The 72,089-nt window shown below is 45.0% G+C and overlaps 1 protein-coding gene, 1 long non-coding RNA gene and 1 other non-coding gene across 4 annotated transcripts; 1 reads left to right on the forward strand and 2 right to left on the reverse strand.

The window, feature by feature from the left end:
* The first annotated feature begins 240 nt into the window (after positions 1–240).
* Positions 241–22,734, forward strand: LOC142804357 (uncharacterized). Its single transcript, XR_012894622.1, has 3 exons — positions 241–514; positions 12,924–12,984; positions 22,621–22,734. It is a non-coding gene; the product is annotated as an uncharacterized LOC142804357 (long non-coding RNA).
* On the reverse strand, positions 4,683–38,213 carry LOC119167416 (nucleolar MIF4G domain-containing protein 1). Of its 2 annotated transcripts, XR_012894613.1 has the most exons (17): positions 37,864–38,213; positions 37,154–37,294; positions 36,275–36,419; positions 33,055–33,973; positions 31,484–31,554; positions 31,269–31,397; positions 30,097–30,221; positions 28,208–28,301; positions 27,513–27,612; positions 24,987–25,114; positions 22,591–22,701; positions 21,231–21,355; positions 19,803–19,967; positions 14,797–14,928; positions 13,650–13,933; positions 7,252–7,375; positions 4,683–4,945 (listed from the first exon to the last, which is right to left on the reverse strand). XR_012894613.1 is itself a non-coding variant. In XM_075891107.1 (15 exons), the coding sequence occupies exons 1-15, from the start codon at positions 38,017–38,019 to the stop codon at positions 13,652–13,654; spliced, it is 2,823 nt and encodes a 940-aa protein (XP_075747222.1). In that variant the 5' UTR covers positions 38,020–38,213; the 3' UTR covers positions 13,621–13,651. The 2 variants fall into 2 exon arrangements, 1 of the variants encoding a protein (XP_075747222.1); XM_075891107.1 differs by lacking the exons at positions 4,683–4,945; positions 7,252–7,375 and having other exon boundaries at positions 13,621–13,933.
* Positions 38,214–40,385: 2,172 nt separating this feature from the next.
* On the reverse strand, positions 40,386–40,467 carry TRNAS-GCU (transfer RNA serine (anticodon GCU)). Its single transcript has one exon. It is a non-coding gene; the product is annotated as a tRNA-Ser (tRNA).
* Positions 40,468–72,089: the final 31,622 nt, after the last annotated feature.

The raw sequence follows: 72,089 nt of genomic DNA on the forward strand, positions 1-72,089 counted from the left end.
CCTTTATGTGCAGTTTGCAACACCTCAACACAGACATCAATGTCTTTGTTCGTTTGCATAATTTGATGGGCATTATTTTCTTCTGTCACGATCGGCCCGCGATTTTTTCAACAGTTCTTCCTTACGACCAACTGTTCGCTGCTTTCAAACTGTTCACTGCTTTCTTAGCTTTTTCTGAGATATGTGTGAGATGTAGTATAGTTTGGCAAGCCTGATCGGCAAATATTGTAGTTTGGCAGTCCTGATTGTCAAATGATCCAGTTTGGCAGTTCTTATCAGCAAATAATGTAGTTTGACAAACCTTATCAGCAAAACTATAATCTCCGCGCCGCTCTGCGGCACACGCTGGAACCATCGCTTCTATCACGTTTTTGCAAGAGTGCGAGGAACTTTCAGTCTTGGGGCTTTCGTCGGACCTTTTACAATGACTGTCCTCAACTACTGCGCCATGGGCTAAGTGCCTTCCACAGCTTTTCCAGGCCTGCGCGTTATGTGGACCCGCCACAATAACATGGTAAGGCAGAAGCATCCTTGTTTGCATGTTTTTGGGCGATTCAGGAAACACAGTCGGTACCGCAGTCGGAAGCAGAAGTCTACGCTTCTTGTTCTTCTTGTAGTCATTTTCTGTGAAGTGTAACGAGCATACCGAAGATCTGTCGCTTGGCTGCCACTTGCATCCCGACGGCCCTACGCGAGAGATATTTTTAAGCCAGGCTTCTCGACACTGTAGGTCGCTGGGGAACTCGTGGTACTTCACAGTGCCGTTATTGTCGGTGGTTGAGTGGCAGAACGGCACACAACAGTTACGCATCGCGGAACTTGAAAGAGGCTATCTGCCACTATACCGGCGCCAACTAAACCTCACGCATGCACAGGAAAGACGAGGCAAGCTCACTCATAGATAAGTTCACAGGAAAAAGCACGGGAGCACACATTAATGCAGCGGCAACCACATTACGCTGGCACGAACCGGCGTCGGAGTTATGCATGGAGGAACTCCGTGGAGTTATCCCTGTGTTCGGTGGTTATCCCTGAACAGTGGCGTCCTCATCGGAAAGTCGCACGGTTCTTTACGCATGTGCATGTGGCGCAGAAAACGCGGCTCTTTGCGATGACGGCTAACGGAACATGCCAGGGCACACCATAAAGTCGACGGGCCATCTGTTGGTGAAGTCGGTTTTCTCTGGTCCTACCGTGTCACCACCTTGAGGCCTTCTTAGCCTTTAGGTAATTTATTGCAGGCTGAGATACAACTTCTCCAAGATCCGCATTTATAGTTCTCCCGTTGATTGTTCTGATCGAGCCATAGAGCTTCATACAATAATATTATTGTATGAAACTCCATGGATGGGGCATAGCATAAATGGGGTATTGTCGTGTGCACGACAGACGAGAAAATCTGATGGATTCTAGTTTTTTGCCGACTAATGATATAAATGCAACATCCAGAAAACGTCGCTGTGTAGCTGCACTCCTGCGCTTTCGTGGCTCTTTGAGGAGTAAAATGTCTAAAGAAAAAGAGCGAACTCCGGATTCAACGTTTTTTTTTTTTCTCAAGCCGAAAGTCTTGCCACTGCTACCCTGGCTCATGTAGGTGCGGGGCGATCTGTTTCAGTCCTGGAAATATGCAAGTTTCAGTCGTGTTACAGCGACACTGAAGGCAGCTATTAAATCGACGATTATTGTTGAAATAGCGGTCCAGAAACCTTGCAGTGTTATATTTGTGCCAAGGAAGGGCTCATTTTGAAATAAAATTGCGTTTTAGTGGTCCGCATCGGGTTAGGGCACTACAAATTACCCGCCTCAACGGAACGTTTGACGTCACTGTTGCAGTGCGCAACGTTTGCTGGCTTCAATGCGCGGCCGCCGTATGGGCAGAGGGAAAGTAGCGGGAGCCACAGGCCCCCACCAGCAACAACGGCCACCGATCAATTTTCTGACATTGGCTCTGTGCACGGAGGAAGCAAAGTTTTTAAAGCTTTGTCCTTCCTCCATGCGTGCCTACTACCAGTCTTCCCCGTTAGCTTGCTGCGACCAATGACTTGAAGGTAAAATCTGCATTTTTTAATGACAATAATCTTTCTTGGGATATTTCAACGCAGGAATTGTGGATCTGTCTCACAATTCAACTTGAACACCCAGCCAGCCATCTTCAATTGGTCGCTGTGTTTATACTTGTGAGCGTTATAGATCAAAAAGGAAATATTACACATATCTCGAGGCGCAACATTAATACATAAGTATTAGGTCATCTGTTTCTTTATTAGAAAATACATAGATAAATAGTGCTAAAGATAGTGTTTTTTACGCTGTGCTGAAAATGCGACACTATGCACGAAAAATCTGTTGTTTCTTATGGTGCACTGAAATACAATGTGCGCTATGCATGAAGAAGGGCTCTGCCGACAATGTAGTGCTGCCACCTGGCAGTGGTCTTGGGTTCTGCACAAGCTCATGTTTCCCGACGGCACTGCCAGATGGCGCCCATATCCTCACGCAGCGTCTCTTCGGAACGTCTGCTTCAAATGGGGCTCCACAATCCCGTATCAGAACTATTCCGTGCACACCACACTAATCAAGTAAATCTCGGCATCACTAAAACGGGACGAAAAGCACTATCAGAACATCACACCGAAGCTCTCATTGAGAGAAGGGGAAAAAAAACGTATCCCACATAAATGGAGGCAGGACATCATCAAACCACTACCACGCAACATGCATCTCCTCAGTTCCACGAACATCAATGTCGGGCATGGGCAAAAGTTCACGACAACTACTCAGATACTGAGGGCGCCTTCTTTGTCGATACAGCTGGACCAGTGAACGGCAAATATACAGCAAGCGTCATTCATTGTGGAAAACAGGTAGATTGTATATCAGCCCAGGACACAGACACGACTAGTATGGAAGAAGCAGGAATCGCCCTCGCCCTACGAAACTCAAGGTCCACCTTCCTTCTAAAAGATTCAAAAGCAGCCTACCGAAATTTTTGTAAAGGCTGCATTGGCCCCATTGCACATCAACTTCTTACACAACTCTCGTCCTCATGCTCAGAGGGTGAATGGAAACAGCTGATATGGATACCCGGCCACTGCGGAGTTAGAGGCAATGAGCTCACTCATGCCTCGGCCCGAGAATTACTCTTCCGGACCACCGACCCCGGCACATCGCACCCATTCTTGGCTATGCATATGGACTCGCTCCTAACATGGACAGATATTCTAGAACATCAAAGACTCGAAAGACGGAAACTTCCGCCCCTGGGGTCAAAGCTCAGTAAAGAATCTCGGGTAGCGTGGCGTCGCCTGCAGACCTTGTCTTACTCCAATCCACACATACTGTCCAAGATAGATCCCGACACATATACACCACAGTGCAGGTTATGCGTCACTAAAACAGCCACCCTGTACCACGTGGTATGGGAATGCCCACACAATCCACCTCTACAACCCAGAGCTCAGCACAACACTGTAGAGTGGGAGGCAGCTCTGTCCAGCTAGGATCCGAAGACCCAAGAGGCCCTCGTGAGACGAGCGAGGACAGCGGCCCGTGACAATGGGATCCCGGACTAAGGATTTCACTCAGCGACATTCCTTTCTTGGTCGCAAATAAATGTTTTATTCTCTTTCTCTCTTCTATTAATGCCAGTCAGGTGCGGCCAATTCAGCATGGTGCCGTCTGAGGCAAGGCAAAACATAAATGGGCACTAGGCCGGCAGAAGACGATCGTCTTTCCACGACATTTCAATCAATGAAAGAACTTTATATTCACCAAAAAACAAACATTTATGGTGAAGAAAAGTGGCTGGAAAAAAAGCTGTCAAAGTCCCAACCACCCATAGGCGATGAAACGGGAGGGTACAGCACTTAATCTCAAAGAATACAAAAATTTAAAAAGTAAAAGAAAGAAATATGCCCAAAATGCTAAACACTTGCTTTGCAATGTACAAATCTATACAAATATGCATTGTAATAATACATTTGCAGCCAATTTTCTTTTCAGTTAAGTCTTCTCAAGGCTACTTCTCCATAAAAAATTTTCCACTAGACGTGGTTTTGCACTGCCTCTGGCATTGGTGGCATCATACACTTTTTTGCACTTGACATGGTTTGTAGAAACATAAAATGAGGGTTGTCATGCCTGTGAATAGATTGAATATATTTTTTTTATTACTGCTACCTTAAAAACTTTGTCTGGATATCTAGGGCTTGGCTTTTCAGCGATGTGCCATAATAGTACGACGTCACAGGAAGGCACCAACGAGTGACTACCTACTAACTCCAAATCTCTAATCTGCTCATGGTGTACGTAAACAACGATGATTGGATTGTCATGCAGTGACCTCGACAGTGACTTCTGTGATTTAGGCTGCATGTAAGAGGTACAGCTAGCCAATTCGGGAAGTGTCTCGGATAGTCGGGATAATGTCCATTGCAGTGGAGCTGCCATGCAGATGCTCAGCAAGGAAAACTTTAAAATCAAAATAAAATATTTTATATGTGTTGTTTGACTCCATTGTGTCGAGAGTGTTGACATTGCATACGAAGGAAACAAATAATGTTCCTTTTTCCATGCCTCCAAATCGTTTCAATACTCCTTTAAGCCCCGCAAACATAACTAGCAATGTTCAAAATACACAGACACACACACACAGACTACAGTACACGAAGCAGAGGGCAAAGTCTGGAGAATGGTGTTTAATTTACATTTACAGGATGCCTTTCTTGTCAGTCCTGTGCACTGTAGAGTCAATGTCTGTGTCCGTGAGGAAGAAATGGCTGAGGTAGAGGCACAGCCCTTTTCTCAGCAGACGTAGCTTAGGTGCATCAACAACTTCAATGAATACTTTCTCGTAGACACCTTGCGGTCGGTTAAGCAGCAAACTACTGAACAGTGTTTATAGGAGCTTCAGCAGTGCCAGGCTGATGTCCACAAACTGGATTATCTGTCGAGTAGAAAATGGCACATGTCTTAAATACTGCTAATGCCTAGAGCCAGCATGTTTTGCACCATAAAAGGTACCTGTTCAGTTAGTGACATAGTGCCTAGCAGAATAAATGTATGACTTTCATAAAGAGTAGGGGTAATCCACATTTCAGTTGCATGTCGACACAGGGTCATTTACACATCACGGGAAACAAACATATAGGCATATTCAGTTGACTCCAAATCTAAAACGTACACAGATCTCTGTACCATGTTATCTAAATTATTTTATACATTATCTATATTATCTCTGGCTACAAAGAGCTATTAAAGTATATTGACACTTCCCAATAACATACAGTCAATGTCAGGTTTTTCGGACTTTCTAGGGACCACGAAATCATGTGAAAAATTTAGCAGTCTGAAAAAAATGAATTGACGCATTTTTATTCCACTCAAGCAGCCCATTCACTACAGCCATGTTCATAACAGCTTTAATGCTGTTAAATGCTGTTAACAGCTTTAATGCTGTTAATCAGGTCTTTTAGTGTGCGCCAAGGCACTTGTGAATATGTTCGGTACATGCCGCAAATCACACTTCAATGAATCGACTAGCGAAACCGCTGCGTAGAACTTCCAAAATACGCACGACAGAGGTAGAGGGCTCAATTATTGCCGTTTTGGAGATGCAGTTTGGGCAGAAAGCCTGGAAAATTGGACATTGAAGAGTTTCCACATTTGAAGTTTAACATTTTTATACACTGACGTCTTTGGGACCGGTGACAGTGTCGTGAAAGTGTTCAAATTCTCAAGCTTGTCCGAAAAATCGGCCATCTTATCTTAAAATCAACGATTGGCTGTAATAAAATTCACAATCATGTTGGTTGGTATGCACAAAAAGCACAGTCTATTCGCTGTTGAGAGCCTTTCTTATAATCCTAATAGGCAACATTGTAGGCTACAAACGGTGTACGCATTAGCCCTTCAGAGAGCGGAAGCATCCCACACTCGCACACTCTCGAGATAAATTAAATCTAAGAATACATTTTTCCTGGAGACAGGCCACCAAAGTGAAGTTTCACTACATCGATATAATTTTTTGTACTGTAGGTTTGCGCACAATGCAAGCTGATAACCATTTGCTGTTCACGTTCGTTGAAATGTATGCCGATGCGTTGTTCGGGTAAGGAATAACTGTTTAATCATGAACAAACAAAAGGGTGGCACAAATACACATTGAGTACAAGACTTATTCTCAGCATGGAGAGCAATTTGCGACTGAAGCCATCGCTGCGTCGTCTTCTTGGCTCTCCATCTCCCCCAGAGGTCAAGTGCTGTCATGTGCCCTTGTTTGGCTTCACCCACAGCTGCCCCTCGGTGTCAAGTTACAGCCAGAGGGGCGTGTCAATAGCTCGCCTGAGAGGTCACAAAAAAGGCCGTTTACCTAGGCCTGGGAAACATATGCTAACTTTCTCCTGCTTCTTCTGAGAATTTCGTTTGCGACAAACTGTTAAGGGCACTGTCATGTGAACACACAGCAAGGTTTATTTTGGCCCATTATACCTCGTAAAACAAAGCAAATGAGGACATACGATGATGAAACCGTGTATTACTGGCATAAGTGCTTTTTGATAAAAAATATTTATCAAGATTGAAACTGGAGATTTTTCAATTTGATTTTTTTAAATTGTTTTTTTGAAACTTGCTGTTTCAATTATATATATATGTATATTTTTACACTGCTTATAGGTAAATGATCTGCCACAGAAATATTGCAAAGAATTTTTTCTAAACGCAACAGTTTTATGGTATCTGTGCAGAATAGCAAATATGACAAGGCGTATCAAACATAGCAAGCTTTTTTGATTTGGGCCTTGTTTGCCATTTTGTAAATTTTTTCTCTTTCAAGGACATCAAAAAAGCATAGATAAAGTTAACAGTATTGCACATTAAAACCAAGAGAAAAAATTCCATCACAATCTTTATAGTTCGCATTAAATTCAGATGTGAAATCCAAAAATATTGCGGTGAGCAAAAAGCAAAATCGGGACGCTTGCGGAGCCACCTTCAAATATTTCTTTTAGTATACTGGGAGCGTTTTTTGTAAATAATACTTTTGGTCCCATGCACTTTGAACGTGCTTACATAACATATAAAAAACCCAGAAAAAATAAAAATATCGACCGGACATGCATCTCCGATCTCTCGTGAAACCGCCCTTTGTGAGCTCGGCGTTTAGTTTTCCACACACACACAAAAACCACAAATGAAAATTTTCAGTCGGTACTCCCTATACACAGTGCCATCTGTATGCCTACCGCTTACCAACTTCGGTTCCCACATTGCAGTGCAAGTACAGGACAAGCATTGCACGCTCCATCACGGGGCGCTCGGAAGTAAAAAAAATGTGCCATGATTGATTAACGAAGACTCAAGGTGGAGTTTACATCTGAAATGAGAAGAAGCAAGATGTCACAAGATGAGCATCACCGTGGACAATGAACGAGTCAAGTGATGCAATAATAAAGAAAACCCATTGTTGCTGTTCTTTTTGTACAGCTCCTCCATCTGTATTTCTATAGGCTGATCGTATTTTTGCCAAGTCATAGAAAAAAAAGACACACACACAGAACTGAATTTAAGATACTGTGAATTTTGTCGATCAGTTATTCGTTACAATGTTACTATTCTATCACTTGCTTCTCACTGGCCTATTACTAGAGCTGAAGTTAAAGACAGCATAGTGACTGCATATCTGTATGCAATATATAACTCTGTACAAGTGAACATCCTTACAAAGAGAAGAGCCAAGTTATTACAGTTCTAGCTTGTCCACAAAACCCTCAACTGCTTCTGTATCCCTGGGGTATCAGAGATGCAAGTGCAAGTTGCTGTGTCTATGACCCCATCTGGTAGTACAGAGATAGCCCAGGCACACGTAAAACTACTGTTGCAACAAATAAATTTATTCTATTTCACTTTTAGTGTAAGTTTTGGTAGTAGCGTGACTGCAAATGTGTTGCTTCTTTATATACTACATTTTCCTTACCTTATGTAAGGCAACACATTTTGCACAGCTACAGATGTACTTCGTACAAAATGACCCACCATGATGGCACTATATAGTGCCATGGTGGCACTATATTGGTCATCGATTTTGACTGCTGACACCAAAACTATATTTTGAAATCTGGGTAGTTCAAAGACAGAAGGGCCCCTGCAACCCTATTTTAAGTAGCCATTGAATGGCTTCATCAAAGGACTTCATTGCCTCCCAAATTGATTGCTGCAAACATTTTCAGAACCCATCAAGTACGGGAAGGGTTACAGATTTGTGGAAAGCTGCAACTGCTTCCTGTCTTCTCTCATCTCGACAAGCTCGTTTGAAGCTAGGCAGGTAGGGATGGCAGGGGGAAAGAAGTATCGCCATGTGAACGTCATTACCTTGAGCACTTTTTTCTCTTTGAAAGCACAGCTTACTCTCAGTGCAATTCTGAGCGGGCATGCAGCGCAAAATGCTCAATCGAACCAATGACCTTGAGTTCGGCTAAATGGCATTGTCGTTGAGTACAAGGCATGGTTAGTAGAAAGAGGGCATGATTGCTAGCGGGCTTCGAAAATAAATTGTAAATGCAAGGCCGTGTGTTTCGCTATAGTATTAGGCTCACGTCTTCTCAGGAACCTCGGTTACCAATCAGCAACGTTTTCTGACCATGCTGAAAAAGTGTTGCAGGGCCCCTTTTCGACAAAATTTAAAACAATGCGTGTGTACACGCGGGAAAAAAGACAGTCATACCTTTCTCCGACATGCTCTTACGGTGTATCCAGCCCAAAAAGCTACTGGTGCCAGCTCAAGATTTGCTTGTGCTCGGGATCGCGGCCTCAGATATGCGAGCTCAGTTGAAAGTTTCATGTTAGCATCTGGAATGGCTTACCTCATGGGTGCCTTCATTTCTAAACATATAGCTGCGCTAAATCCTTTCCTGCTCGAAGAATGCCACTGCCCCAATATTATGAAGGGCACACTATTTCGCTCACAATCAGCTTTATTAGGCTGATCGTTGCAGGTCTATTTCTCAAGTGGCCAGCGTTATCATGACATTTGGGCTTTCCTGAAGGAATTGAAGAGTTGCAATTGTTGGGAACAAAAATTTTATGTGTCGCCATACACACACACTTGTTGTCTATGTTGTTGGTTTGAATGTGTGCACACGTAAGAAGTCTGACTGGCTTAACCAGCAACTGCAGCTGAATTTCAAAAGGTTTTTTAAAGCACCTTGAATTAGCGCTTTGCCATTTTTTACTTCTCTCTCAGGAGAGATAGTGCGTACTCTACAAGGTAGGAAGAGCTGAAAGATTGAGTGGCTGTCCCTCAGCATAGGGTGTGGCACAGCATGAACAAGGGTGCCATTTCCCGAGAGACGTTTCAGAGAGCACTTGTTCGCTGGTTCTCGGTGACTATTCCTAACACACGAAAACTGACATTTTTGGCTAGCCTTGTGACTTCCAGTGTCACTGAAGAAAAGTTGGCGTTCTTGCGACATTCTTCTGAGAAAGCGAGAGTGAAAGAGAAAAAAGAAAACCTACCGCTACAACATTGGCAGTCTTCTCGAGACAAAGCATGACAAGTGACTTGTCACTTGAGGGATTGCACTCGACTTTTTTTCAAAACTCATGTCAAGAAGAGCAAAAAACTCGTCCGATCGTTTGTCGTAAATAACTTCCAGCGCAATGGCCATCTATAATGGGTGAGCAGTTCACTTCCTGCTATACAAATACACCATGCTGCACATGGAGCATGCTTTCTGATTGGGGAGGTAGTACCAGCTTCGCTCGTCTGGTGTCCAATTTCAAAGCACAGCAGGACAGAGGAATTTCAAAAAGCCTCTGCTTTGAAAGTGCTCATATCCTCATTTATTCTTTGAGCAACATTTTCATAAAATGCATTCCCGCAGGGTTCGCTCATTCTAAAGAGGCCTTGTCTATTTTCTGTGTGTTCTGCAATGTCTGAAGAAGGACCTCAACGTCTGTGTTTTCATAAGTTGAGAGGCGTTTCTTCATTCGGTCTTGATCGGCCCGCAATTTTTGCAACATTTCACCTTGAAGAGCAATTCTCTTGGTCAATTTGATCATTGATTCCTTCAACTTTTCTGAGACAGGCACGAGATCTAGCGGTGTTTGGCACGCCTTATTGGCCAATATTATAGTTTGGCAGGCCTGATTGGCAAATGTTGTAGTTTGGCAGTCCTTATCAGTAAACAATGTAGCTTGGCAGGCCTGTTCGGCAAATATTCTAGTTTGGCCGTCCTTTCCAGTGAATAATGTTTGGCAAGCCCGATCAGCAAAACTACGTTCTCCACACCGCGCTGTGGCCGACCCGTGAACGAGCGCTTCTATCTCGTTTTTGCGAGCGGCACTTTTCATTTCGGAGCTATCTCCCGAGCTTTCACGATCACTTGCCCCAACTATTGCGCCATTGGCTAAATTTCTTCGACGGCGTTTTTAGATGCGGAGCATCTAATACTTGAGGCTTGTAGTGCGGCGCCGTCCGCAAGCTTCCTCCTCCTTCTTCCACCATCTGTGCATCCCTTCCTCCTCTACACACCGCGCGCGCTTCACTCCTCCACCATCTGTGCACCCTTCCTCCTCTACACACCGCGTGCGCTTCTCCTCTTCACGAACATTCGCTAGCTGTATAATGTAGCGCGCATGCGCCGTCACGCTTCGAGAACATCGGCAGCCGACGCGCGCGCATGCGCCGTCGCGCTTCGAGAACATCGGCAGCTGACGCGCGCGCATGCGCCGTTGCGCTTCTCCCCCTTCTCGAACATTCGACAGCTGACAGTGCATGCGCCGTCGCTCTGTATATATACTCAAGGTCGGCGCTCGCTCGCTCAGTTGCCGCTCGTCGGTTGGTTTGTACGGCGCGTCGACGTCCAAGGTCGCGGTGAAATGAATTCCAACGAATCCACAAACACAATGATCGACGTCCCTTCGACCAGCGCCGCCCTTTCGCATACGTGTGTACGTGTTCACTCATTTAACACCCCCTCCTACAACCACGTTAACCAATTTAGCCATCGACCCAAGTAAGTCGCAATTTAACACCCCATTTCACAACCACGTTAACCAATTTAGCCATCGACCCAAGTAAGTCGCACTTTAACACCCCGTTAACCAAGTATATGCTCCGCATCCTCCTCAGTGTTCCCCCGAGGGAAGCTGCGGGCAATTTTTTGGGCGGCGCCTTCTTTGGGCCCGTGACGACAGCAGACGGAGGCCGACGCCCGTTTTTTTGCATGTGTCCGGGGTGTCTGTTAAATACAGTTGGGACCGCAGTCGGAAGGAGAATCTTAATCTTCGTGTCCTTCTTGTAGTCATTTTCTGTGAAATGTAACGAACATACCACAGACCTGTCACTCGGCTCCCACTTGCTACCTTTTCCCAACGGCCCTTCGCGAGCGATATTTTTCAGCCAGGCTTCTCGACGCTCTGCATCGCAGGGGAACTCGTGGAACTTGATAGCCGCGCGACGCGTGTCTCTCCTGGGGTTCATGTAACACAGCGGCACTGAACAGCTTCGCGGCATCGCTCCACTGCAAGGAGGCTGTGTGCCACAGACGCGCCCACCAAATAACCCAAGCACAAGAAACACGAGGCAAGTTCACTCATAGGTATGTTCACAAGGAGAAGCGCGGGAACGCGCATTAATGTCGAGGCGTTGGCCATTGATTAGGCAACCACATTACACAGTTTTATACAATAACTGGCACCGCTGGTACTGCGACCTTTCAAGTTTAAACTAGTTCAGCTGGCTGGCTGAGGCATACTTTTGTGGATAGAGACTTCGGGTTAGATGGCGTTGGCTAGCAGATCTTTTTTCACAGTTTCAGTTTCGTTCTTCGCGCCGGCGGCGTGGGTAGTGGGGTGCAGAACGTGCAGTGCAAAGCACTCAAGCGGTGGTTTTGTTGTTCGAAAAGGTCGCACACCGCTTGGTCTTATGGTTTACTGCGACGTTGTAGCTTTACAGATTTTATTTGGCAGTTTTAACGAAGTGTAGTCACTCTGAGGCACACTGCCACTCTGTTTTTCATTCTCTTTTCATGACCTAACTAATGACGGCTGTTTCAAAATTTTCTCGCCACGCTCTATCGCGTGCGGGACACTTAAAGGTCACTTTCACCACAGTACATTTCTATTTACATGTACATGTAAGTACATGTTCACCTGCACTTCGTGAACCGGGGTGGGAGGCGCTGCACTTCGGCATTTGTTTCACGAGTTCAACATGGCGGCACCGCAGTATTCGTTTCGAAAAAGTGCTGCTGCCGTGCAATACTATGCTGCACCTGCTCGTTTCACTTAATGGTGCCACGTACGTGCGTACGTGTTTTGTTCCGTGTCAACCATGCCTGTCTTTTTTTTTTTTATTGCGATTTTCATCACGCCAAGTGTACTTCGGCAAAAGCGACTTAAAATGTTTGCCATTCAATGAATCAGGGCCAGAAAATGTTTTTAGTGATCTCGTTTGTTATTACACACACGCACACACACTATATATATATATATATATATATATATATATATATATATATATATATATATATATAATGTGTGTGTGCATGCATATAATTTATTTTCTAGTAGTGTCAGCGCTGTTTTTAGGGTGATTTGTGGGCACTCCCATTGGATAGAACTGCTTGAAATCAGGAAGTCTGCCAATTAGAAGTAAAATTAGCTTCATTCAGATCAAGTGACCAATGCAAGTAGGAAGTCGTTTTGCATCGTTTTACATGCCTTCCTTTTGTTGCTTCTGCTCCTAACCACAATGTTCATAACCACACAGGTCAGATAAATGATATTAAAGGTGGATGTGCTTCATGTTTTGAGCTTTTCGTGCCTGCATCGTCTTTTTTTTTTTTTTTAATCTCGCATCAATGAATGCAGGCTCCCTTTATTCGAACATAACCTCATTGGTACGGTCCATTCTACATTAGGGCAAACAAGCCTAGCCATTCCTGAAAGAAACTGTTGTCAAGAGAGATGGTTACGTACAGGGTGAGTAGTCTGGTCACATGCTCCCCTAAACTCATAAGCATATTTTGGTGTGGTCTACAAATTAAAGCTGTGGCTTATTTTGTGGTCAAATCAAAAGGATAAATCTGGAGTTTATCCTGTAGTCTGAAACACAGAATAGGCACAGCGAAAAAGTTTCTCCACTTTTTGTGGTTTTGCACTGCCTCCGAGATCGGAGGCATTGAACGCTTTTACAGCAAAAGCTGTTACTAGATCACAAGAGCTGATTTCGGCGCCGTAGTTGGTAGCATGCCTGGTATGGCAGGCCAAGCTCTGAACTTGATTTCCATATAACCACTAATGCAATTAAGTGTTCAAACAGTAGTTCACACCTGAGAGACACGTGTTAGATTCCAGCTATAGCGATAGTGCATCAATAAAGGCAAGATGCTAGACACTCGTATACTGTGCAATTTCATTGCACATTAAAGAGCCCCAGGAGGTCGAAATTATCCGAAGACCTCACGTGAGACTCGTCTCACAGCACAAGTTGTGCTGAGACGTTAAGCTCCACAAGTAAAACTAGCAATGTACAAATATACACACACACACGCACGCACACACACACACACACCACAGCACACACACACACCACAGCACACAAAGCAAAGGGCAAAGTCGGGAGAATGAAATCTGGTTTAATTTACATTCACAGGATGGCTTTCTTGTCAGTACTACTAAGGATCTCCTCCGCATGCTCAGCGTGCTGCTTGAGTTTGCTGCGCACGGTAGAGTCCATGTCTCGGTCCCTGAGGTAAAAATGCCTGAGGAAGAGGCACAGCCCTTCTCTCAGCAGACGTAGCTTGGGTGCATCAGCAATCTTAAGGAATACTTTCTCGTACACACCCTGAGGTCGATTAAGCAGCAAACTACTGAAAAGTGTTCGCAGGAATTTGAGCAGTGCTGGGCTCATGTCCACAAACTGGATTGTCTGTTGGCCAGAAAAAAAAAAGGCACATAGTTTAAAGACTGCCAATGCCTAGTGCCAGAATTATCAGAGCATGTTTTTCCACCACAAAAAGTTCTTGTTCAGTGGGTGAAATAGTGCTTAGCAGAATAAATGTAGGACCTTTATTTTAGTTGCATGTCTAGACAGGGTCATTTACACATAACAGGAAAGTATATACTCAGCTGATTCAAAACTTAAAGTGTGTACAGATCTCTGTTTTACATATTAACGCAATTATTTTATACATTATCTATATAACTCCATTTACACAGAGCTTTCAAAGAGTGTTTATACTTCCCAACAGTCAACATCCGATTTTTCGGACTCCCTAGGGACTGTGAAACCATCTGAAAAATCGAGCAGTCCAAAAAAGTGGATTCATGCATTCTTATTATGCTCAACAGTTGAATCACCACACCAATGTCTAAAACAGTTTTAATGCCTCCCAGTACACTTATCAGACATTTTGGTGTGTGCCCAGGCTTTTGTGAATATGTCTGGTACATGACGGGAATCCCACTTCCGACAAATTGACTCACAAAAGCACGGGTTAAAACCCACAAAATAGACATGGCAGAGATGACGGCTTCAATTATTGCCACTTGGGACATGCAGTTTGGGGCAGAAAGCCCAAAAAATTGAACGTCAAAGAGTTTCCACGTGAAGAATTTCAGAAGTTTCTACACAATGACATCTATGGGGCTTGTGACAGTGCCGCAAAAGCATCCGTATCTTTAAGGTCCGAAAAATCGGGCATACGGAAAACTGGCAGTGGACTCAACTAATAAAGTTCTTCATAATCATGCTAGTTAGTATGCATAATAAGCACAGTCCATCGTTCACACCTTGAGAACAGCCAGTGTCAGGGCCTCTTGTGACAGCAAGATGACTAGAAACTCGGCTAGATTGGCGAGAGCTGTTGGGCTAAGTTGATCCACCTCTTTGAACTTGTCCCAGACTGCGCACTGAAGGCTCATCTGAAACAGAAGTAGAAGTCAAGCTCACCGCTGTGTAAGAAAAAGAACTTACTTGAACTACATCAGCATTTTTATTTATTTATTTACTAATTTGAAGTTTCTCCCAGGCCATCCAAGGCATTGCGTAAGGGAAGCATCAAAAGATGACATGAACATGGCTTATAAGACAACATAAATTCTACAGACAATAATACAATGAGAAAGCTGCTTTCTCAGCTTCTTCAAAAACGACCACTGCCTTCACGTCGTGACACTGGTGGTGGTGCTGGAGCCTGCAACCTGATGCAGGAAAGCGTTGTTCGGGACCGTACACCCAGTCCCGAGCCTCAACATCTTGTTACGACTCCAGTACATCGATTCAGCCGGCACCTACTAGGCCTAAGTCCAGAACTCCTGACTGCATCTCCTCTTACCAACATGGCGGCCCCTTCAGCGCCTGTGAATCTTCCTCCTGCCCAGACGACTTTTCCTTTCCAGGTAACCTTTGAGCCTCCTCGTGTTCCCGAAGTCTTCCGTGGAGAAGCGTATGAGGATGTCGAGGACTGGCTCGACCAGTTCGAGCGGACCACTGTGGTAAATCGCCGGAGCACACAAGAGAAACTTGGCCGTGCCTACTTCGCAATGGCAAGTAGCGCTCGCACATGGTACGAAAACGGGGAGCCTACCTTCCAAACCTGGGACAATTTCCGCCAAAAGCTTCTCGTGACGTTCTTGAGAGCGGACCGACGGGATCTCGCACAATAGATGATTGAAGCCCGCGTGCAAAAGCCAAACGAAAGCGTCGCCATGTTAGCTAAGGATATGGCCAGTCTATTTTGCCGCGCTGACCCTGACATGCCCGAGGCAAGGAAAGTTCGTCACTTGATGCGGGGAGTTAAGGAACTGCTTTTTGTCGGCCTTGTACGAAATCCGCCAACAACAGTGGATGAATTTATCAAAGAGGCGACTGTCATCGAGCCGGCGCTCCGGCAACGATGCCGCCACTTTGACTGCCTGGCCTGACCAAATGCCAGTTGGTGCCGCCGCTCAAAAAGCTGCCATTTCTGAAAGCTCTCTCAGCAAATGATTAGGCAAATCTTGCGGGAAGAGCTGCGGGCCCTTGTCCTTCCTTCTACCGAGCCTCCAGTTGCTTCTGTTGCGGAAATCGTGCGCCACAAACTACAGCAAGCCTTTCCATCACCAGCGCCACCACCTGAACCACGTCCGTTGACCTATGCTGACGCTGTCCGCCGTCATTTGCTTGCCACAGAAGAAGTACGCTTTCAGCCACGGCCCGTTACCTTGCCTTGGTGGCAGCGGGAACCTGTGCGGCAACCGCCAGTACGCCGGACCGACTCGTGGCACACTGCCGACCTTTGACCCCTTTGTTTCCATTGCGGCGAACCAGGCCACATCTCGCGCTACTTCCGTCATCGAGAAGCCCGGTTTGGAAACTTTTCTCGTCCCGTTTCATTTTATTTTAAAGACCCTCGTGACTATGGTGCTGATCACCTGCCGACCAACCAAACTTCTTCACCACGTCGTTGCTGGCAGTCTCCCTCACCTGCATGAGGTCACATTTCTCCAAATCCCCAAAGTTACGCTGACGCCGTCAGAAACAGCTCCCCAAGTCCGTGCCAGGGAAACTAACTGCCACGACTTCCGGAGGAGGCAAGGTTGTCAATTGCTGAGATGCCAAAAAGACCCCCTTGCCTCTACACAAAGACGACATGATGACGGTGGTGACGAAGACGACTACAACTACGAGTAGTAATGCCGATGAATTTGTACGTGCCAACCTGAGCGTTATTATAGACGAACACTATGTAACAGCACTGGTTTACACTGGTACTGACTTCTCTATTAAGTGACAAGAGCTCGCCGGTCGCCTTAAGAAGGTCAAGATGCTGTGGAGTGGGCCGAGCATAAAGAGTGCTGGTGGACAGCTAATGATGTCAACCGGTAAATGCACCCCTTGACTCGTAATCGGTGATTCAAGCTTCGTTGCCACTTTTGTCATTTTACTGGACTGTTGTAAAGAGCTGATTTTGGGTATGGATTTTCTGCGAGAGTACGGTGCTGTCATCAACATTCCAGAACGTATCGTCACCTTTTCCGCCCATCTTTACGTTGATGCCGTCACTGAAGAACAACTGCAATGTTTACGTGTAGCCGATGATGTGATGCTCCCACCAAGATCTTGCCGCCTTATGTCGGTGTTATGTGAACGGCCGTGCCGTAACGAGGTGATAGCGGAGTGATTAGTCACGCTATTGCTTACGCAAGGTGTTTACACAGTGAGAGGCGTTCTGGCACTAACTGATGGGCGGGCAGAAGTGCTCCTCACCAACTTCAGCAACGAGCGCCGTCACATCAAGGACACCGCAATTGCCTACTACGACGATGTGGACCAAGCCAGAGATAGCTTCGCTTTGCATCCGGACGACGCGACCACCCCAGCCTCGACACCTTTCTCTGTCCACATTTGCTCTACCCTGTCACCCTCGCATAAACAGCGCCTACTAGAGCTGATACACCAGTTCCAAAATTTTTTTCGTGCACGTCGAAGGGTAAGCAAACACCACTGACCCAGCACCAAATCATTGTTGAAGAAAATACGAGACCGATCCGGCAAAACCCATACCGTGTGGCTCCGAAAGAACGTGAAAAGATCCAAAAGCAAGTTCAGAAGATGCTCTAAGATGACTTAATACAGCCTTCCAAAGTTCCTGGGCATCCCCCATGGTATTGGTTGAAAAGAAAGATGGCAGCTTGCGTTTCTGTATAGATTACCACAAGTTAAACGAAGTCACGAAGAAAGACGTCTACCCACTGCTACGCATAAATGACTCTATTTATCGGCTGCGGTATGCATGCTATTTCTCATCGATGGACCTGCGAAGTGGCTATTGGCAAATAGAGGTAAACGAGAGAGATCGTGAGAAAACTGCCTTTGTGACGCCCGACTGTCCTTATGAATTTAAAGTGCTTTCATTCGAGTTATGCTCAGTGCCAGCGACTTTTAAACGTTTAATGGACACTGTGCTATCAGGACAGAAGTGGCAAAGTGGCAGACATGCTTGGTCTACCTAGATGATGTTATTGTCTTCTCAGCTACATTCGAACACCTAAATTGTTTATTCGCAGTTATACAAGCTGTATGCTCGGCTGGCCTGACTTTAAAACCAGGGACGTGCCATTTTGGTTTTAGCGTACTTTGCTTCTTGGGTGACGAGGTCAGCCACGAAGGAGTTTGACCTGACCCAGGCAAAATCGACGCTGTTGCTAAGTTTCCCGCACTGCATGACAAAAGAGCAGTGAGGCGCTTCTTAGGCCTCTGCACTTATTACCGACGATTCATCACCAACTTTTCGTCTATTGCGGCGCCTTTGACACAGCTCACACGAGAGGATGTCTCCTTTCTTTGGGGCGAAAAGGAACAAACTGCACTCGACAAATTATGCCAATGCCTCCAAACACCTCCAATTCTTGCGCACTTTGACCAGGAAGCGCCAACAGCACTTCACACCGACGCAAGCAATGTAGGCCTGGCCGCCGCACTGATACAATGGCAACAAAACTCCGAGAAAGTGATAGGCTATGCCAGCAGAGCTCTCTCTCGCACGGAAGAGAACTACTCGACTACCGAGAAAGAGTGCCTCGCCGTAGTCTGGGCGGTTCTCAAATTTTGACCGTATCTGTACGGCCGCTCATTCAATGTCGTCAGCGATCACCACTCGCTTTGCTGGCTCACTAACTTGAAAGATCCATCCGGTCGTTTAGCATGCTGGAGCCTTCGGCTTCAAGAGTTTGATATGACCATAATTTATAAATCAGGGAAGAAGCACACCGACGCAGACTGTATCTCGCGGTCACCCATCGAGCCTTCTGCTATTAATGACGAGTCTATGGACACCGCATTCTTGGGAGTCATCAACGTGGTCACTATTTAACAGAAGCAGCGCAGTGACCCTGACCTGCTTCCGCTTATCGACTTCTTAGAAGGCCGACGTGAAGACGTGCTGCGAGTTTTTGCCAAAAAACTGCCATCTTTTTGTTTAAGGAACGACGTCCTATACAAGAAAAGCTTTTCTCCCACCAGCAGACCATACTTGCTCGTCGTCCCTGCATCACTGCGAAAAGAAATTATGGAAGCCTGCAATAATAAAGTCGTCTCCGGTCATCTCGGCTACACTCGAACATTGTCCCGACTGCAAAACAGTTACTACTGGCCGAACCTACTTGCTGCTGTAAAACATCACGTCCAAACCTGTGCTGACTGCCAAAGGCGCAAAGCACCCCCCGGAAAGCCGGCAGGCTTATTACATTCTGTTCAAGTACTAGCAAAGCCATTCGCCCAAATTGGAATGGATTTCCCTGAGCCCATTCCCAACTTCTACCGCAGGGAACAGATGGATCATTGTCGCCACCTATTACTTGTCTCACTACGCAGAAACTAAAGCCATGCCGAGGCCCACAGCAGCAGAAGCGGCTCATTTCTTCATAGAGAACGTCGTCCTTCGGCACGGTGCTCCAACAGTTCTCATCACGGATATAGGAACTGCAATCATGGCAGAACTCTTGGAGTAGGTTCTCAGGCTCAGCGGTACAGCTCACCGGAGAACAACAGCGTACCATCCACAAATGAACGGACTAACAGAGCGCCTTAATAAGACCCTCGCAGACATGCTCTGCATGTATGTCGACACAGAACACAAGAACAGGGATGAAATCTTGCCTTTTGCGACCTTCGCCTATTATACCGCCCAGAAGGAAGCTACCGGAATGATGCCGTTTAGTTTAATACACGGCCGCGAAGTCACTACAACGTTGAATGCTATGCTGCCGCACGAGTGTGATGATTTTAATCAATCACTTGAGCCTCAGACACTTACATAGAAACGCCGGTCGCGCTTGATGAAAAACTGGGCCAGATAGGCATAGAAAGGGTTGTGTTGCTTCTCTTTGAGCAGGCAGTGCAAAAGGACATGGCACATCTCGCGCTCCTGCGTTGGAGTCAGGTTCAGATGCATGATTCTCTCACTGGCACTTAGGTAGTCCTGCAAACAGAAGCAGAACAATGTGCATGAATTGCACTACCATCACCACAACTACTGCACTGAGCTGCCATGATAAAGATACGGAAGCAGAAGTTGTCGCCGCAGCACACAACTTGCACATGAGTAGGGCTTTTATTTAGCGCACAGATAGATGTTTTGGACTGGTGAACGGCATGACCATCACATTGAGAATGAAGACACTATTGTTATAACTGCAGATACTAGCTAATGTTAGTTGACATCAATGGACTCTAGTCGACAAAAGCACACGGACTGGAAAAGGCAGTGGGGCCACAGCTGCCCCTGGATAGGAGGCACGGTGCTACTGTAGCACCGTGCCTCAGTATTCGAGGATATTACCTTGATATGAAAATATTTTACTTCGTATACAACAACTATGTTTAGGTGGTAATACAGCCACATGCATCTGCCATTTGCAATTTTTTTTCCACAATGCAAAAGTAATTTGTTGGCCATTCATCACCGAATGACAGGAATCTGTATGGCCATATTTGGCCTTCGCACTAAAGCGACATCATACGTCATGAAAGGGTCAGCCGGTATCACAAATTAGGACTTGTCGCTTTTAGTATTTTGTAAGCAGAGCATGAAAGCTCATACATTTCAGTTGTAGTGAGGACGATGTGCCGTGAAAACAATGCATGTATAAATGCATTACTTGTCAGCTTAGGAAAGCACTCGGCATAAGTTCCTGCAGTCATGTTCTTGATGCAATAGCAGCACAATACGTAATAGATGTTTCACCAAAGTGCCCCATGGTTCGTGCGTATGAGCTTTTGTTAGTTTTCTTATTTCATTACTAACGTCAAAAGCAGCAGGAACGGGGCGCTGTCGGACAATGGGTGACTTTCATTACTGTGGGCCTTTGCATGGGATCTATAACAGCCAACACAGGCCAGTGTTGGCAATACGCAAACAAATATGATACATGAATTTAGTCGGTAATTGTCGGGGACAACATCATGTCCCGTCACAGAAGGCAAGCAGAACAAGCTAGGCAAGAAGGACATTTATAGAAAAGCCTATCACGGCGGGAGTGATGACGCCTTATCTTGTCTTTGGTAATTTACAAGCAGCGATACTGCATTCACACTTGTTGCCTCCAAGAACATTGCTATCATTTCAATCTTAACCTCATTATTGTCAGTTCAAGTCAACACCACATTATGGCAAATATTAAACAGGAGATGTTAGAAACAAGTGAACAAGATGCATCACCACCTCGTTTTAGCACTTCCTTACCTCAGCAGTCATCATAATGCAGAAGATGTTTCTCCTGACATCAGTGTTCATGTGGTGTTTCTGAGCCAGCTTCAAGATTTTGCTTGAAAACTCTGGCTGCACTGATGGCATGCTTGCTTTTCTATCTGCTCAGTGAAAACAAAAGACAGGGTTCACATTCCAAGGTTGTCTAAGCAGGATATAAGCCCTACATTAGATAAATAAAGCAAACCTAACTTATATAAGTCATTAGGGTGTAAAGTCCAGCAACCGAAATTGGCTATGAAATACAGACTTTTGGAAACAAGCGATAGAATCTGTAGTTTCATACTTTATGTTTAGCAGTGCGTCAGACATGCTAGGACAGTTCATTCACACGAAAAATTTCACAGTAGACTCTAGATAATTCAAAGTCTGATAATTCATACGTTCGGTTAATTCAAACAAAATTCAATTTCCTGATTGGCCCTCTATTCTTTCAATGTATTTAAAATCCTCTTAATTCAAACTCCATCCTATTCGGCTACTTCATACTAGAAGATATCTGCTGCTTTCCCACTACTGTTTAAAAATTTGTCTGTTTATGTAATCCTAACAGTCTAAAAATGAAAAATAAGCATCTCAGGCCTTCAAGGAAGAAGGCTTTGCTAATAGACAAATGTTTTGAGCTAAGCACATGCATGGTAAGCCATGATGCTTCTCAACTGGTATAAAGAGCTTAGTGCACGTACAATTGAACCCATTTATAAGGGGTAGTTCTCATCTTTTATATGAGATGTTTCTTATAAGCAGGGTATCTCGCATGCATTTTGTTATGAACCCGTATTTTACTGTAAGCACCTTATACCCATTTGTCTCTTATATCCGTGTTTCTTATAAAGGAGTTCGACTGTATAGCAAGGAAGCAGTTGGCAATTCACGATTTCTTTAAAAGGTCTGATCAGCAGTAAATGGCCAATAAACTAGTGGACTTTGCACCTCTGGTTTCTGCTCACTGCGTGCACAGTTAGAGCTTAAAAACAATAAAAATTTTTAAATATGATAAAATCAATACTTAATCATAATGTATGGTGTTACCTCACCCAGTGTCATCTATCTGAGAACTTCCGATAATTCAAACTTCTTGATAATTCAAACTAAATTCAGAGGTTTCTTCGAGTTTGAATTAACGAGAGTCGACTGTATTTGAACTGTTGCAACATCGCAATTATGTATAGTAATCTTTATATTAGCCATGATGTATTTTCCACACGAAGTAATGCCAACAAGCTGGAAATGCTGCAATCTCTCGTAGGCAATCAGCAGCTCCGAAACATTTAACAATGTGAATTGTTTATGATCAACATTCTACCAGGGTAAAATGAGCAAAAAGATAGCTCACCCGATGACAACTCATTTCCTGCCCATGCAGATCCAACTACCCACCATTTGCCCCTTTCGTGTGCCTTCAGCAGGTCTTCAAGCGAGATGTTCAACTCTTGCAGCAAGCAACCTGAAACGTATCATGATGAAAACGAAAATAAGGCAAAGAGTTTATGTATAATTGAATAAAATTCCTGGACACCACCATTTCCAACTTCAAAAGAGCAGGAGTAAGGGCGACCCTTGAGCTTCGCTTTAATACTATTTTATTACTAGATTTCCGCACTAAACACTATGGCGTAAGAAATTTTAAAGACGTCTACTTGGTCCTACATAGCTTCCAATCGATAAAAATTAAATACATTGTAATCTGTGGGTGCCATAGACTTAGCTAAGCTTCAAAAAATTTCACCAAGCCCATGCCACGAAAATATTGAAAATATATTTTGAAATTGCTTATGCCACACACAGAGATAATGGCATGGAAGTTAAAAATGAAACTTCAACCTTAAAGAGACTGTCTACCGCTCGGAAAAATTTTTCTGATTGTGACGCAAATGAAAAGATTGTTCATCACATTGGCGGCAACAAGCATGCTTTTAGGCCAGAAACAAGGAATCATAATTTTTACTTGATGTTGAAAGTCGAAGAAAACTGATCACTGGCGTCACCCAACAGCGAATGTGGACAAGAAATCGTGGCAGGTAAACTTATTTTGCTTAAAAACAAACACATTTAACTTGAAATTGTATTTTATGCACTTGAGGCAGCTTTAGGTTGCGTCAGAGACCAATTTTTGCTTTTTTTTTTCTCATGTGCTCAAACAGGTGCCTGGTGGCGCTGCGAGCAGTGGGTTCACTTGCCTGCATGCCTGCTTGCAAACAGCGGAGAAAAACGACCACGGCATCCGCCGCCACTCATAAGAACAACAAAAAAGTATGTGTGTCTAAAACGTCCACTAAGATACTTGTTTTATTAATAACTAAACCTGATGAAGCCTGCAAAAACCACACCTAGTTTCAGTTTTCCACTTTCACCGGCACCGACCAGTGTTGTGGGCATTCATCCCACCGGTGAAAGAGACATAACGCGGACAGAAAAATTCAGTTTTAAAAATTTCTACGAGCTCTCCAGCGAAACCACTGCAAGGTTAGACACTTCACATGGTACGCTTTTTATTGCGACACAAAACAGAGAGCAAAGAAATACGGTGGACAGTCCCTTTAATTTTCTCCTCTATTAATGAACTTATGATAGTGAAACATATGGCATTAAAGTTCTCTGAGTGCAATTTGTAAATCTAAACCAAGTCATTGTTCCTCTTTAGTGCCCCTTCAAACAAGAATCAATTATGCGAGTCAAATGTTTTGAACTTGCTATGCACCCACTACGTGATCTTAAGGGAATACACTAGTAAAGTGCGTGCCTTTGTAATGGGTGTCCGGCTTTAAACCATGCAATCGTTATGTACGATCGTGCCACGCAATATTACATGTGAAGCCTGTATACAGGACACATTTGTTTGTAAAGCATGAAAGTTATTTTCATTGTACTTGCAAGCAGAGGAAGTTAATTTTACTGCACTTTCAAAGAGGTGCGTGGCTGTGTGGCAGAACACCAGCTGGCCACACAAATGATTTAGGTTCCACCCTCGCTTAGACCCCAGAAATTTTATTGCTTATTTTATTTGAACCTTTCTAGATTTTTGGGCCACGCACGAGATAATTTTCCACTCACAAGCAATGACGCCGATGCCAGAATTTCTGCAAAACGAACTCTTCGCTACTGTGTTAAAAAACTGGTGACATTCTCATCCGATATGGCACACTGTTACATGTAACTCCCCATCACTTTGATATATAAAATGGGTTTAAATATCTTCAAGTTAAAAATACACAATCTTAAGGGCATGAAACAGCCTGACAAATAGTGACACTACAGTTTCGACCAACAAAACGCTTCTCAATGTATACAGTTATGACAGACTTCGTAAACTGCTGTCAGGCAATGATTTTGACCATATGTTAGAGGCATTGAAAAAAAGCTTTAGCAGCATGATACCAAGGTGTGGCTACAGTATGCCATGGAAGAAAATAAATACTTTGGGAACTGCAACTATTTGAAATTTCAAATGTGAAAAAAATGGTAGTTCTTGCTAATGAATTCATACCTGAAAGCTGTTTTTTTAATACTTATATTTCATTCAATGAAGAAATTTCAATATTTGAACAACGCCACATTAAACAGAAATATGTGAATCAGCAGTGCTAATAAACAATGAAAATAGGAATTAGACTTTTTTATACAACCATCCTATAAATGTGGCAGATATAACAGTTCAACTAAGTGCAACTTATATGTCTGTCATGGGAGTGAAATAAATGTAATGCTGTAGTATGTACACATCTCACTCACCCTTTCGGAAAAGCCCTCTAAGAACTTTAGACGCATGCTCCACCATGCTTGGATCACAGTTAGGGATCTTCTGTATGTTGTTATTTCTGACAGCATTTAGTATGTCCATCATGAATCTTTTTCTGGAGCTGTGCATGAAAAAAAAAGAAAGAAAGAGAGAGAAGATAAGTCATTTGTTGAACCATGGTATACTTGAAAAAGGCAAGACAGAAAGCCATTAATGAGTGATCTTTTTAAGCTTGGCAGTCAAAATCTATTATTGAATGAATTACAGCAAGATGTTATTTCGTTCTAATGAAGAAAATGCACTGTAGAACATCAAGTCACAAGTTTAGAAGTTTTTCAAGAGCATATTCCTGTCATGTAGCCGTGTACCGCATGATCCCCGGCAAGCACCCCTGCTTCCCCGCGATGAGATATTATTGGGGAAGATCTAGAGGGGGGGGGGGGGGGCTTACTTGGTCGCGGTACAAAATTAAAGATAGCAGCAAAAGAACCTCTAAGAAGAATGCACACCTGTGCTTTAAATGAAATGATTCATTGAATATGCATGCATGCATGCATGTACTTTTTCTACTTAACCGGGGGGCACACTCGTGTGAAATTTCATGTGTTATGACAGACCATTTGAGGCAACTTGGAACGCAAACCTGAGTCACTGCACTGTAAAAGCACTAAGAAATTGTGCACATATCCAAAGGCTTTCAGAACTTGGGTTCGTAGGAACTGCTGCTGCAGGATTCTAAACCGATGAAAAGGTTGAAAGAAAAAAAATTGGCAGATCCCACGTACATTGGGAATTGATGATATGCTTAGCACGAATGGGAAAGGCTGACGTGTCACTTTAAAATAAGCACAACATTACGAGGTGGAGGTAAATGATGCCGTACATGACTTCCGTGTCATGATTATCGTGTTTGGATGTGTCGTTTACCTTCGTCATCTATTCACGTCACATGATACCAAATTTAGTATATGTGGAGCTGGCGAAGCGATCGCGAGCACGCTATGAGCGTGGTACGTTGTCATGTCCTTACATGACACGCGTGTCAGGATTATCATGTTTGCACCAGTCATATACTTTTGTCATCCATTGACATCACTAACACTGAATTTGCTATATGTGGAGCTAGCAAAACGGCCACTAGCGCATCATGAAGGGCCCAATATACTCCAATGTAGCGTTGAAGCGCACGTACACTGGCCACAGCGATGCTACGTTAGGGAAACGTGAGCACTCTATAGTCTGACGCCATGCGCGACCGGCGTCCGTTGACGCAACCCGACGGCAACCGATGCCTTACCCAGGCAACAGTGCGTCTCCCTCTTTTCGTGACGCAGGTACGCCGGATGCGCTGAAACGCGCATGTGTCAAAGCAACGCAGCGCGAAGCGCGCCTCCTAGTATGCGGCAGGACTAGTGCCTGGCATGGCAACGCCGGCGGGACCCGTCGAAATGAATGCCAGTGAGCACGCGCACCGTGTCACGTCGAAATGTATTGGCACCTTGACTGTGGCCTGTAGTCATGCTCTCACATGACATCATGTTTGCACCAGTCACATACCTTCATCATCCATTGACGTAACGTGATACCAAATTTGGCATATGTAAAGCTATCGAAACGGCCCCGAGTTCATCATGAGTGTGACATGTAGTCATGTTGTTACACGACACGGATCTCATGTTTATCATGTTTGCACTAGTATCATACTTTCGCCATTCATTCAGGTCCCGTAATACCAAATTTCGTATAAGTGAAGCTAGCGAAATGGCCGCCAGTGCGTTATGAGCGTGGCATGTAGACATGTTGTTACACTACACGCATCTCATGATTATCATGTTTGCACCAGCCGCACACCTTCGTCATCCATTCACGCCCTGTAATACCAAATTTGGTATATGTGACACTAGCAAAATGCCCGTGAGCACATCATGAGCTTGGCATGTAGTCATGTTGTTACATGACACGCATGTCATGATTTTCATGTTAGGGTCTGTCGCTTGTGTTCGCCATGCAATCATGTTATACCATACCAGTTTTGTAACATGCCACATGAATGAAACCACCGCAAGAGCTGCAGGACTATGAAATGTAAATCATGACATCCATGTCTTGATTTTCATGTTATGACTAGTCAAATGTGTTCTTCATAGAGTCATGTTATGCCATACCAAGTTTGGTATCAATGCTATTATGGAAACGGACAGGAGAGCTAAAAGTTGTAGGCTGCTAGATAGTTAGATACGTGCAATGTCGCCGAAGTTCGCCAAGAAATGTTTCGCATTTAAAAAATGAAAGCAGGGGAGGAGGGGTGGTACCTTGCTTGGCAAATGGCACATATTTCGATTCTCCCCAAAACAGAAACAAGGCACTTGCTCGGGCAGAGGTGCTTGCACAGAATTTTCCATTAGTTTACATAGACACTGCTACAGCTTTGAGTATCAGCATGGCCTAAGGTAGGTCAATCTGTAGCACATGCAAAGTACTTATTTCATACTTATGTGAGAAAGAAATATTATACTTACTCTTGGGCTCCCACAGTATCTTGAGCACTCTTGCGTTGCAACAGGAGTACTACGTCCTTCAGGGCCACAGGGTCATGCTTTCGCAAAGCAAATCCAACAGCTAGAAAAAACATCATGTGGCAAATTGCAGAAGTACATAGTGAAAGAAATAAGAAAGCTTTCCTTTCTGTTACAAATTACGTCTAATACAACAATTTCCTCACTGCGTAGTAGTCTGAAAACGTAATTTAGGTGGCCCACAGATACATTTCACGAATAAAACTTAGTGTGCCAATACAGTTTACTGCATCCAGCCCGTAATTAGCAATCAGTCTCTGAGTGATTAATTATGCTTTGTTCACTACAACAGTTCACTTTCATGAAGGTCAATTCTGTTTTCAGCTTTATTTAATTCACACAAAAAAAGTAAAATGCATGCATGTGCACACAGGCTATAACAAATATTGCTACAATAAAGAAGATAATGAGGCATAGTTAGTAATTGTCATCACTTTCTAATTTGTGCTCACTACAAGATTAAGTCCATTTCTAATTTCTTCTGTCTTGAACTAGATGAACTTTAGTTTTTTTTTTTCATTGCAACATCCAAATATCTGACATCAACTATACTATGCACAGTTACTCTAATGCACAACCAGTTAGGTACATGCTCATTAATAGAATCAGCAGCCACACAGAACAATAGGGGTACTAACAACGTAGTATGAGAAGAATGATCTCCACGTCTTTTTCACTGAAAGTCTCAGCCAACTTTCGTATGATGTCGTAGACAATTCTTGAATGAACCACCTGAAAAGAGGACACATTAGGCCAAGAAAAATAGGGCTGGTGAACTTATGAAGTTTCAATGCGATTTAAGTAAAATGACTTGAGTACCAGGTTTGCATACCGCAAACAAGATTTTAATTTTTTTTTTCATATATTGAAGTGACAATGAAAATAGTCTTTAAGAGTGCCCGTAAACATGCCCCAATTTTTTTAATTACATTCCCGAAACAAACTACAAAGAAGGCCGACAATGGCGCTGGTTTCCTTTTCACATTCCTAACAAAATGAAGAAGAAAGAATTTAGAAGTAAGGTGAATGGTAGAGGACTGTCTTCCATGACAAGAGCAGGACTGGGCTGCATCGCGATGGCATCTCAGAGATACTTTTGTGTATCTGTATATCTGAACCGAGGTACACTTGAAAAATGCATTGGCGTACCAGTAGTGAAATACTTTTAGAATGTATCGATTGTATTGTGATACTGTGCAGACACAGGTATCTCATTATTTTGGCCCAAAATGTGGAGAAAGGTGGTGAAAGGTTGACCAGGTGCAAAGAATGGTACATGTGGTAGAGCGCCCGACGCCGCTGTCTTGAGCAGGGGCAGTATTGTCAACCCCTGCTGATGACAGACGCCGCCGTCTCACAGGGCCAGTGAAGAACGTCTTACGTTTTTTCGGTTTCTAGTGGACCTAGAAGAGATGTGGTCATGTGGCAGGATTTTACGGCCATGAAGGCGGAATTAATTTGTTTTAATGCAAACTCGTGTGCAAAGGTAGAGAGACTTTTCTCGTTTGTGAGCCTTGTGTTGAGACAGAACTGACACTGTCTAATGGATAGTCTATTTGATAACATGCTATTGCTTAAACAAAATTAATGCATCCACCTTCTCGGTGAAAGATATCTCGTGCCTAATTCAATTAATTTGCTGGTGGTAATTAGTGAATCAAGCGATATGCTTGATGGTAAGTTTCAATTTGCTGTGATGCCATTAACAATGAAATGCTGCACACATTAAATGTCATTGTGGAGCACCAGCATCCCAGAAATTAAAAAAAAATTATATTATTTGTGGGGGTGCTGACACCCCCTGTAAAGTTGTTCGTGCACGTGTCTCGCGCAGAAGCCATATTTCGGGGTCACAACTATTGAGCGGTAGGTGGCATTGTGTTTGCGAGCGTTGATCACCGCTATCATCATCACATCATGATTAGATCAGTAGCGCCGGCTGTGACCCCTGGCGGCAAGCCTTGGTGGCGGCACGAAAGAATTGAGCGAGCCTTTTCGGCAGGTGGCGTTTAGCGCGAACGGCTGTCTCTTTGCAGTGTGACCCCGAGGCACGGAACCGCGGGGCGTCTGCCGGGGCCCTTGTGGTGAGTAAGGCCTTGTTTGTCATGTTGTTGACTGTTGTCACTTGCGTCATATTGTGTAAGGTTGTTTAGCATGTGGATCACAAGTGATGTTATAATAATTCGGCTTACGATATCGTCGTTTGAAAGTAGTTAAATAAATGTGTGTTTGGCTTGGTTTGGTCCGACCGCGTCTGCTGTGTCTGTTCACTCCAAGAGCGTTGTGCTCGCCATATAGAGACCCCACATATTCCAGTATCTATATTCTAGGATACTTTTTCGTCTTTTTGCAAAAATATCTCCAGAATATACTTTTACATCAAAGACAAATGTATCGAGTATGTGTATTTTAAGTTTACAGCACTTGTATATCAATATATGTATTGTGGAACACTTTTCTGAGTATCCCTGCCCAGCCCTGATAAAGATAAAAAAGAAGGAAAAAAGAAATGCAGAGGGAGACTTACCTTGAAGACGAAGAGGTATGATATAAATAAAGCACAGTTGTCAACTTCTTTCCCAACACTGTTACCTTGCTGCTGCCCATACAATTCATTGAACCTTTCAGCCATGTCTTGGAGTATCTGTGCACCTAATAACAAAAAAGCCAGACCCATTTTAATTGTCATGGCAGTATACATACTTCCACAAATATGCACATAACACTAAAGTGTATCAAATCAAATCATACTTTACATTTCATCTCAGAAAGATGTCTAAGATACCACAAGTACGATGCTGCAAGAACATCAGAGGAAGTTTTACATTACATTAAAAGTCCAGGTTTGGTGAACTTCTAGGATTTAGGACAAATGGGGCGACCCTATCTGAGGAGAAAGGTGGTGAGTGATAAGGGAGTGATGCAAGATGATCAAAGTGCAGAAAATGTTCATCTTTCTTACCATAGCGATTGACGAGTGTTTTCTTGAAGTACACTAAATTGATTTCCTGACTAAGAAATCAGCAGGCTTTGAATGCAAATGCTTTATACTGATAATGTGCTGCCCCCTTCTGGGACCCCCAGACATGAAAACTCAATAAAATTTAAAAAGAAATGGAAATAGTTTGTAGTGAGCCTAACTAGGGCAGACATTCTCTTTTGAAGACCTTTCGCAATCAACACCGAAGTCTCGTGACTCAGAGTTCATAACAACTTAAACAATGTATTGGCTCCGGCTTTTTATGCCTGTCCACCACTAATGATAACGAGACACACAAGAAACATCAGTCCATAAGCTTTGTTACGTCATTTGTTACATAAAAAGAATGCCCATTACAGAAGTTTAGTTTAATAATCGTCTGGGTAGATGGCACAAACCAATCCATGTGGACTGGTTCTGTGCACTTGACGTAGGTTAAATTTCTTTATTTGTAGCTGTGAGGGGGAACCTATACACAAAAATTTGACTCATTGCTCATTTCACTTTATTTTTTCTAACCCGGTCAACTTTTTAATATAGCTCCCCAGACAATATGTGCTATCTTTCACTTTCTTAAACATTCTCGGAAAGTTCATCTAGCTTGACATTTTAGCCATAGCCACTTGCAAACTGTGGCACAACGTGGAAAGGTACACTTAATCATGCTTCATCTAGATGTGCTACTGTAATAAAATGCAATCTGAATGTCCAACACTGACCTACTTCGGTTCCCACGTTGCAGTGCAAGTATGCGACGAGCATGGCATGCTCCATCACGAGACGCTCGGGAGTCAAGAAAGGTGCAATGATCGACTCAGACAGACAAAGATTCAAGGTAGAGTTGACATCTGAAATGAGATGAAGAAAGATATCACATCACCACCGTGGGTAATGAATGAGCAAAGAAAAGTGCACTAATAAAGAAAATCTATACCATTGTTGCTGTGCTTTTTGTACAGCTCCTCCATCTCCATTCCTATAGGCTGTACCGTGGTTTCACTCAACCTGAAAAAAAAAAAACGATAATCAGATGACCTGAATTTTATCGATCAATTATTGCTTTTTTTCAGTATTTCTATGCCATCACTTGTCTCTCATTGGCCTATACTAGAGCTATAGTTACAAAAGACATAGTGACTGCATATCTATACATAAAATACAGCTCTGTATACAAGTGAACACTCTCAGAAAGAGAAAAGCCAAGTTACTGGAGTTTTAGCTTGCCTGCAAAATCCTTAAAAGCTTTGGTACCACAGGGCTACCAGAGATGCAAGACTAAGTTGCCATGTCTATGGCACCATCTTGCCAAATTATTAAACGTGTTCTACCTTACTGCTGACGTACTCCTTGGCAGCAGTGTGACTGTGTACATGTTACTCCTTTGGGTACTACATTTTTCTTGCCTTAGTTAAGTTGACATTCCGTGCAGCTACAGGTAGATTCATGAGCAACTACGTAAGTGTCCCGCACTTGGCTAAGCCAATAGTGCCAGATTTTGCAGAACTGTACTGCAGATCTTTATGTGAGACTAATGTCCTAACCAAGCTTTGTTGGGAACCAACGAAAACTCAAATGAGGTCTGGTGCATGGCTACATGGTTCTCTACAATGCTAATGGATCGCAGCCAAATTTTTCACAAAAAGATTTGATGTTAAAAATGGGACTATCGATTGATCAATGCTGCTGTAACTGAGCAAAATGTCGACTGCAGCATCCCAAATCTTGAATATGTTTCCATCATATCGTCAGCAACACATGCCTGAGAAGAACATTCCGTATTTATTCATTACGAATTAAAAAAAAAAAAAAAACAATGTTGAATTCTAATGGCAAATTCAGAGTGGCCTGCTCCCTGTACGCACTCCCTTCCGATGCGAAGCAGTTCTTAATCAGTAATTAGAACACAAACCAACTGCAAGGCATCGCGTGAGAATAAATGCGCTATACCGTACCCGGGGGGGGGGGGGGGGGGCAATGCTACTTTGCCTGTGGCTATCCACTCCCACTCTTTGCAGACAGCATGGGCGCAACATTCTGCTGAATGCTTGCCAGTAACCAGCAACTTCAGTGTTGCTGTCTGTGTCTAATTTATGACGTAGGACTGAACTTAAGCTGTTTGAACTAAAGTTCTTGCAGAGCAGTAAAGGCAATGTCACACACGACGACTCCCCCACGGTTACTGCTACAAAAAAACAACTACCATGGTACTGCCAAGCGTCACATGCAGCACGCGAGCGAAAAGCCACGTGTAAAATAAACACCTCAAGCAAAGTTCCAGCCAACTCTACTAATTTTTAGAGGACAACCTTGCCTGCTTTCTAGAGTGTTTATGGCTCATAATGCACTCTTAATCTACCACATCTTGAATGCGCGACGTGTGCCATCATTCTGTTCTTCTGCACTTGTTTCAGACAGAGCAGAAAATGTTGAATACTCTGCTATTGTACTAACTTGAATAGATATTAACACCCCACATCTCCAGAGTTAAGAATTTCGTCCACATACCTGTTCAGTAAACCTTTAACTTGTTTCTTCAGCCTAGCAAGCTCCTCTTTTTTTGCTGAGCTAAGGTTGATGCCTTGGAGCCTTTTGGCGGGTGGGACATATTTCTGCGACACCACATTGCCATCCTTATCGCGCAACCGTCCGTATATATCTTCCCATGTTCCATCAGAAGGTGTGCCACCTTGTTTGGCTGTTTTTCGGGACTGCCCCTCACCAAGTGTTTTTGACCCAACTGGATCATCTTCTTCTCCTCTAGAGCTTTCACTTTCATCATCGAAAGAGACTTCATTTTCTTCTTCTGGAGTGTTCTTACAACCTTCGCTTTTGTGAACTAATTTGTTAGGCTTCATTGTACCTGCTAGTTTAGAAGCAGGTTCACTATTTTTGGGTGATATCTGGGCACGATTTTCAAGCAATGCGTTTTTCTTGCCTTTTTCACGCCACGGATGGGAGACAATGCCAGAGGTGCTGTTCTCAGAATCGAACGATTCATCTTGAGAGCCAAGTTCATCACCACTGTTGTCTTCATCACTGCCATTACTACCTTCCTCATCGCTGATGACGTCCTCATCAAACTCATCACCACTTTCCGCATCTTCATCAACATCTTCGTCGCTACATTCCTCATCAATGCCGTCATCATCGCTGATTTTGTTGTCTCCACTGCTCTGATATTCAGCACTAGACAGCACTTTCCCAGCTGAAGTTTTGTCTGGAAGCTCATCATCATCATCATCACTAAAATCGTTTTCACTTCCCTCGCTGTCTGAATGAGTCCTCTGTTTCTTCCCAGCACTTAAAGATTTACTCTCCTCTAACTTCCTTTTTCTTTTAGCAGGGTTCACATAAACATCGGCATTATCATTGTCACTCTCCTCATGAGTGTTCTGGTATTTTTTGTCCACAACTTCTAGGAGATCTGTAACTTTTTAGTGAAGGAATCGTATGTAGAAAAGTGCAGTTCGCTGGATTTCGAGTTATTATGCCAACACACAGATTGCAATGATCACATTACAACAACTACTACATAAGAAACATATTGAAGTTTGGTTCTGCTGATGCAATGTTTAACATTGTTAGTGCAAGCAACAAAACAATACCAAATAGATGAACATGATAAGCATTACAAATATTTGGCTCGATAAAATTTTTGATGTCAATGCATTGCTCAAGGTGGCAGCATAAGTTGATTATGCACTGCACATTATACTTTAGTTCTAATAAAAAAAAAGCACAGCGTGCAAATAGTTGGTCATAATCGAGTACTTGCCAATTACCAAGGCTCCTATCCTTGGTAATTGGCAAGTCCTGTCCTTGTTTTTTCGCTTCCGTAGTTACGAAGTAACTACTTGTAGGTTGCGCTGTTCCTGAATTCAATTATCTCCTATCCTTGTTGTAAAAGGAATCACAGTGGTACTGAGAGAGCGTCTTAGATTTCAATAATAGCATCACCACTACGTGATAATTTTAAGAACTTTACACAATGAACACAAGCTCAACTGAAGCACTATGATCGATTGATCAATAGCTAACAAATTAGGTGAGGTATGAGTACGTTCTTGAACATATGTGAAGTGAACTATCATGAAAAGTTGGACTTAATAACTAGAATACTTCATTTCTTGCTAAGCTTTTTTGCAGCGCTGTTGGAGCATGTCTAGACAATTATACAGCAAGGTATTTTATGCCAATACTCAACTGCATGATTAAGAAAGTTCGACAGGACTTGCAAAGAAACTGTGAATTGCAATTTGCAACATATGTTGGCAAACTATTGTGATCCTGTGGAAACAAAACTGTGCCGTTACATTTGACAGCAATTTCAATTATATTTTAAACATAATACAGTCATGCACAAAGTTGAAAATGGCATTGCTAAAAGGTGATTATATAACGCACTAATATCTGCCTTGCGAAAGCTGCTGGCCATAGAGTGATGAAATGGCCCTTGAAATCAAACTACAAGCCGCACCAATCTCAAAGATCACAGCAGTGCTATTAACAAGTATGGAAACTTGGAAACTATGGGGTGAGCCACACTTCACCATAGAGCATGAATGTGGGCACTATTGATACCATTCCGTGCAGTGATTGCACGTCAACCAACTTTTGTATCCCTAATTTGCATTTAGGCTAGTACAAAGCTAATAGACACCTATATGGATTGTCAATATTCAAAGAATTTCTGGTTCTGAACTACAACTAATTACATGGTGAAATAGACACAATAGTTTTATAACTTGTTTTAAACAACTAAGCAATGCTTCTTTTGAATAACCAAATAGCCAAATGATGCATCCAGTGTCTGCATACAGTAAAATCCCAAGAAAGCATTGTTCCTGCTTCCCAGCAAGTCAAAAGTGCCGAGTTACTTACAAAGTGGATGAGAGGTATTTGTGTAGAACAGCATTAAAATTCAAGATTTTGCCTTATACCCTTAAAGCACGGCATGTGTAACGTCATTCACAGCGAATGACATTCATGACGAATGTCATTGCGATCGTGCATTTCGCGTCTACAAGGCTATGTGAAATGACATTCAGAATTGATGTCAATGTTAATCGGCAGATGCTATGATATCAGAAAATTACAAATCATGCAATTAATTTACATCACAGAATCTGGCTGGTTTAACATGATAAACTAGCATGAGTGAAAAAAAAATTCATATACATCCAAAAAAAAGACTAGCTTAACACCGCTCACAACTTGTAGTCAGCAATCGAAACCGCTACAGTGTTCATGAATTTTTGACCGTGAGGAGTGATGATGAGAGCAAACGAATGTTTACTCCAGCTGTTGCGAATGAAGCATCAGAACTGATTGAACACGTCAAGTTTTCTATTAAAAAAATCAACGACCACGAGGGATTTAGAGCTGTGCCTACACGCCGATTCGTTTACGTTGGCTACTTTTTGGGCTTCGACTTATCGATGATTAACAGAAAACTGTGGTGCTTCCCAAGAAAGGAAAATTGGTTTGAAAACACTCTCCCTCAACAGGTGCCCAACACGAGTGTGTGCATTCTGCTACTAGTGAGCCAAATACCCCTGTCACACGTCGCCTGTAATGTCATTTGCTGCAAATGACATAAGGTGTTGTGTCGTTCGCAGCAAAGTGGGAATGTAGATTTTACTCATGATACTCTTGGTAAACTTTTGATGGCAAATCAAATTCAACACAAAAACTGTCAACATGGCAATGAGCGCAAGAAGGATACAGTCCAGGCCCTCGTCTATGAATGACTTGGGCATATTCTTGTTCTTCCGCTTGTTGAGGAACAACAACTTCTCCATCTGTTTGATAACTCTGTCTTCCTGCTTGTTGTCATCACGGAGGTTTTTTTTGCGAACTGCTTCCTGCTCCTATGGAATGAGAAAAGTCGATGTCAGCATTCAGAAATGAGCAGACGTGCAGCACTTACATATAACTGGTGATTAGTGATTTGTTTCTGTGTGGCATGTTATACACCTCCAGCATGTATTAGGGACTATTGGAAGCCTAAAAATGCAGTCACCACAATTACAATTTACAGTGCCCTACTAACCAGCCAAGCTGTTAATGGCTTAGAGCGAGACTAGGGCTGGTCAAGCAGCTCTACCGAAGCATGTTCTTGCCTCTAGCTACGTAATGTTCTATGCTAACACAGTCATGTCTTCACATACAGTGCTACAGCTGATAGTCATGCTACACCAATGTGATCAAAACTTACGTGATGCGTCAGTCAACCACAATACCTTCTATACAGCTGAAATCTGTTGGAACTTCAACAAGATGTTCAGTTAAACTACTCTGGCTTTCTAAGAAAGGCCAGAGCATTGCAACAAAAAAACAGCTCATGAGAATGCATTAACATTTTATTAGCGGTGTGAATAAGCAGGTGTTTAATATTCAAGGTATTGCACCTGCTGACAAATGTAAACCCAACACAGTGCCACAGACTTTGGTAGTAGATAGTGACTTGTTCATGTACATTATGCAAAATTGTTTCCTTTGTTTATTCAAACAGTAAGATGCCACACACTGTACACATAGGTAGTACATGTGGCTGTATAGATACACAAGACAAACATTTCAGCACACAAAAATGAAAGCTTACACGTTTGGTCGGTTTCTTCAATGCAGGTTCCTCCTGTTTAGCCTGTTTTGCACGGTGATCTTTTGCAATGGCTTCACTTGTTGGTTTTCGGATTATGTGGAGCTTTTGGCATATCCTCTCCATCTCTTTTTGGATGATTCCCTACACCAGGAGCATTGGATTTAGAACAGAGCAAATCACGACAATTTTACTTTAGCCTTCTTTAGGTCTCGCTTTTTCTCCCTTCTTTTGTTGCTTCAATCTAGATTTATGTGTTCAAAGCTAGTGCTTGATTGTAATTTTGATTCAGCTCACTGCATGTCTCAGCACGACTAAACGGTGGATAGAGCTGTACAAGCGCTTCATTCACAACGTCTTACGTATAGAGCAGCTATATTCAACGAGATAGTTTACCTCAAACTTTGCAGTGCTACTCGTGATTGGTAGTACAGAAATACACGATGACGACACAGAAAGTTGACCCCCCCCCCCCCCCACACACACACACAGCTCGTTTAATCTGCGAACGCAGCAAAACTAGTAGGTAATTGAAACTGGCACGATCATTACGGAAAAGATGCACTGTCAGCCAAAGAATGTCAACGCCTTAAAGTCAATTACAACACAAGCTCTCCCTGTCGGGGAATTTCAGTTTTCAGTTGAGGTTACCGCGACCCCAGCGCGTGCTTTTGCGAGGTGGAAGAGACGACGCACCTCATTCCTCCACATACCTTATTTTTCATGTGAAATGCGTGTCGTCGAACTTTTTTCTCTGATCTCTCCAGTTTCCGTCGCTTTTTTCTCGACAATCTTGAAACGTCAACACCGTGCGCTGGCGGCTGCGCGCTCGCGCGCACCTCGCCTCTCACATTACGACTGCGCTTCATATTAGTTTTGCGAGCCACTCGCGAACACTTCTCGTCCTCGATAGAATCACATAGCACAGAAGCGAAGACACGACTCGGTTATGTCACTTCGGCTGCAAGCACGTAAACACGAACCACGCTTCTAACGGAGTGGGCGCTGCCATATTAGTTCGCAGCGTGCACTGTGCTGCCATCTATTCACTTAAGCCTCAGACATCACTCGAAGCAACGCCTTCTCTAAACCATGACCTACTACACTCCTGACCTGTTCAGATAGCGGGGTTCCTATGGGAGCGCGTGTCCCCGCTCTCGTTCAATCGCTCGCCGTAGGTGGCGCTACCTATAACCTGTTCGTCTGCTACTGTGCGGCCGGCAGGAGGGCGACGGACTGATACCATGCGTCTGCTTCTGTGACAAACTGCCTATACGTGTGATTGTTTTTTGCTGAAAAGGCTAACGTGTGCTATGTGTTACATTTTAGTAGTTAGGCTATACTGGTTGATTGACTTCTAAAGCTGTATATTTGCGTAGAAATGTCTTGCTGCATGGTTGTTTTTGCCATTCCAGCCTAAAAAAACTTCAATTTAGTATTCATAAAGCTTTTGACTAATAATGTACTCATTGGTAATAGAATATCAAACTGATTTTAGGTTGTTTAGGACGCGTCAGGTGAAACGCAGTGCCCCTGTTGAGCACTTACCTTGGACACTCGCCCTGGACAGGTGTTACACTTGTAGTCAATTGATAGAAGAGAATAATGCACATACGCCCACGGACGCATTTTTACATAATTTACAGATTTCGTATATTTACTTTTTTCTTGTGTGCTATATTTAAATTTCTTGGCACTATTTGTGGAGCCTGCCATATTAGCCGCGGTACTTTAAAAAAGCTTTCATGTTTTTTAGCTCAGTGAATTAGCATAACACACGGAAATAAAGTTTACTAAAGCACCCTGGTGCTTCTTGCTAGCTTGCAACTCGTTCTGAATTGAAACGACTCTCAAAAACACAAGACTCACCTTTTCTTCCAATTGCCTCGATCCATTCTTCCCGTATGTCTGTGGCAGGAAACTCGTGAAAACTTACTTTACTTTGTTTGCCTTGTTCCGATTTGCAATATGGCACGCAGCAATACACCATACTTACATTTGAGGTGTCAGCTCATCTAAAAAAAAAAAACTGCACGCGGCCACTATTAGAGCTGACTACTGCAGCTATCTGCCGTCTGCAAGTTTCTGCACACGACCTACTGTGTTTCTGCGTATCTTCTGCAATTTGTGTATGCGTATCGTCTGGAACCATCGTGATTCAGTGTGAACAATGAATGCCTAACAATAGTTTTTTTATCTCGTTGGACTACGTTTTCATTCAAGAAATATTTTCATAATAAATTTTCCTTCATTTGTAGAAAAGTTCCCGTCTGCTTGCCACTGTGACCCTTTGTGTGCTTTTTTTACGGTTCTATTTCTGCTTCAAACGTCCACACGAATGCAGCCAACTCTGACGAGGAATCATATCGCTTTATTTGCCATATTTTACACATTCATACACAATTCATGCACAATAAGAACGATTTGCACTGCCACAGCGATGGCTGAAGCAGACGACAGCGAACAGGTGCTGCCTAGCGCCACGCCGCTCGTAGGTGACGGCCCTAGCGGCAGAAGGTATGAACTAGAACGTGGGCGCTGGAAGAGGTGCTCTCTGGGCAGGTCAGGAGTGTAGTAGGTCATGCTCTAAACAATGCCTGGGGAATGGCTCGCGCTCCCAGCAGAGTTGGCCTGCCTTCAGTTTTGAGCAAGCGCCGCGCGGTGGCGCTCGCGACCGAGACTATTATCCCGGCAGCGGATGGTACCAGCTGAGCGTTTTTCATCTGCGGCCCATAGGGGCGCGTCAGTCGAGAGTTGTTCGAGACCTGCAACTGCACACTGCTATTTCGGAGGCTATGCAAAGTGATGCGTTGTTGCACCGTCCGCCACAGGTGACGCTAGCGACCGAGAACATTCTAAAATAAAGGAGAGAAAGGGTGTGGCGGCCGTTTTTCTTCTCAAGCGGCAGGCATCTTCTAGAGGAGGCGTTGCTCGAAGGCGTTGCTCGAAGGCGTGGTTTTGCTCTAGTTTTGCGGGCTTCGTCGGTGCCGGCGGTTCTGATCGGCGGCTATCGATAGCGTTCCAGGTGACAATTCATCTTAACTCTCTGGTTTGCAGCAAATGTTGCAGACGCCCCAGGTTAACGCGTTTGCGTCGTAGCATTGCGCTGTATGAACACAATTTGTTAAAAAGTCGACATCGACAACACGTTGTGTGAAAAAAGAAAGACAAAATTGCGCCAAAACCTCCCATGTTTAGACACATTGAAAACATATAAAAAATAAAATCCACAATACGACGAGAATGGGATTCGAACCCACGCGGGCAGAGCCCATTGGATTAGCAGTCCAACGCCTTAACCACTCGGCCACCTCGTCCGCCAAGCGCCGCGGTGCTAAAATGCAAGAAAAAACAAAGTTGGAAAAATCTGATTACGTTTGCACATGCGTTTGCACCTTTCCTTCCTCCGTGTGCGTTTGCATACACATTTATGCATTGCACACACACGACCTTAGCTTATTAGGCGCATTTTACCTCTTATATTCACTACCACCACCACCTTAGCTTAAAAAGGCAGTTTTTTTACCGACACCAGCGCTCCGCTCTCCGTGGCTTTGCTCCACCATAAACAAAAGGGGGCGACACCGCTAATGAAAGTCTACTGTTTACAAAAAAGATGGCGCTAATAGAGCAGGTGGCAGGTGTGAATTGCTGCCGTGCACCGAAGAAAGTAACAGAAAAACTTTAGTTGCATGCGCCAGCAGTGCGGTGTCGGAGTTCGTGCGAATGCGCACGAAGTGAAAAAAGAACACACACACACACAAAAACAACATTGACACCAATTGAGAATTCCAATTTGTCTCAATTGGTCCCAGTTGGTGTGATCTGGTTTCAATGGTATGCTCTGAAATGTCCAATTGGAATGCTAGCCCATTGGCCCTTCTCCAAATGATCCCCCAACACAGTAAGAAAAAGTCACTTGGCCCAACTGATGGCTATATCAATTGGCAGCCAATGGGATGAACTAAAACCAGCTGGTACATTCAACTTCATTGGGATAGCCCAACGGAAGTTAATAGTTCCACATGGTCATGTAAATTGGTGTTATAAATTTCTGTAATACAAATGCTTTTCCAATTACGATTGAGGTTAATTCAAACTGGAAGATTGTTTTTCCGATCGGAATGTTTGGATATCATTACACATGTCCATGTGATATTAGACCTTTGATTTGACATTTTTATATGTTGGGTCAATTAGACAGGACAGGACAAACAACTTTATTTGGTCCTGAGAGGCAAGGCAGCGGGCCAACTATGTAGGTCCCCACCCAGCCGTTGGCTAGTCCCATGTCGGAACAGAGAGGCCATGCCTCTCCGCTCGTTCACGGGCCCTCTGGACAGCCTGAAGCTGGACGTCTTGTCTGGGGTCTGTGATTGCCGTCGTCCAGTCTTCTTCTGTTTTAAAATCCTGTAACGCAGGGCACTGCCAGAGCATGTGACTCAAAGAGCAAAATTCACCACAATCTGGGCAAAGTGGATCAATATCCGGATGAAGCATGCTCAGAAAGCCCCTAGAGGGGTAAGACCCCGTCTGGAGCATGCGGAGCGTGCTTGCTTGTGATCTGTGGAGCTTATGATGGGGAAAGGGAAAAGTCTGTCGCTCTCCTCTGTAATGAGATGTTATCTCGTGAAAAGTAACGAGAGAATCACTGTGGACGAGCTCTCCCGAACCCACCCGAGAGACCACCCCGTCGCGGCTTGTGAAACCTCGCGCACAGTCGTGGGCTATCTCGTTTGGGTTCAGGTGACCCGGCAGTACGTCTGGTCCCATGTGAGCGGGAAACCAGACTATGTGATGAATAACGTCTGAGGGGGGTTTGCTGTGGAGAATTCTGGCTGCCTCTGTGGCTATCAATCCCGATGCGAACGCCCTAACGGCCGCTCGGGAATCGGTGTACACCGTGGTGCGTTTCGTGTCCAGTAATGCCAGCGCTACAGCAGCCTGTTCTGCTACATCGACCAAGGAGGTCTTCACTGAAGCTGCCGAGACAAGTTCTCCCCTGTCATTGACTACTGCCACGGAAAACCCGCTGCCGCCGGCGTGGCGCGCCGCGTCCACAAATGTCTCTGTTCCGGAGAGGTTCTTTATGAAAGCCCTAGCCCTCGCCAACCTACGACCTTTATTGTGTTGGGGATGGATGTTTCGTGGAAGAGGGTCAATTAGCGATTGTTACAGTTCCGATTGGTGCTCCATATAAGACAGTTCCGGGTTGGCTGATTACGTATACTGAATCAATATTGTAACGTGTTTATTACGCTGTGGCGTGCTGGTAGACTTCAAGGGGTCGTGCACCGGAGGTCTATCTAGCTAGCCGAACGTCCTCTTCTCTAATCTGCCTGTTCCCCGATACCCAGGTGCACATACCTAAATTACATATGTGGTAACATTTCCCTCCACGCAGACGAAGCCCACTGGGCGAGTCAGACAGTCTCTCGAGGAATAAAGCGCTTCAAACGTGCAACATGGGCAAGTTCAGTTTTTGCAGACCGTCGGCCGTTCGAATGGAGACGCGCTATGCGGTAAAATAAATCACTGATACGGTCTAGAACAAGATAAGGCCCCGCATAGTGCGCTTGCAGTTTCTCGCTCAAACCGCGTTTTCTAGTCGGTGTCCACAGCAACACTATGTCGCCGCGATTGTACGTCACGTGTCGGCGTCGGTGGTCAAAATGTGCCTTTGAGCGGTCTTGCGAAGCAAGAGTGCGCAATTAAGCAAGGCGTCTAGCTTCTTCTGCCCGACAGATGATCTCGGATATGCAGGGATCATGGTGGTCCAAACACGGGAAGATGGTATTCAGGGTATGACGAGGTAGTCGAGCATATAGAAGAAAGAAAGGACTGTAGCCGGTAGTTTCATGCTGTGCGGTGTTGAATCCATATGTGATAAAAGGTAGAATGCTGTCCCAGTTCTTGTGATCTGATGGGACTTACATAGACAGCATGTTCGAGAGAGTTCTGTTCGTTCATTCAGTTAGACCGTTTGTTTGGGGATGATATGGTGTAGAGTGCCGAAACCTTGAGGCACAGACACGAAGCATCTCTTCCACTACGTCTGCGGTGAATCGTCGGCCACGGCCACTGATTACAATTTTGGGAGGTCCATGTCAAAGAATAACAAAACGTAGCATGAAGAGAGACACATCGACTGCAGTTGCCGATGGTATGGCAGCTGTCTCGCAGTACCGTGTTAAATGGTCGGTGCAGACGACTATCCAGTGATTTGCATCAGAAGACCGGGGAAAGGGCCCAAGGAGGTCAATCCCGACTCGCTCGAATGGAGTTCTAGGGGGCGGCACCGGATGTAATCGCCCTGGAGGAGCGCGTGTTGGGCGCTTATGACGTTGACACTCGTTACAGCTAGACACGTATAGTTCCGTCGTCTGGCGCATTTTGGGCCAGTAGAATCTTTCTCGGAGACGACAAAGAGTTTTCGCTGTGCCTAGATGACCGGATGTTGGGTCATCATGCATAGCCTGTAAGACATAAACGCGAAGACTCTTTGGAACCACCAGAAGATATCGAGAGCCGGTGCTGGTGTAGTTCTTTTTGTAAACTAGTCCGTCTCGGATGCAGAAGTGTGTAGGTGATGATTTTGGTTTGGTAGCAATGAGTTGCTGTATGGTGCTGTCCCTTTGTTGCTCATTTTTAAAGGTCTTGGCATCGGGAAATGGTTGATGCAGTGATGCGATGTAGGTGTCGAAGTTGTCCGCGTCACATTCTGTCGTTGGAAGCGGTAGTCGCGAAAAACAATCTGCGTCAGCGTGACGTAGGCCGCTTTTATAGGAAACAGTGGAGTCTTATTCTTGTAGACGAAGTGCCCAGTGCGCCAGCCGACCAGATGTGTCACGCAGATTGACCAACCAGCAGAGAGAATGATGGTCTATCACGACGTTAAAGGGGCGTCCATACAGGTAGGACCGGAAGCGCTGCACTGCGAAGACTACTGCAAGGCATTCTTGCTCTGTGACTGTGTAGTTACGCTCGGACTTGCTGAGCGAGCGACTTGCATACGCTACGGCGTGTTCTTGGTTATCCAAGCGTTGAACCAGGACGGCACCTACACCAATACCGCTGGCGTCTGTGTGAAGCTCAGTGGGAGCCAGAGGATTGAAGTGCCGAAGAATCGGATGAGACGTCAATAGAAACTTCAACTCGAAAAAGCAGACTCACATTCAGGGGTCCAGTCAAACTGCGCACCTTTCTGAAGCAGACACGTGAGCGGGTATGCAATATTGGCAAAGCCAGGAATGAATCGGCGAAAGTATGAACAAAGCCCTAAAAAGCTGCGCAGTTCTTTCACCGAATGAGGTTGCTTAAATGCTTCTACTGCGGCCGTATTCGTGGGATCCGGTCGTATGCCTTCTTTGTCTACTAAGTGTCCGAGGACGAGTGTTTGGCACTCTCTAAAACGACATTTATTTGAGTTGAGCACTAAGCGAGCTTTGCTTAGGCAGTCCAGCACGAGGCCAAGGCGTGTGTTGTGCTCACAAGAGGTGCGCCCGAAAATTACAACGTCGCCAAAGTAACACATACACACTTCCCACTTCAATCCACGCAGAATGTTGTCCATAAAGCGCTCAAACGTTGCAGGTGCGTTGCAGAGTCCAAACGGCATCACATTGAATTCAAATAGTCCATCTGTTGTAACAAATACCGTTTTTTCCTTGTATTCCTCGTGCATTGGAATCTGCCAGTAGCGTGACCTCCAATTCACAGACGAAAAGTAAGTGGCCGATGATAGATAGTCGATAGCATCATCAATCCGCGGGAGTGGGTATACGTCTTTTTTTAGTGATGGCGTTGAGACGGCGGTAGTCAACACAAAAAATCGCCATGCCCCATCCTTCTTTTTCACTAGAATTACTGGAGCGGCCCACGGATTACATGATTCTTGAATTACATTTTTCTTGAGCACCTCGCAAACCTGTTCATTGATCACTGCGCGTTCCGAAGGCGATACACGATATGGTTTCTGTCGGAGAGGTCTGTGAGATGTCGTGTCGATTCGGTGCTTTATGCGAGAAGCAGGGAATGACGGTGGATTGTGCTGAGCGAAATCAAAAATACCGGCATGTTTGCGCAGAACACTCGCCAGTTCATTACGTTCCTTGGTGCTGAGTGACTTGTCGATCATAGCCACAATAGTGGTGTCCCTGGCGTGCAGATTATCGTAACGGGTCTTATCCGGGCAATCGCTGGTGTCTGCAAGAATGGCAAGCGAGAATACTTGGTGTTCACGAATCTCTGCAAGTTTCAGACCCTCCGGCAGCACTGTTGGTTCGTCAGAGCAGTTAATCACCCATAAACCAGTATGCCCTTGCGCAACCGATAGCGTGCAGTAGGGTATTAAAACTGTCTTTTTTATGCAACTGAGATGCACGGGCTCCACAGTTGCGTCAAATGTTTTCTCGCTTGCAAATGAACAGATCACAGGGACACATTTCGCCGACAATGGCGGCACAGTTGTGTCCACGGACACGCAAAGAGCACTTTCCTGACAGGGCGAGTTTTCTATAAGCGCAACTGGGATATCGGAATCTACTGTAATTTGTCCTGTGTGACAATCGACAGTGGCAGCACATAGCTTCAAGAAATCGAGTCCCAGAATAACGTCATGCGTAGTATGAGGGAGAACAGCAAACTCTGCAACAAAGTTCTGGCACGCCAAACTAACAGTCACAGTGCACACACCAACAGGTTGTAACACCTCTCCGCTCACTCCACGAAACGTATCAGGACGGTCCCAACAAAACATAACTTTTCGTCCAAGCAGGCGGGTGAAAACTAAACTCATCACTGACACGGTTGCACCTGTGCCCACCAACGCCAGGGTAGCGGCGCCTAGGAGACGGCGACCGATTGGAGCGAGGGGCTGGCGGGGGTGTCACACTGCGGTCGGAGGCCGGAGAACGGTGTCGCAGCGGCCTCGGTATCTCGTGGGATGCGCTTCCAGGGAACGTTGGTGCTCTTGTAAAGCCAGACAGGTGGAATCTCGGTGAGTGGTCGTACCTTGGCGGCTGCCGGTAGTTGTAGTACCTGGCAATGTGGCCTTCGACGCCACAGTTGTAGCAGACGGGTAGGGGTCGTTCGCCGAACCATTGCTGAGAGCGCTCCGCTGTGTAAGGTCGCCTACCCGAACGGAGTGGAGCAGCTTGCTGAACGGGAACTGCCCGCCTCTGTGGAGCGGGGCCTGTACGAAGGCGTCGGTCATACCGCTGGTCAGGCGCGAATGAGTCTCGGCGTGGCCAGGAAGTTCCAGCTTCGCTAAAGTCCGTCGCACATACCGATGGTGGCAGAAGAGCGAACGGCGCCGGGTAGTAGGATGAACAGGTAGGCGGATGATGGATGGTGTCGTCGACCTTTGTGTCTTGTCGCTGTAGCTCTTCGCGCACTATTGCCCTGATAGTAGCGGTGAGGTCGGCAGGCGGGCTTACGTCAACGCTGGCGACCGTTGTGACATTTGCCAGCCTACCAAATTTCAGGGCAATACGGCGGGTCTTCAGCTTCTCGAAAGTACGGCAGTGACGTTGGATGGCGGAGACAGAAGTGAGGTCTTCCCTGCCTATCGAAAAATTGTAGACGTCCTCTGCTATACCCTTCAGAAGGTGTCTGACCATGTCCTCTTCAGACATATACGGGTCTATGATCTTGCAGAGCATCAGAACCTCCTCTATGTAGGTGGTACACGTTTCTCCAGGAGTCTGGGCTCTTTGAGCCAACGTGCGTTCCGCGCTTTTCTTTTTCTAATCAGAGTCGCCGCAACAATTCTTGGGTTCTTCGGCGAAACGATCCCACGTTGTTAAGGAATCTTCGTGGTTTTCGCACCACATCAAGGTGGTTTCCGTGAGAAACAGCACGACATTTCCCAGTTGGTCGGTGGGATTCCAGCCGTTGTACCGGCTCCCCCTTTTGTAATGTGTCAGCCACGCATTCACATCTTCCCCTGCTCTTCCCGCGAACGGGCGGGGTTCCATATAGCGATACCGAAGTGCAGCCGGCACTGACCTTTGCGTGGTTGAGGAGCCGTGACCTTCGCTCTCGGTCATGATAGTTGTTGTCGGTGGCAGACCAGCAAGACGACGGCTCCGGCGAAGTTCAAACAGCTGTGGCTCCATGGTTCGTCGACGTGCTGTACCCAGCACCTCCACCACTCTGTTACGTTTAGTAATGTGTTTTTACGCTGTGGCGTACTGGTAGACTTCAAGGGGTCGTGCACCGGAGGCCTATCTGATGATGATGATGATTCCACAGACATGGCTCGTACTCACTCAGGGGGATCGGCCAAGAATCGATGACTTAATTAAGATTTTTTTTTCCAATATCGAAACCACCCACCAGAAAAAAGAAAGAAAAAAGAAAAGACACCCTAGGCAGAATGAAAGGAGTGCAATAGTTGCTTGTCACTCGTTAAGATAAGACAATTATTCATTACCTTGATTAAGAATCAGCATGGTTAAACAATGCTCTTGTGTTCGTTGGAATTTTTTTTGCACGAATAATAATCACGCAATTAAAAGCTTAATTCTTTTACTTTCATTAATCTATCTCGCTAGCCGAACGTCCTCTTCTCTACTCTGCCTGTTCCCCGCTACCCAGGTGCACATACCTAAATTTCATATGTGGTAACAATATTATTTATATTTAACATCCAGTCCATAGAAATGCACCAAGGCTCAGGTTGATCAAATGATTAATCGAAAGTTTAAGTGTAAAATTTATAGTTGGGAATGGGCCAAGGACCCTGCACACCAATTCCAATGGGAATTCCACCAATTGACCTTTCCGGCATCCCAAAATGCCGGGAAGACCGAGCTTCACTTCGAAAAGCGACGAAGGCCCTCCTGAAGTTTCTGCGATTGACCCGCCTCGCCGAACGATTGGCGGTGGTGGTAGTGGTTAGAAGAAGAAGGCACGTAATTTCTGCAGCCCGGTAGGGAGCACGGCGCAGCGCCTAAAACGATTGTGACGTTCTGGAGTGTGTGTGTGTGTGTGTGTGTGTGTGTGTGTGTGTGTGTGTGTGCGTGTGTGTGTGCGCGCGCGCGTGTGTGTGTGTCTTGGGCTACGTGCGCAGACGAGTGTTGTGTGTACTCCGCAGCTGGATTACTTCATCGAAGCCAACAGGACTCTGATTTGAGAGCTCAACTCAACAGTTTTTTATCTTTGAGTTGAAATGAAAAGTTTTTTTTTTTTAATTTTCCATGCTTGGGCTCCGTGCCCACGCGAGTGTATCGCGCACTCCTGTCCCTCATTGCGCCTGTTCGACTCATTAAAGTTTCCTTCTTCGGCGAATACTTTTTTCCCGGCCTTCCTGGCGGCTTTTCCGGACGGTTGCGGGTCCTAGCGGTGGCTCGGGCGCGTGCTGTGTGAGGCGGAGCGAATGTGATTTAATTCTACCCTTCACTTACCTTTTTTTTTTATAGACGATAGTCCTTCTTAGGATACTTCGACGCAAAAATTTTGGTCTGTCTGTCTGTCTGTCTGTCTGTACATTTGTCTGTCCGGCATAACGACACCCCAAACGACGGCCAACCCCATTCGCAGCGCCCACCAATATTGCTCAAGTTTCAGCGTTTATACTTGCGCGATTGTCAATTAAAAAGCAATTATTGTGCATATCTAAGGCACCATAACAGCAAGACAATATTTTATTTGTGTGTATTTATACTGGAGCAGGCATATATGAGTAATTCTAAGGACCGTAAGGTTTATCGCGCTGCGCTGAAAATGCAGCGTGATGCTCAAAAAAAAAAAAAAACTTGGCAGATTCCATGTACAACGGGAATCGATGATATGCGAAGCCCAACTGAGAAAGGTTGATGTGTCACTTTAAAATGAGCTCAATTAACCTTACGAGATGGAGGTAAATTATGTCATACATGACTTCAGTGTGATCATATTTAGATGTGTCCTTTATCTTCGTCATCTATCCACGACGCGTGATACCAAATTTGGTATATGTGGAGCTAGCGAAATGCCCGCAAGCACGTTATGAGCATGATACGTTGTCATGTTCTTACATGATACGCGTCTCAGGATTATCACGTTTGCACCAGTAATATATTTCGTCATCCAATGACGTCACGTAACACCAAATTTGGTATATGTGGAGATAGCAAAACGGCCGCGAGCGCATCATGAAGGGCCCGATATACTCCAATGTAGCCTGACAATAGTTATAGCGCGAGAACAAAACGACGACACAGAGACAAGAAGGACACGAAAGTCCTTCTTGTCTCTGTGTCGTCGTTTTGTTCTCGCGCTATAACTATCGTCATGCCATACCAACCAGCCCAACCTGCCACACTTCCAATGTAGCGTTAACGCGCGCGCACGCTGGGTACAGCGACGCTACGTTAGCATAAAGTGAGCACTCTAAGGTCTGACGCCAAGCGCCCGGCGTGACCAGCGTTCGTTGGTGCGGCCCAACGGCAACCGGCGCCAAATGGGACATGCTGCATTTCGCGCCGATACGTTCGTTACCAAGACAACACACTGTCTCCCTCTTTTTGTGACGGAGGGATGCTGGACGTGCTGAAACGCGCATGCGTCAATGCAACGCAGCGCGGCGCGCGCCGTCGAGTATATGGCAGGACCGGCGTCTGGCGTGGCAACGCCGGCGTGACGCAACGAAATGAACGCCGGCGAGCACGCGCACCGTGTCATGTCGAAATGTATTGGCGCCTTGACTGTGGCATGTAGTGATGTTCTCACATGACACGCATCTCATGATTATCATGTTTGCGCCAGTCACATACCTTCGTCATGCCCCGCCGCGGTGGTCTAGTAGCTAAGGTACTCGGCTGCTGACCTGCAGGTCGCGGGTTCGATTCCCGGCTGTGGCGGCTGCATTTCCGATGGAGGCGGAAATGTTGTAGGCCCGTGTACTCAGATTTGGGTGCACGTTAAAGAACCCCAGGTGGTCAAAATTTCCGGAGCCCTCCACTACGGCGTCTCTCATAATCAAATGGTGGTTTTGGGACGTTAAACCCCACAAATCAATACCTTCGTCATCCATTGACGTCACGTAATATCAAATTTCGTGTATGTGAAGCTAGCGAAACTACCACGAGCACATGATGAGTGTGGCGTGTAGTCATGTTGTTGCATGACACGCATGTTGTGATTATAATCTTTGTATGTGTCATTTACCTATGTCGTCCGTTCTCGTCACGTAATACGGCGTTTTGTACATCTGAAGCTATCAAAATGGATTTGAGCGCATCATGAGCTAGCATGTAGTCATGTTGTTACATGGCACGCATCTCATGTTTATCATATTTGCACCAGTATCATACCTTCGTCATCCATTCACGTCCCATAATACCAAATTTGGTATAAGTAAAGCTAGCGAAATGGCCTCCAGCGCATCATGAGCGTGGCATGTAATCATGTTGTTACATGACACGCATCTCATGATTATCATGCTTGCACCAGTCAAATACCTTCGTCATCCATTCTCGTACCGTAATACCAAATTTGGTATAAGTGAAGCTAGCGAAACAGCCTCCAGCGCATCATGAGCGTGGCATGTAGTCATGTTGTTACATGACACGCATTACATGATTATCATGTTTGCACCAGTCACATACCTTCGTCATCCATTCACGTACCATAATACAAAATTTGGTATATGTGACGCTAGCGAAACGGCCGCGAGCGCATCATGAGCGTGGCATGTAGTCATGTTGTTACATGGCAGGCGTGTCGAGATTTTCATGTTAGGGTCTGTCGCTTGTGTTCACCATGCAATCATGTCATACCATACCAGCTTTGCAACATGTAATGTGAACGAAACCACCGCAAGAGCTGCAGGACCATGAAATGTTAATCGTGACATACATGTGATGATTTTCATGTTATGACTTTTCAAATATGTTCTTCATGTCATGCAGGCATGTTATGCCATACCAAGTTTGGTATCGATACCATATTATTGAAACGTTTGAAACGGCCAGGGGAGCTGAAAGTCGTAGGCGGCTAGATGGATAGATAGACATATATATATATATATATATATATATATATATATATATATATATATATATATATATATATATAGATAGATAGATAGATAGATAGATAGATAGATAGATAGATACGCTCAATGTCACCGAAGTTCGCTAATAAATACCTTGCATTTAAAAGGCAAGAGTTTCCAACGCTTTTAGGACGACACAGTGGTAGCACCTGCCCGTCGCTTTGCGTTCCACACCTTATCGCCTCCGAGACAGGCGCGCACGCCTTCCTTCGTTTTCGGAGATAACTGCTTCATCGCGCTTATTTCTAACGTGCCTCGATGCGCTCGTTCGCCTTCGCTGCCCGGATCGTGACCCTCTAACGCAGTGCCTCCAGAATAAAATTAACAGATTTTCTCGCGCAGAACATAAAAGAAAAACGTTTTGTTCTCTCTCTTTAGACGCAAAACTATGACATTTGCAGTGAAACATGCAGATACGGGGCCGATTTTTAGATGCGGAAGCATCTTATACTCGCGCCTTGTAGTGCGCCGTCCGCGCCGTCCGCACCGCTTCTCGTACATTCGACAGCTGACGCGCGCGCATGCGCCGTCGCGCCGTCGCCCACTCTTCCAACATCTGTGCATCCCTTCCTCCTCTACGCACCGCGCGCGCTTCACTCCTCCACCATCTGTGCACCCTTCCTCCTCTACACACCGCGTTCGACATCTACAATTCTCCTGATTCTCCAGTGGACGCGCACGTGGCGTCGCGCTTCGAGAACATTCAACAGCTGACAGTGCATGCGCCGTCACGCTGTATATATACTCAAGGTCGGCGCTCGCTCGCTCAGTTGCCGCTCGTCAGTTGGTTTGTACGGCGCGTCGACGTCCAAGGTTGCGGTGAAATGAATTCCAACGAATCCACAAACACAATGATCGACGTCCCTTCGACCAGCGCCGCCCTTTCGCATACGTGTGTACGTGTTCACTCATTTAACACCCCCTCCTACAACCACGTTAACCAATTTAGCCATCGACCCAAGTAAGTCGCAATTTAACACCCCATTTCACAACCACGTTAACCAATTTAGCCATCGACCCAAGTAAGTCGCACTTTAACACCCCGTTAACCAATTATATGCTCCGCATCCTCCTCAGTGTTCCCCCGAGGGAAGCTGCGGGCAATTTTTTTTTCTTCTGTCCCTTTGATTCCCATTCCCCCCATCCCCTGTGTGGTGCTGTGGAGGTGCCCTCTATTGAGAGAGGGGCAGTAACGGCAACGCGCTTATTTCTTTTTTTCCCTTTGAGAACCTCTACGTGTGTGTATTTTCGCTTCTCTCTTTCTCTCTCATTCCCTCTTCCTTACTTTTCCGTCTCCCCTTCCTAGTGCAGAGTAGCGAACCAGTTACTTGCTTTCCGGTTAGTTTCCCTGCCTTTCTTCATACCATCTCTCTCTCGATCTCTCTCCAGCAATTGATTCTAATCGCACTTAACTAATCGTCAAGCGGTTTCAATTGCACATCGCTGAAATGAGTAAAGCTGTAAAACAAGAAAATAGTTCACAGAAACAGGTATGCAAATACAGCATTACTCCTGAAATAAAATATATTTACCTTTTAGTATGGTCTATAAGGGGTCTCACTCATTTCATCTGTTCACTTCACAGTCGACCACAAAAAATACCTAATTGTTCTTGGAACCTGGCACAACTAACCAGGCTTAAATTACTGGCATGTTACAGAGATGAGTATGACATATGTGGAGAAAATGTTTTAACGGTCGTCTTCAGTACGTATGTCACAGGTCCAGTTAATTAGGAAGGCGATCGCCGGGCTAATTCCAAGGGCCGAAGTATCGGCCCCCCGAACCGCACCACGAAAGCGTGGACAATTTAGAAGCGGTCCTATTTGGCGCACCAGCGGACGCCGGCTGTGGCCCAAAGAACAAGTCAGAGCCGAGAGTTGATAAACAAAACATAATTATATTCTCAGTTATGGCAGATCAAAACGATACACAAGTATGCACACTCGACAATACTTGAATACAATATGTCACCAATGAAACGATGTACTACACAGTACAATCAGCCACACTCGAAACAACGGACACAGACAACAATACGCACTACAATGCAGTCGCATGCATCGAAGAACCAAGACACTTAAAGACTAAAAAGTTAGAAAACTTATTCAGTCCAAAGTTCTTGTTACAAAAGTCTGAATGATACTCTTCCGAGAATCACTCACTCAAAGTCCAGCGTTGTTGTCGTTCTGCTGCCCCCGAAGTTTCTCTTCCAGGAAACCTCACGTCTTCAATTGGCCACTCTCCAAGCTTCAAACTTCTTCGCCGAAAATCCGTCGGCTTCCCACACGCAGCTGTTGCCACGCGTCTTCGCTCGATAGCGGTAGACACACACTCTTGCCTGTGGCTCGAGTCTTCACCCCTCAGATGAAAATCCTCTTCTTCTCCTCCTTTGTCACGGAAGAGAAAAGGTTTCGCCCACAAGGCGGAACTCCCTACGCACTCTGGCGCATACTTTCTTCTTCTCCTCCTTTGTCACTAAGGACAAAGCCTTCACCGACAGACGCGGCGGAATACCCTACGCACACTGGCGCTAACTTCCTTCTTCTCCTGTTTTGTCACTAAGGACAAAACCTTCACCGACTACACGGCGGAATACCCTACGCACACTGGCGCTAACTTCCGTCTTCTCCTGCTTTGTCACTAAGGACAAAACCTTCGCCGACAGATACGGCGGAATACCTTACGCACTCTGGCGTTAACTTCCTTCTTCTGCTAATCTCCCATCTTGGCTGCTCGATTGAATACCTTCCGCGCGAGATTCCAGAAAGTTCTAATCATTTCGTTGGCGCGATACGCAGCGAAGCCTGGGGAAAGGGTGAGACGGTACGAGGGCCGTCCACGAAAGATGACGCAACCCTGCATCACCACGTCCCTTTCCATCGAGAACTCTCTAGGGCTTGCTCGGCCGCAGATGCGAGAAGGTTCGTTTGCAAACCTACGCTTCCGAGGGGAGAGGGACGCGCGCCCGGGGAGTTTCTGGATGCTTGTTTTCTTTTTTTATCGTTGACCTCGCGGTGTCACTCCGGTGCGCGAGAATTTGGCGGCGCGCCCTTTTTGAGCGCTTCTTTTGTGACAACGTATTAGGGACGACTATATGCTCTCCCATAGTAGAGTACAAAGTTCTTGAAATTGTAAACCACTCTTTCTAAACACACAGCCTTCACTAATGCATTCCTTGTGTGCAGCTTTTCTGCATGATAGTTTTGTCAACAGGGCTTCATCAAGTGTGAGGCCCATGGAACGGTTTTACGTTCTCCCATAGTAGAGTATGCAGTACACTAAATTGTTACCCACTTTTTCTAAACACACTTGCCAAGCTCATGCAATCCAACACGGTTTCTTAATTTTGATGCATTTCCAGTGAGATAACAGGTCAGACACTTAATTCAGAGCTACACAGTGTTTCCTATTGGAGAAATTGGCCTGACCAATCAAGAGAGAGAGAGAGAGAATAATATGGCGGCTGCATTTTCGATGGAGGCGAAAATGCTGTAAGCCCGTGTTCTCAGATGTGGGTCCGGGATCCCACTGGCGCGGGCCGCTGTCCTCGCACGTTTCACGAGGGCCTCTTGGCTTTTCGGATCCGAGCTGGACAGAGCTTCTTCCCACCCTGCTGGACAGAGCTGCCTTCCACCCCCTGACCAATCAAACTAATTGGTCAAACCATTTGGATTACGTTTATGCTACCGCTAGAGCCATCAACCCAACTGATAAATCCAATTGGAACTCTATGTTGTTTCCAGTGGTTAACTCGTTCACCTGCTAGTCTAATCGATCAATAGATTTGGATGTTAATGGTGTTACCAATTGGTTATGTTGGTTAGGCCCCGTTCAGACCTAACGGGATGACCCATCAAACCCATTGAAATTTTCTAATTGGTGTCCCAAAACACAATTTAATATTTCTAATTTGTTCCAATGGGATCCAATTGAAACTTTTCAATTGGTCTGGGGAAAATTTTTAACTGGGTTCAGAAAAAAGTGGGCACGTTAATTAATTAAGTAGGCGTGGGATGCACATTTGGCCAAGTTGTTAAATTTCTGCGTCCAGCATGCGACGCTCTTCTGGCCATCACCCCTCTTTCTCTAAGTAAGCTCTCGCCATTAAGATCTACGGCTACCACAATGGTATGTTTAATCGTTGAGCAGTTTGTATGTACTTCTATGAGACAGCGCCGTCTACTATACTGTTCGGGAGGTACTGCCTTTTTTTTCTTCATCCCGACGTTAGTAGTCGGGATGAAGATGTACCACCAAGCTTCTTCATTTTGAGTGGACCGGTGGTGAGTAAAGCACTACCACCTATGTTCAGTGACGTGAATCTAGGTCAACGTTTCGTCCATAGGTTGACCCTCGAAAAATTCTCTGAATTATAAGCAAAATCCCCAGATTACATTTTCAATGCATTATTCAGACTAACTGACTTTCAACAATGTATTAAGATATAGTGCGCTCTGTGGGCAAATCTTCTGGGTATTGGTAAGGTAAATAGCACCAAACTGACCACCCTTAATTTAAAGGGGTCCTGAAACACTTTCTGAGCATGGTCAGAAAACGCAGTCAATCGGTAATGAAGGTAGTTGACGCTCCAGAGAAAACGCGAGCCAACTATATCACTGCACGTAGCCCAGAATGCACAAATTAGTTTCTCTTCTCTCGACAAATGACGATACATGCTCAAAAATGACTCGTAACAGCTATTGTATCAGCTGTTGGTTGATTTGAGCGTGACGCGACTGGTCGTTAATTGGGCCGCCGAGGGAGGCTGTAATTAATCCACGCACGCGCGCCATCGCATTGAAAAGCCGCGTACTCGAATTACGAAAAAAAAAACCCCAGGCCTGCGCGGAAGGCGCAGCACAGTCACAGCGAAAGCTATAAAATTGGCCTTTCAGAGTTTTTTCTGAACACTCATTGGGTGTTGTTGTTGTTGTTGTTTCCCTGTGGAAATGGCTCGTACCCAAAGAAGGGGATTGGCCGATTTTAAGGTGAATTTGCCCTAAACTTTCAGCAATGTGTCATTCCTACAATTTTTTTTTTGTAACTTAATTTTGATTTGAAATACCAATATCAAGTTTGCAGAAAAAAAATAAGAAAAATTTTGAGACAGCAATTTAGCAAGAAAATCGTTTAGTCGCAGTGATGTATTCTTGAACGGCGAATAAAACATCCCTGTGGCTGAAACCCAGTGTAGAGGCTCCAAATGAAAGAAGATCAGGCTGTGATAGTTGCAAGCCCAGTCTTTGAAGAGGTGGTGCTAGTATGCTTTGCCTGAATAAATCGAAACGGCGACAATGTAATAAAAAATGACTGATCGTTTCCTCTTGATTACAGTAAATGCACATAGGGGAATTCAATATGCCTGATCTATGCAAGTAAAAATTGAGGGAGGTAACGCGGCAACGAAATTTCGTGATGACAACTTCCATCATCCTTGATTTAGTCAGTTCACTGCGCCAGGGAAATAACAAGTGTTTGTACTCTGGAGAAGCCGTCAGTGCAGGGTCAGATAAATTTTGCCTGATTTTAAGTGTGCGAAATCGCGCCACCGTAATGTATACTGTATGGGGGAAAATAGGAATAATTGGTGTCGAAAGGGATGCCTTCGCAAGAGAATCAGCTATTTCGTTTAACAACAAACCTTTGTGCCCTGGTGTCCAGATTAAATGAATACTTCGGAGATGACAGGGGATCAACGATTTAAAAAGTTTCACTATAGGTGAGTGACCAGATGCGGACAGAGAAGAGCACACTGATAATGAATCAGTTATGACTGCTACAACTGGAATGGAAATATTTACCTTTCGCAAAGCTAACATTATTGCCATGAATTCAGCCAGAAAGACAGGAAGAAAGTCCGGTAAGCGAAGTGAAAATGACCAATCAAGTACGGGGCAATATATTCCAACGCCTGATTTTTCATGTGATTGAGATGCGTCCGTTGCTATAATGACATTTGTTGGAAGAGTACTTAAATGGTCCTGCAATAAACCATTTAAAATGCCTGTAGGTAATAGCTTTGCGTGAGTTGGGAAGATATCATGGTAAACAATTTCTGGAGAATTTTGTTGCTCAGTTAAAGGAATCAGATCACGAACGTGTACATTTAGGGGCTCAAGTAACGATTGAACAAATACTATTTGTTGTTTGGTAAATCTGGGCCAATGCACGGAGAAGAATAGGTCAGGATTGGAAATAAAAATAATTTGTTCAGGGTTAAACGGTGCTTCATATAGTCGTAAAAAGGTCTGCACAGTAAGAATGTTAAAGCGACTTAATAAGGTTGGTATTCGTGCTTCAAGGTATAACACTGCATTTGCAGTATACTTTGGAAGTCCTAAGCATAGCCGTAAAGCCTCTCTTTCCAACAGAACGAGCGGCCGAAGTTTGTAGGCTGGCGCACCAGAAAAAAGAATGCAGCCAAACTCCAACACAGGTCGGACATACATTTTATATATAATCAAAAGTGCCTTTCTTCTCATACCTGATCTGCAATTGCTCAACCTCCGCAATACCCCCATCGCGCGTACTGCTTTTGTCGCGATGTATTCAATGTGAGGGCGCCAATTTAGATGCTCATTATACATAACTCCAAGATATTTCAATGATTGTACTTGTGGGATATCTTGAAGCTTGTAATTAATAGATATGTGCACGGGATCTTTGATTGGAAAAACGAGAATAGCACATTTACCGGTATTGAGGTTCAACATCAATCCATCCAACCAATGTTCTATTTTATTAAGATATGTTTGCAAGATAGTGTAGAGACAGTGGAAGTCATGTGACATAGCAAAGAAAGCAATGTCATCGGCATACACATAGGTTTTCACTTCTGGATGAACGGGGATGGTACTAAGCAATATGTTGAATAAAACCGGGGAAAGTACTGACCCCTGAGGTACACCTCGGGTTTGCTTGTGCTTACAGGAAGAGAAACCGCCTTGATAACAATAGAATTCTCTTCTACTTAAAAATTCCGTCACCCATGCTACTATATAAGGTGGAAGTCCATGACTCCTTAACTGATTAGTCAAGATAGAATACTCTACACTATCATATGCTTTACATATGTCTAACGTTACTAAAGCCGCAAAGTGCTTTTTGTGACGGGCAATATGAATACGACTTTCCAGATCTACATGTGCATGCCATATGGAATATCCAGATCTAAAGCCAATTTGGGAAGAACTCAACAGTTGTTTCTCGTTAATAAACCTAATTATACGACCATGAAGTACCCTTTCAATAAGTTTTACTACATTAGATGTTAAGGCTATCGGTCGTATGTTGTCTAAATTATAGCCTGCCCCCTGTTTCTTAAGCAATGGTATAATTTTCGCAATCTTCCATTCAGAAGGGATCCATGCTCTTCTAAGGGAATAATTGACGAGACCTAACAGATCATTCGGATATTCCCTGTGAAGTATTTTTAGCATTGTATTTGTTATTCCATCGGGGCCTGGTGCTGCATTTGGCAATCTTTCCATAGCCTGATTTAATTCGGAAGTCGATATTTCTGTGTAGTCATAGATGGTTGTTGTGTAAGCCGAATTAGGAAGATGCGTTGAGAACCTGTTTTCTAATTCTTTAGCCAACTGATTCAAAGATTCCTGTAGTTCCTGTGAGGTGTAAACTACTGAGTCAACGTTTCCTGGTATAGGGGTCTTCTTCCTACCACGAAGGAAGTTGAATAAAGCACGTTTGTTATTTGATTTAGACAGGTACTCGAAATGTTCTTGGTCATATTGCTCTTTCGCTCGCGATACAGTGCGTTTAAATGTTGCCGCAATGAACTGATAATCCTTCCAATTTTTTGGACTCTGATTACATATAAGCCTTTTCCATGCGGCTTTTCTTCTTCTATAATCTCGTGTGCACTCATCATTCCACCATCTACTAGGTTGGGCACTTTTGGATGACGACGAAGCAATTACAAATTCTGAAGTGTTCTTGGAGATTTTTAAAGCAGAACAGAGATTTCTGCCGAGGTCTTCATTTTGACCACTGGACACTGCCCTAATGTTGGAACGCAAGCAGTCTTTAAATTTTTTGTAATTGATCAATGTTTTCTTTGTCCTTTCAATAGATTTCACAGCACATGAGATTTCAAAGTATACAGGAAGATGGTCACTGTTTGAAGAGAAATCAATTGTTTTCCAAGACTTTATTGAAACACTTGGGCTGCAAAACGTGAGATCTAATACCGATCGTGTCCGTCCGCGAATAAAAGTAGGCTGTCTATCATTTAGGCAGGTAAGATTTTTATTAATCATCCAATCCCACAGAAGAGTACCAGAATGGTCTGTTCGAAATCCCCATGAAACATGATGTGAGTTGAAATCACCAGTCAGAAGGAAATCATTCTTGCAAATAGCTAAGGCAGTATCTAATTGTTGAGTATTATGCAAACCCGTTGGAAAATATGCGTTTATAAGTGAAAAAGGGTGGTGCCCGGGCAGACAGAGGTCTATTGCCAAAATTTCACAGTCTGTGGACATAAGCTGAAAAGCTATGCTCGCTGTGCGGCAAAATTTATTCGAGACTAGTATAATTAGACCACCTCCTAGTGATGGACGGTCTAACCGAAATGCTCTAAAATTGTTTAAATGGTAATTCTTAACAGGGTTAAGCCAGGTTTCTTGTAATAAGATTATATCCGGATATAACTGATTAATTAAGCAAAGTAAGTCAGTAGAAGCAGAAATCAAAGACCTACAATTCCACTGTAGTACTTTCAAGGTATCTATGTTGACGAGCGAAACACTTCAGCAACGGCAGCTTCTAAAATACTCTCCTTAAAAAGTGCACTGGCGTTTTCGCTGCCCTTTTTGGGTTTTGTGTTTGAGCAAGGAGATTTTAATGGAGATCCAGTGCGCTTCTGACGCCTGAAATCTTGGCATACGTCCATTTCATTCTGATCCTTCACGTGGGTCGACGTAGAAGGTACGGACGAAATTGGGGTTGTCCTCGCAGGATTGTCGCTGTGGGGCTAAATTCGGTATAACTTCCACTGCACAAGGTGCCGACTTGGCCATCGGTACTGCTATCGCAGAAGCCAGCTGTGTCATCTGTGAGCAAAACACTTGAGAGATGCACTCACTCACGCTCGTAACTATGTGTTCCAGCGCTTTCGACATCGCCTTTTCTACTGCAGCCTCAATAAGATTAAGAATCTTCGTCTCACTTAGTTGTTCGTGCCTCGACGCGACTCCGGCATATCCAAAGGCTCTATCCTTCACAACTGTTATTGCTTCTCGCCGCGAGCAACGACGTCTGTCCATGATTTCTAGAAGTTGCGTTTCATTAGACCTTGCGGTGCAGTTCAGATAATCGGCCGCGTGATTTCCTGCACAGAGGCAGCACTTTTCGATTTCGGCGATGCAGTCCTTCGATGGGTGGTTATCGCCACAGATGCGGCAGCGTGAATTTGATTTACAGCCCCCTGCACTGTGACCAAAACGCCAACAGTTTTGACATTGGAGAGGACGAGAAGCGAGACGTTCGACTCTGAAAATGAGCGGCCATATTTTCAACTCGGATGGACAGGAAGTGCCGGCAAAGGTAGCAATAACCGACTCAGTGGGGACTTTCTCACCGTTAACTAATCGGTTGCATCGGTACACAGCTATGACCCCAGCATCAGACAGCTTTTCCAGAGTCTCAGCGGGCGTTAATGTAGAGTCGACTCCTCGTACAATTCCCTTAGTGCACGCTAAATGAGGTGGGATAAATGCACTTACCGGGACCGAAGCAAATGTCTTGCATTTTAGGATGTCAGAAACGCACGAAGGATCTGACGATCTGCATACCAAACCACCTCTTCCGAACTGACGAACATCACTTATCAGCTGAAAGTGCGGCGTCATGGCCTGCAACCCCACCTGGATCGCCTTCGGGTTGTTGAGCCTAATAAATCCACCACTCGAGGGCACCAGCGCAACAGGGATGCTTCCAACACCACTGCGGAAAAAATATTCCAATGGCAATTCATCATTAGGCAAGGAGGCTGACCAAGGGCTATGCCCTTGGCCAGGAGATGAATTAGACATTAGCACTAATTCGATTGCTTAAAGAAGTAATATGCCACGTCAGCTAGTTTCAACAGGTCAAATTCACCCAAAAACTCAGCCAAACCACCGTCCGAAAGAGTCCGAAGGGACGAGCCCGGTTCAGATCGAAGCCCGGTTCAGCAGAAGATCAGCGGTGATGGCGTCCGAACCACGGGGTTCTCCCGAATACTCCCGAAAGTTGGTATCAAGCACACATGCTTGATACCCTGATACCCACTAGGTCATTATTAATAGATTTAGTTGGGTAGTAGGCCGGCATTCTCTATGCTATTTTTCGTCATTCTTCTGAGAAGCATGGTATCCGCTAAACGCATGCAATGGATATAGTGCCAATTGTTCATGCAGTGGCTGACGACGATGAGGAATTATGGCTGAAGTGGGTATGCGCTACAGTTAATAGGGAATCATGAACAAGATTTTGTGATGGGTTGGAGCATTGGACGGCCCACTCGTTACGCTGTTCGTATTGCGCGTCGACTGGTTGTTCTTTCGCTGTTTTAAAACGCTTTATAAGTCGTATTAACGCGATTGTTTTCCCGACGTCGAGCCGGCCTAAGGCAAGTTTGACAAGTCACAAGCACCGGCGTAACTCAGTGGTAGAATACTGGGCTGGCACCCAGCGGACCCGGGTTTGAGCTCCACTGTGTCATTGGTGCTAGGTTTTTTTGTCTAATTTCGCGCGTGGTGGTTACGGACACCACGCGCGAAATTAGACAAAAAAAGATAGTAACGTCTGGCGGTTCTTCGTTCCATGAATGAAACAAAACACCGGTGGCGGCGGTGGACAACTGCGCATGACCCAAATTGGGATCTCATAACAGCTTTCGCTTTAAAAAGAGGAAAAAATCCCGGCGTATTCACGGAGTGAATGATGATGAGTGGGGCGAAGCATCCATCCGTCCGTCCGTGCTTGCGTCCGATCGCGTTCGAGAATCGAGACGGCACGCGGGTAACACTGACGAGACGCGATCCAAGGAAGCCGAGCGCAAGCGTCTTTAACGTGCCCGCCGCTCTGCTTCGTCCATGCCCCACGAACGACCTGCCGCGTACGGCGACTATCCAGGAGCATGAGATAGGCATTCGTTCTCCGCGTACCCAGGCACAGCTCGTGCAGCAGCCAATCGGAGAGTAGCGGTACAGCGCCATCTAGAATATCCTCACTCAGCAGCAGTTTGTATTTACTTCTATGAGACAGCGCCGTCTATTATACAGTTCGGGAGGTGCTGCCTTCTTTTCTTTTTAGTCTCGTCTTCTCTCGGTTACGCGTGACGCATGACAAGGTTAGACTAAGAGGAGCTTCGCCCCTAAAAGTGCTCAAGATCACGAGGCGCCTGCGACGTAGTTTGTTTTCTCGTGCCATCCTTCCACAGCTGCTTAGCTTTCAATGCATTCGTTGGAACGAGAGAAGAGGCGTGCGACAAATCTTCGTAATTCTGCTCGTACTGGACGGATTCTTAAAAAAAAAAGCTGGTGGTGGTGAATTTATGAGCCAATAAGCTCTTTTAGTGTATCCATTTCATGGTTACTTGTAAATGTGTTGCAGAGCCTTTTTAAGGTGTTTTTTTATTTCTACATGTTCTGTGCAGTTGCATATAAAGTGTTTGTAGATTGCACAAGTGGCTACAGAGACAGATTTGTTTGGCAATTTCACTTTGCACACGCAGTCAAGGCACATATGTGATCATTCTGGTCAATGGCAAGTCTGTAGCACCTTTTTTGTCATTGCAGCTTGCGAAGCAGTGGTCGCAGTTGCATTGTTATTCAGCACATGTGCGCGAGCCTTCGTTTACTGGCTGATAGCTACGCCTTCCCACTGCACTTTCCATCAGCTTTCCGTTTGACCAAATATTTCGGCACCCTGCTAGATGGCACGACCTGTCCCGTGTAATCACGCGAAAGTTAATCTACTGAATCACTCGCGCTATTCCCCATAGTAACGTCTGGCGGTTCTTCGTTCCATGAATGAAACAAAAACGAACAAGCAGCATTTTATTGCGTTTCTTGGTGCACGGAAGGTTCTTTATTTCGTACAGTTAGATCGATTACTAGTGATTAATTGCAGGCGGTCCGTCTGATGTCATCGGGATCATTTAAAAAAATGCTCTACTGCAGCACTTGTGCTCTTGCGCATTTACTTTAATTTCTCGGTAATTAGGACACTTGTTGATAATATTGGCATTTTAGATTTCATTCGTTGAGCTTTCACTCTCACGTAAATTGTTATTTGACTTTAGTGTCCCTTCGACATGCTTCACGCGGCAGCAATCACCCAAGGCGCTCGTGATGATATGCGTGTGCATGCTAAACACTTACGACAACAAAGTTTCATTTCCCCCCAGTATTCAGCGTATGATAATCGCGCGTTACAGAACTGCTGTAGCCTTCACTCGGACCAGCAGAACACCAAGACGGCCTTAAATGTAAAAAAAGAAGAAAAATGACTACAAGACAAAATGTCTATATGTTTCACACATGGCTAGGTTGCCAAAATAATCGTTCTTTACAACCTTTACAATTGGAAGAGCATGATTACTAATTAATGCCTTCTTTCAGTCCGTGTAATAAAATACTTCCAAACTTCAAAAAATCTCTAGATTCAACAAATACACCAAATCCTTGGAAGGCACCGTAAATCTCTAGATCTGTTTAGAAAAAAAAGTTTATTTCGACGTGGGATTAAAAAAATTATTCTCACAGACAATGCACATCAATGACATTTCAGCAGAACATATCAACGCAACAGAACACGTACAGGCATACAAATTTTTTTACAGAAAGGTGTGCACAGTCATATGTACATTCTTTCGTAAACAAAAAGCACATATAAAACGTGAATGTGTACAGTTTGCGTATTTACATGGCATTTCTGCCGGTATTAAACATACATCAGCCTACCAAAACCATGCAGGCCGAAAGACAAGTATCACGCGTCTTTCACAGACAAACACAGAAGGGCAGGACCAGTGTCGAAGGAATTCCTCCTCATCGAGAAAGAAGAGTTCCTCGGGAAGAACAGATAGCAGCTCATGTGTACAGTCGCTCCAACATCGAGAAAAGAGTGCGACGGCGACGGTCTGCTGCAACCGCTTCGCAGTGACTGCGTTAAAGACAGTAAGCACCAGCAACAATGAGAAGACAGCCAAGCGGCTTTGAGAACAACGCCCAGACGAAAAGAAGGGGTTTGCTCCGAGACTGCGAATGCACGGCCCCTCCAGAAAACACGAGCAATAACGGATTGTATCAGAACATGCTGATTTGTTTACCGTAGGGGGCAGTTCGGGCATGGTGCTGACTGGACCATCATCCACCTTTCGAAGAGGTCAAAAGTAAGAAGCACGTCATTCCAGCTGCCACATGAAGTCCTGGAGGTGGTTAGGAAGGAAAGATGCCGTCAGCGCGCTCCAAGACACACGACTATAGAGCGAGAGCGGCGGGCAGAGGAACAAACGGGAGCAACAAAGCAGCTGTTGTGTCGACAATAGGCTGTCTCGGTTTCAGAAGTAAGTGCCTACAGGTTCTAAAAAGTTTATTCATGCTATGTACAAAAACAAATTTCATATAACATTCTAGTAATAAGGGGCACATAGTCATCGGCGCATCTATGTGCCACGACAAACATCACTATGTTGTAGTGAACACATCATTACTACAATATACATGACAGACGTGGCACGCATTTACAAAAAGAACACAATGGGATGTCATGGTACAATGAGAACAATGGTACAACGATACAATAGATGCGATGAAACACAACTGGTTACAAAAGAAAGCATGAGCTCGACGGGCGCTGTTTAGCACCCCGTTGGTCGAAAAATGAGTTATGCCCCTTTCTTGTTCAACATTGATGAAAGGGCACGACCAATGAAACTCAAGACACTCGTGCTTTAATTGCTGCAGTATCGGCCACAAAGAACGCTGACGGAAATTCCCAGCCACGGCCTCGCATTGGTTTCGTCAAAGGTTGAACAGCCCCGAAAATATATTAAAGGAGCGGATAAGTGCCCGTGCGGCAGTCGGCCACTGGACACGAATGTTCGCAGACCCTGTCCAGGAAAAGTAGCAAGGACCACACGCCTAAAAAGGCGCGCGACCACACATTTAATAGTCGCATGTTGTAATAGATTGTTGATTAATCCTTGCAAAACCGGTTTTATGCTTTTTTATTCACCAAACAAAAACTAGCATTTATGTCTTACCTTTATGTGAACTCAGCAGTTATTCCTTTAAGTGATCATACGTCATTTTTAAAAGTTATAATGGACACACATCTCAAATTTCAGCAACATATCAATTTTGTTTGTAAAAAGATTTCGTACGGTATCAGGGCATTGGTCAAGTCACGAATGTGTTTTAACATCAAAACTCTGAAGGCATTGTATTATGCATTCATACACAGTCATCTCAGTTATTGCATTACATCATGGGGTAATTCATATTCGGTGCACATTTGGCCGTTAAAAGTATTGCAAAAACAAGCAATTCAACTCATAACTTTTGCTTCACGTCAAGCGCCATCACATGAGATTTTTCGCCAGCTTGACGTATTACCGATCTCCCAAATGTACGTTTACAATGTGTGTGTTTTGTTTTTCAAAATTTTCCACCGTACCCTCACTATCGACATCTTTCCTATGCCCTTGTTGAATAATTCCAATAATACTAGATTCGTGGTCACCAATAACCTGTTATTACCTAAAGTTTGCACTAATTATGGAAAAATGAGCATTGTTTTTCAATCAATTTCAATATGGAATTCTTTATCACATGATGTGAAAGACTTAATGCACATACATGTTTTTAAGAGGAAATTGAAAAAGTCTCTATTAAACGTATAACTGCTAGATTTTGTTAAGTTTTGATATCTTGCTTTGTTTGTAGAAAAAAAAGTTCGAAATGTTCCGTGATTTGCTCTTTCGTTATTCATATTTTAGCTTTTTCATTGTAATAACATAGGAGGTCCTGCCTGCGGTTTACTACCTTGGGACCTCCTCCTGCATACTTACTCACAATGTACACTTCTGATGCTAATAAAGAAACATTGATTGATTGATTGACTGGTCTCAACCTTCACACAGTTGGGGCAAGTTGAGGTGCATACCACGTGCCATCGTTGCAACCGATTTAGGGTGGAGGGCAAGCCCCAGCACAACGACCAAACGAAGTCACGGAGATGGTTCGGCAATTAAGCTGTATTTGTTCGTTTCTCTGGCTTGGCGGGTCAATATAGACTGACGATCGTGGAGCACCGAGGGCACCAGCATGCATCGTGTCCACCACTTTAGATTCGGTGACCTCTATCTCTGGGCAAGTATATATCGCCTCAAAACATCGGTGAAATGCCAGAAGGGCTTGATACAAAGATGGTAATTCAGTTGATTGGAGACCACGGTTAATTTGGATAGCCGACACGAAGACACGTAGCAATAATGGCCCCAGATGGTAGCGAGTCAGTGTCTGAGCGGGCGTACCATCACTGCTTAGTATTCGCAATAAAGTGAGTAGGCACAAGGTAGCCGCCGTGACAGAAGCGTTGGGGAATGCAAAGTCGCCTCGATGGCGTGGTTGAGCCAACGCCGGACGAGATAAGAATTCTGCGCAACCAGACCAGAAAATGAAATGGATGCAGCTTTTCACTTTCCTGGGGACGTGATGCGGGGGTTTTCCAGTATGACAAAGGTACCGAAATTTCGCGCGGGAAGCCGATTGAGAGGAGTACCGGCGTTTCAAGAGGGGGAAGACGAAGTGTATGGCAGCTTTAACACCCCTTAGAAGGGTTTGTGCAGTGGTTGACCAGATGCTGTCATGTACACCAAATGCAGTGAAAGTGACCCCCGGAACTGTAATGTTGGGAGGTCACTGTAAAGGCGACGGGATGCTGATACGACCGTTGGGGTTGCCAGTAAAGAAATACTGGCTTTCAGAAAAGTTTAACCTTGCACCGCAGGAATAATGCCGAAATGATGGAAAGTAGTAAGGGCATGCTGCAGCGATGGGCATATAGATTGACGTCAAATGCATATGCAGTGACCTTTACTTGAGTGTGACGAGGTATGAGTAAGCCTCGAATCTGCGGGTTGCGTTCAACGGTCCTTAAGAAGGGTTCTAATGCAGGGATAAATAGAATTGGGGAGAGAAGACACCTTTGGCGGACCCCACATGTGACTTGAAAAGGGTGACTCTCACGGGAATTTAGGTTAGCGGTACTTTCTGAATTCGTATACATCGCGTGAATGAGCTAAATGAACCTGTCCGGGTATCCGAATACATGTAAAACATTTAGGAAGTAGCCATGTTTTATGAAATCAAAAGCTTTTGCCTGATCGAAGCAAACCAACAGCCCTTGGTCACATCGGGCATGCAGTGGTGTACTGAATGATGTCGTGCGTTAACCATGTATGTACGTGTATCTCTTAGCCCGGAACGGAACAAACCTGGTGGGGAGTGATTAATGATGTAAGAGACTGACTGATTCGGCGCACCAGGATGTTCAGGAAGAGCTTGTAATCTACATGAAGTATGCAGCGTAATGGGCGCCAATACTCTGGTCGCGCGGAAATTTGGCCTTTCTTGGGGACTAGCGCAATACGGCCTCTGTGGAAGGAGTTGTGTTTAGAGAAATTTATTTTCGGAAACAGTGTACAGTAGTAACATTCCAATATAAATTGTGTTTAGAAAAAGCGCTCAACGATTTAGAGTACTTGTTACTCTACTATGGGAGAGCACCATGGCGTCCCGTGGGCCTCAACTTGATGTGCGTTTAGAAAAAGTGTTTAGAGAGAGAAACGAGAAAAAACGAAGGCACGGAAGTTAACAAGATGCTAGTATCCGGTATGCTACCTTACACTGGGGTTGGGAAATGGGGGGTTGAAAGAGAAAGAGAGAGTTAAAAAAACACCGACACACACGCACACACAAAATCAGTCCACTCAGAGGCGTTCCGACAGGCCAGTATAGTTCGCAAGAAGCCCAGTAGCGCTTGCACGGCTTTCTTCTGTGACGATGGGTCATGATGATGGCGCAGTATACTTTCTTCTGACAGCGGCTGTTCATCTAACCTGTTTAGTGTATTAGAAAGGTGTTGTCTTTCCAGGTTGTATTCTGGGCAGTCACACAGGATATGTCGAATTGTTTCTTCATCTCCGCAGTGTGCACAGTCGGCGGTGTCGGCCATCCCTATGCGGAACGCGTACGCACGAGTAAACGCGACTCCCAACCATAGTCTGCACAGAGCAGTAGCGTCACCTCGTCGAATTTTTGTTGGAAGCTGTAAGCTTAACGTTGGATCAAGGGATCGTAATCTTGCATGCGTAAAGAGAGGCTCATTCCAAAGAGCCATGGAGCGTTGGCGAGCAAGCATGCGAAGCCTCCTAGCAGCGTCCGTCTTTGAGAGAGGTATTGACTGGTTGTTGTCTTCTGTATGGGCTGAACGGGCAGCTTGATCAGCTCGTTCGTTACAGATAATTCCACAGTGGCTTTGCAATCACTGAAATATAACATGGTGCCCTTTCTCTGTTATATGGTGTAGCATTTATGCTGTTGCAAATAATAATTGCTCGTGTAGACCACGGCGTAGATTTGACAGAAGTGACTGCAGTGCCGCCTTGCAGTCGCAGAAAATCATCCACCGTTGCGTGTTTTGGTCGTTAATGAAACGCAGCGCAGCGCGAAGCGCTGCAAGCTCTGCTGTTGTTATTGTGGTTGCATGAGCTGTCCTGAATTTGATGGTTGTGGCGTGCGTTGGAATAACGACCGCCGCAGTTGAGCTGTTTGGCAGAAAAAGTGTTTAACAATTTAGAGTACCTGGTACCCTACTACGGGAGAGCACTAGGCTGTCCCGTTGGCCTCACACTTGATGTGTGGTTAGGAAAAGTGTTCAACGATTTAGAGTACTTGGTACTCTACTATGGGAGAGCTTAAATCTATACCGTGGTCCTCATGAGCCTTGAAGATTTCTTAATCTTGCAAGTCAGAAGTATGTGCTTAGAAAAAGTGGTTAACGATTTAGAGTACTTGGTACTCTACTATGAAAGAGCTTAAAGCCGGCCCGTGGGCCTCACTCAAACTACTCCACGACGAGAAGATATCCAATTCAGAAAAGCTTTATTCAGACTACGCACAAAAAACAAAGGTCTCATAAGATTCCAGCAATGAGGGCACATACATTCTTGGCACATGTATGTACCACGACAAACATCACTACGTTGTAATGAAGACACCATTGCTCCATTATGCATGACCATGTTGGCACACATGTGTACAAGAGTGCTTAGAAAAAAAGTTTATTTACACTATGTACAGAGAACAAAGATTTCATAACATTTCAGTAATAAAGACACGCACACTTTGGCACATCGACGTACCAAGACAAACATGACTACGTTGCAATGAAGACATCATTGCCCTAATATACATGAGAGTCTTGGCATACATGATTAGATACATTTATTCTCACGAACAGGGGCCATCAATTACAATCCAATAGAACATTACGACGGAACACAACATCCACAGACACACCAGAAATCGTCCACAGACACACCAGAATTTGCCCATTCGGTGCACACGCTCAAATTGCCGTTCCATCACAGTGACGCCTAATTTTTCAGAGCAGAAGTTTACTATTTTTTGTTCGGATTTTGCCCAGTCTTCTTTGGGTTAATTGTCCAGCCCAAAGAAAAGAAGGTTAGATTACCGCAGTCTATTTTCAGAGCTATTACACCGCAATGAAATTTCTGTTACGTGGCTAGACACAACACGCAACACATCAGCACTGGCCTCTGATACACCTGTGCTATGGGGTGACGTCGAATTGCTTTCCAAGGCCACGACTTTATCCTTAAGCAACTGAATTTCATTGCAGGCTTCAACATGCTTCTCTTTCGCAGCTTTCGATTCGGCCAGTAAAGTAGCCTGGCCGTTTTCAAGCTTATGAATGGCAGCTAGAGCTTGAGCAAATGTGTCGGCTTCAGTTTTCGTCATAGGGCCCGGGTTAGATTCAACGTCACCGGTGAGAAGCAACAATAAAGAGCATAAAGCACGGTACACCGTAAAAGAAATATCTCTCATATGCTTTAGCTTATCTACGAATTTGGGTACGCATGACACAGCGACTATAGCATAATTACTTGTGCTGTAGCAAATGGCACCTTTCAGGTAACTAACCTGTAAGAACAACCACGGTAAGCTTGGCATTCTTGGCGCGATGTCGTGCGTGAGGTGGATGGCTCCTGGCTGGCTTATGAAGCCTGTGCTGTCTGTGCCACCACCTGGTGTCGCGATTAGAGGTTGCCAGATGGGGTAGTTTGTTCCTACCAGAACTGGCGCGCACTTCACCGAAGCAGGCAGCAGCTGAAGTGGGGCAGCGGGCAGATCACGATTCAGTTGAAGGTGCACGGAAGAAATCATCCAGGAAATGGCAGCCTGTAAGAACAATCACCGTAAGCTTGGAATTCTTGGCGTGATGTCGAGCCCGAGGTGGACGGCTCCTGGCTGAATTATGAATCCTGTGCTGTCTTTGCCACCACCTGGTGCCACGATTAGAGGTTGCCAGATGGGGTAGTTTGTTCCTACCGGAACTGGCGCGCACTTCACAGAAGTGCGCTTCACAGTTGGGCAGGGTGCAGATCACGATTCAGTTGTAGATGCATGGAGGAAACCATACAGGAAATGGCAGCTTGTCAGGTGCAGCCGGTGCCATCCAACGGCCACATATTGGAATTCTTCTAGAACTACAATTCGTTTACTCCCAAGCACTCGATTACAGTCGCGCTCATGTCAGTCGGCTCAGCCCTGCCAGGTGACACCTTACGGTGGTTGCGGGGCTTGACGTAGTGATCCCGACAGCATGGATGGCCCAACAGACACTACACAGCACAATTCAACAGTACATGCACTACACAGCACAATTCGACCCTCAAGAAGAGGGTCGAAGTTTCTTCGGTTACTGGGACTCGCAGCGGCTATATTGGGTGCCGTCCGAGCTGGTGCCAGACTTGTGAGCACGCTTGACATCTCGCGGGGCTTGCATTTCCACGTCACATCCGTCTAGGCTAGAAGAGAGTCCGATGCTACTGTCGACTTCGAGGCTGAAGCTGCTGCCTGACGAATCAAATGGTGGTAGGACTGCAGCGTTAACGTTGTCGCCGCTTCCAACAACCTTGATCATGAATTGCTTGTCGAGACGCGTCAGTAAATAGCTTCCATGGCGTCTTGCTACTTGACTTGTTCAAGGAAGTCGCGAGCCTGGCTTTCGGAATAAGCCAATGTACTTTGCTCATTCGGTTTCAATTCTGTGCCTGGCGAGACACCAGCGCCCGTAGATCTCGAAACGTCGGTGTCTACTGAGCACTCAGCTGCTAGGTTTAACGATGAGTCCGGTGCCTCGGTGCCTACCAGCGTTTCTTTCTCGGCTTGGGCCGACATCGAACATGGCACGGCACGTTTGCCTGGAACAGACGTGAGGTCAACCGCGGTGGCTGTTCTTATCGCTGAGATTGGTAAACGTGGCGCGCTCGGGTTGGCCAAGCTGCACACTTCTTTGTCGTTTAATGTAGCTCTCAGAATCGGATTCTGGCGTTCTTCTAGTACAGCTCCGGGTTCTCGTTCATCTGTTGCCGTTAGTGACACGGACGGTAGGGCACGAAAGGTCCCCGAAGTAGCATCGGAGTATGAACGACGCACAGGGCAGACGGTAGTAGGGTGGTTATTTCCACAACGTTGGCAGGGGCAGTCGCGACCTTCGCTTTCGTGTCCGTGCACACCACAGCGACCACAGAACGGTGCTGTGCACTGTGCTCGATAATGACCACTGGAGCCACAC

This window comes from Rhipicephalus microplus, chromosome 1, assembly GCF_043290135.1.
Source record: "Rhipicephalus microplus isolate Deutch F79 chromosome 1, USDA_Rmic, whole genome shotgun sequence".
In the NCBI taxonomy this organism is placed as follows: Eukaryota; Metazoa; Arthropoda; class Arachnida; order Ixodida; family Ixodidae; genus Rhipicephalus; species Rhipicephalus microplus.

Coding starts and splice junctions, on each gene's coding strand:
- LOC119167416 (XM_075891107.1), bottom strand. CDS start 38,019: ATGAAGCGCAGTCGTAATGTGAGAGGCGAGGTGCGCGCGAGCGCGCAG. Junction 36,420..37,153: donor TGAAGAAACCGACCAAACGT/GTAAGCTTTCAT, acceptor CTCATTCCATAG/GAGCAGGAAGCAGTTCGCAA. Junction 27,613..28,207: donor CATTCTTCTCATACTACGTT/GTTAGTACCCCT, acceptor TGTTTTTTCTAG/CTGTTGGATTTGCTTTGCGA.